The sequence below is a fragment of the Solanum dulcamara genome, chromosome 2, assembly GCF_947179165.1.
Source record: "Solanum dulcamara chromosome 2, daSolDulc1.2, whole genome shotgun sequence".
Classification (NCBI taxonomy): Eukaryota; Viridiplantae; Streptophyta; class Magnoliopsida; order Solanales; family Solanaceae; genus Solanum; species Solanum dulcamara.
The window spans coordinates 46,911,213-46,983,301 of record NC_077238.1 but is presented as its reverse complement, the minus strand read 5'-3'; the positions used below and the strand labels follow the sequence as shown (position 1 = coordinate 46,983,301).

General features: G+C 37.1%; 1 protein-coding gene across 1 annotated transcript; it reads left to right on the top strand.

Annotated features, from left to right (window-relative positions):
- Positions 1-30,209: 30,209 nt before the first annotated feature.
- Positions 30,210-57,901, top strand: LOC129880549 (uncharacterized). The gene is made up of 22 exons (XM_055954631.1): positions 30,210-31,309; positions 35,990-36,105; positions 44,922-45,130; positions 45,768-45,887; positions 46,045-46,173; positions 46,257-46,382; positions 47,197-47,252; positions 47,332-47,431; positions 47,572-47,689; positions 47,877-48,086; positions 51,533-51,860; positions 52,458-52,551; positions 53,140-53,248; positions 53,560-53,831; positions 53,953-54,080; positions 54,456-54,690; positions 55,435-55,623; positions 55,766-56,052; positions 56,130-56,313; positions 56,406-56,648; positions 57,295-57,383; positions 57,497-57,901. The coding sequence occupies exons 1-22, from the start codon at positions 30,477-30,479 to the stop codon at positions 57,642-57,644; spliced, it is 4,323 nt and encodes a 1,440-aa protein (XP_055810606.1). The 5' UTR covers positions 30,210-30,476; the 3' UTR covers positions 57,645-57,901.
- The last annotated feature ends 14,188 nt before the right edge of the window (positions 57,902-72,089 follow it).

The following is a 72,089-nucleotide window of genomic DNA, read 5'->3' as shown; positions in this document are numbered from 1 at the left end:
TAACTTGAACCCTTACCCGATCTTGGTTTCGACTGACCTTTAAATTAATTTATTTTTTCATAATTTAGAATAGTGACCTTAACGCATCTTTAATTCATTTGGTGGCAACTTTTCTCTTTTTTAAAAATCCTAAAATAGAGTTGTCACGTTTTTGTGATCCCGTTTTGAGAAAAATAGGGCACGACAGCATAGCGATTATGCTGGGGATATACGTAGGTTCTTACCATTATGTGTCTTGTATTTTTATGTGAGGTTTATTTTTTGTGACTTTATTTTCATGTTGTGCTCGATCCATTTCCTTCTCCATGTTATTCCCTTCCCTTTTTCCTTATTTTATATTATGTATATTAACTTGTTTATTTCATACTTAATTTCTTTTCTCTTTCCTTTAATTTATTTTCCTTAAATTGTCAATTCTTAATATATATTTATTTACTTTTTACTTATATGATGGTATGCTTACTTATTGTAATTCATCATCTATTTTAATCATTTTCATGTCAAACCCTACCCCTATTCCCAATGTATTTATCATTAGTTTGTTCCTTTCTGCTTTATTTAACTTTGTATGCATTTTTCTTTTCATATTTATTTATTTATCACTTTTCTGAAATTGTCTATGTGTTACTGCTTTTCATCTAATTCCTAATTGTTACTACTTTGATAAATTGTCATTCCATTCATACTTTCCCCACTTGAGAAACTTTTTTTTCTTTTTTGTGATGTTGTGCCTTTGCACCTCTCACAAATTCTCTTCAAACACCCTATATTAGAGAGTTGGAATATGTGTGGGATAAGGAGATAGTCTTACTATCGTGGAACCATATGCCTTCTCTCATAGTTACCTTCAGTCCGTGTCTATCCAACTCGTAGATACCTTAAGATAGAGTTGTACCCACCCTTTAAACTAAGTTATGCATGCATCAGCCTTAGGTGTTTTGACCCATGGTGTCAACTCACATTTTAGTAGCCTCCCTATTGTCTTCAACACCCGCTAGACAAATTGCATATTATGTGTCAATGTGAATCACGATAAATTAATCTAAGCCTGAATTATGTCAAATTGAAGTTTAGATCTTGTTTGTTGTTTTATTTGCAGTCATAATGGCCTCCCCAAATTTTGCCGACACCTAGATGGTCGTAGGAGTGAGACATAAGCTAAGCAATTGGTGGAGAAAAATGAAAAAAGACCATGAGATGGATGTTCGCAGCTTATTAGGTGGCCTCACCTACCTCATCTTTGTTCTTCTAGACTGCTACTTGATCAAAGCATTGTTGAAGTTTTGGGACCCTGCAAGGACAGTCTTCAATTTTTATGATTTCGAGTTAACACCAAAACTAGAGGAAATTAGTGAATTTCTTGACTAGGGAATGCGACATGATTGTACCTCATAAGAAATCACCAAAGAAATTTCAAAAATATCTAGGGTTAAAATACAATCCAAATTTAGCCTGTTTAGATTTTGGATTGATATCTCTAGACCTTGTATATTCATGTTTTGGTTGCAGTAATGGTCACAAAATATTTAATCAAGAATTTACATGCTCAGTCAAAGAATGGAAAAGATACCGTCAAAATTCTTTGTTATTGCATTATTGGGCTGTTTATTTGTTTCTAGAAAAAGTGGGAAAATAGACACCCACTTGAGTTCTGTTGTTCGTGCTTTAGCTAGAGGGGGGGATAGAGTAACTCTAGTGCCTATGATATTGGCAGAGATAATGAGAAGTTATCAGTATGTGTCAGAAATAAAAGATTTTTTGAAGGGTGTAACTTCTTATTACAAATATGAGCAGTCGAGCACTTTCACAAAAAGTGCAATTTGATAGATATTTTAAATGGTATGGGAAAAAGAATTTCTAGTCACCCAACAAGGATGAAACACCTCCTTGCCCCTGTTGGTGTTGAAGATTGGTTTGCATTTCTAAAGAAACTCTCTGGCTGCCACATCCAACGAAAATACTTTTGGTTGAACACTCATTATAACATAATAAGGGGTGATGAACTCTAATTCATTGAGCTTATGGCCTGAAGGGCGTTCAACCATACGCTCCTCTTTAAGTGCTTCGCCAATTTGGAAAGATACAAATAATACCATTGCGATTCAACATGGACAATTATTATTATGATTTTGGATCAGATATTCCACAAGTCCACAACATACTGCGAAGGTGGAGAGAGTAGTAAGCATGAAAATTCGTGTGCAATGACCCTTCTGTACACCCGAATACTACGTGTAGATCTTAGAGGATGCTGAAGACAGAGACTTGAGTAAAGAGGGGCTCCCTGGATTTGCTGGAGAAAAAGAAAGGATTTGGGCACATAATTTGATGAACCATCAATATAATGTCACCCCAGAGATGCAAGACCAAGTTGTGCCCAACTGGAGACTAGAGTTTTTGAATTATTTTCCCTAGGATTATTTTTCCTTGTAATCTCGTTTCCCTAGTTTTATTTTCTATTTTTTTTATTTATTTCCATTTTATTTTTTTAAGTTTCAAGATGATGTAGTAGTTTGAATTTATCAATGAATTAAGTAATTGCCTTACTTCAATGAATTAAGTAATTGCCTTACTTAATCTTCTGTTTTTCTAATTCTAAATCTCAAATTGAGAAAATAAGGCTTGGATTAATTATTGCGCATCACTTATTTGTCTCTTTCTCAATGAGTTCCCTTGCATTTAGGATGTCTACATTAGCAAACCAACGTGTTTATTATCACAATATGATAGTGTTACTAACTTGATTTTCTCTTGATTTGTATTTCGTTTTTCCCTCTCCAAGGTATGATCTATGCACTATGACCTACCACACATGATCAAAAGGGACTCCTCCTCCTCTTCCAAGTTCGAATCACAAAGAAAAGAGGAAACTGGTTGATAATAATAGTGTCAGAGAAAGGGTTGAGACTATTGAAGATGAATATCCTTTGAATGAGTTGGTCTTAAGGTTGGAGCAGAAAATAATGAAATTAGAAGGAGAAGTGCCCAATATGCACAACTGTGCTAAGTTTCCAAGCCCTCTCAAATCCCCTCTTGAAATAAGCATGGATAACCATACTACCACGAACTATACTAACATCCCAAATAATCCTCCACCAACCCATCCTACCTCTCATCGTCAAAATCAATCAAATGCTACTCATATTATCCCATTGAATACCCAACTTCCAAATCATTCTTATCCACCCCAACATTAGAACTATCCTCTAAATCTATGTATCCTATGTTAAACCCACAAAATTTCACCCAACAGTCTCCTCAATATCAAACATGCTCTTTATATTAAACTTTTTCATATCATGCACCTCTTGTACCATATAAAATGTCTCTAAATTAAATACCACCTCACTATTCTACCTTTCCAGTTTATAATGTCCAATCAACATACTTTCAAACAATTCTCCCTGCTCAACAACAAAGCTGCAAAAATTGATCCAACTTTTGAAAGAAGAAGTCTATCAAAAGTACACACCTTTAGTTGAACCTATAGCCCAACTCTATGAAAGGTTATTTGTTGGTGGTCATATTACTCCAATCCGTGAGATAGTAGCGGTTACACATGGAAGATGGCTCGACCACTCTAAGATTTGTGCTTATCACTCAAGAATGAAGGGGCATACTATAGAAGAATGTCGAGATTTGAAAGACAAAATTCAAAAGCTAATTGGTACCAAGGTCATACACTTGAAGGAGCTTGTACCGAATGCATCCAATGTTTTACTTCCAAATTATTAGTGAGCATGCTGGAAGTTGGTAAAATAAATTCTGGCAAGGATTTGTGTCTTCTGATGTTTAGGTTGCTACATTCCAACCCAATCGAGATTCTGACAAGAGGAATACTCACTCATGCTATCAAATAAATAACAAAGTCTGGCCTGAGTTTATCATTTTCAAATATTGTGAATGAATAATTTATTACCATCTTGGATTTTTGATTTTCTGCTTTGTATTAGAACTGCGTCAAACTTGATTTCTATTTAAGAGGGGATACGCAGGCACTCCTATAGATTTAGATCTCATCACAATAAATATTTCCTTTCCCCTAAATGTGTAACTAGGGCAGAATTTTTTAGAAGATCTCAAAAATTCCATCAGAAGAGCATTTTCTTGAAAAGTTACGAGACTTGGGAAAATTCTTGAGAGGGAATCAAAGTTTGTGAGAAACAAAGATTTATCTACAAACAAGTGTCTGAAGATCAGAAATTTTGCACTGGGTAGAAATTTTTGAGTGATCCTTAAACGTTTTGACAAAATTGCATTTAGAACAGAAGATCATCCTTCGAGTAGACATTAGAGATTGATGGAGCATTCTGGTCAAACCAAAGACACAGATCAACATCCTCCTTTATAAACTAATAATTTTTCTGTGAATGCAAAAAACACAGGTACATATGTCATGAAATGACATTCCTTCTCTCTAACAAGACGAAAGACTAAGATACTTCATATCCTCAGTTGTTACATCAATCTATGAAAATCATATTGAGCTCGATAATTATATCTGCATTGAGCTCGAGAATTGCATCTATATTAAGTCTAAGAATTGCATCAAGCCCGAGAATTATATCGAGCCCAAGAAACACATTAAGCTCGAGAATTATATCTGCATAGAGCCTAAAAATTATATCCACATTGAGCCCAAGAAGTTTTTTGAACCCAAGAATTGCATCTGCATTGAGCCCGAGAAGTGCATTTAAGCCCAAGAATTGTATCTGCATCAAGACCGAGAAGTGCATTGAGCCCGAGAGTTGTTTGGCATTGAGCCTCAGAAGTACATTAAGCCTAAGAATTGAATCTACATTGAGCCCCAAAAATTGCATCTACATTGAGCCCAAAATTGCATTGAGCCCAAGAAGTGCATTGAGCTCTACAATTCTATTGTACCTGAAGAGATTCATTATGTCCAAAAATTGCGCTATGCCCAAGAACTACATCTGCACCGAGCCCTATCGCATCAGATGAAGGAAAACTATACAAAGTCACTAAAATACTCGAAAACCAGATACGCTCTCTCTAATCATTATTTATTCCTAAGGCGTCATAGTCTAAAGGCATCATTGTCATGGCCTGCAAACATTATTTCATGGCCTAAGGATTTAACTGTTGTTGATCATGTTCTGAAAGTGCATAGCCTAAAGGCATCATTTTCATGTCCTACGGACACCATTTTATGGCCTAAGGATTTCACTTTTACATATCATGGCCCTATGACATCATAGTCTAAGACGTCATCCTTATCGTCTTAAGATAAAATTCATGGTCTAAATGAGAAATTGCATCATGTTTAATTATTTTGTCATTTATTTGATATAGATGCTCTATACCATTTATTAGTAATTTCATATAAACCACAGATTGCAAACACTCGCAGATACGAGTAAGATAAACTGCTTCAATACTCAAGGAGGTGGAAATAATTTATACTAGGTAGAAATATTTTAGGATCCCTCAAAAATTTTAGCGGAACGCAATCGCATGAGACATCAAGCTATTATTGGCTATTACCTGAATCAAGCCACCGTCGAGCTATTTATTGGCCATTAGTTGAATCAATTTAACATTTGACCTTTATTTGAATTGGGTTATTGCTCAGCCACTATTCAAATAAGCTATTATCGGCTATTAGTCGACTCAAGTGCTATTTGAGCTCTATTCGAATTGAGTTATTATTAGGCTACTATTAGAATCAATCTACTTATTAGATATTATTTGAATTAGACGATTATTTGCCTACTATTATTATTTGGCAACTATTCGAATCAAGATATTATTTGGTCACTATTCAAATTAGGCTGTTATTTGGCTACTATTTGAATCATGCTATTATTGGGCTTTTAGTTGAATCAAGGTATTATTGGCTACTATTCAAAGCAAGCTACTATTTGACCCCAATTTGAATCAGGTTGTTACTTGGCTACTATTCAAATCAAGCTATTATTGGCTATTATTTGGATCAAGCTATTATTTGGCCTCTATCTGAATCAAGTTGTTCAAAACTAGATTATTAATTTGTCTACTCAGACCATTATTGAGTGGTTACTCAAATGAGATAATTGGTATTAGACAGTCATTGGCCTGCTGAATATTTATTATGAGTCATGTGATTATCTCATATTTGTCTGCTTTACACTAATCAAGGCTTGTCTACCTTATAAACGGGATATCAAGGCTTGTCCTCCTTATAATAGGACATCAAGGTTTGTTCGCCTTAAAATGGGACACTAAGGCTTATCCGCCTTATAAACGGATATCAAGGCTCATCCACCTTACAAACGGGACATCAAGGCTTGTCCGCTTTCTAAATGGACATCAAGGTTCTTTTGCCTTATAATCCGAATTTAAATTAGTATTTTGGCATGCTACGACATGGATCATATTCATACTTTATCCTTGTGGCAACACTCACATGATCTTCTGCTATAATCTTATCAATTTAAGATACTATCCGAAGCTCGCACCGTTGTTTCATCTTTTAAGAACATTGTCTGTTCTTAAATCTAGAACTACACACGGTCTGATTCTCGTAAAACTGGAGATATGTAGACGATTTCATATTGAAGTCTCGACGCAGCGTCCTTCACAATTCTACTTGGTCCCACTAGCATCATTTCGCTAGTCAATCAAAACCGGCTATCAAGTCAATGTCTTTGCCCGATAATTCATCCTTTATCATCGAGCAAAGAGAGGCAGTTGTTAACATTCAATTTTGACCGACCTACTGCTATTTAATTAAAGGTGCATTTTAAATCTTTTTCTTTTATTGTATGCTTAAGTTTATATTTAGTATAATATTCAAAATTTTATTATTGTTATTATCTAAATAATAATATTTATATATTTCATAGATTATTAATTCAGAATATTGATTTTTATACTCTCAAATTTTAGGTATTTATTTAGTATATTATTATTATTATTATTATTATTATTATTATTATTATTATTATTACTATTATTACTACTACTATTATTATTATTATTTATGGATTTTATGGATTTTTTTATAATAATTTTCATAGTTTCGAACTTTATGTGTTAATTTATATATAATATGTATACATTATATAATATATTATGAAATATATTTATTTTATTATAAAAGTTATTACTTATTTTCTTATTTAATATGTGTAGTATTTTTATTAAATTAAATAGCAATCCATTTAATTTTACTCAGAATTATTTAAATTATAAACTTCTCTAATCCATTTTATTACAATTTATCCAAAACTTTATCTAAATATTGTCAATTCTAGCCAAATTGTTGACATTTCTTTCTAATTTTAACTCCAATTGAACCAAATATGGTCTAATTTTAAATCTCATTGCCCAATTTTAATCTCGTCCATTCATTTTATACTAATCAATGGTCACGATTTAATCCATCCTTTCTTTCCTATTTCAACTACCCACACCCAAAGCCCTATCCCATTTTTCATCTTCTCCTCTCCAAGGAGAAGAGGAATCGCCGCCCTACCTCCACTTTCCAACCTTCGGTGCTCCTCTTCCCTCTCCACCTTCACGCCGACCTCATCATCTCTCCTCTCCACCTCCGCTCCACTAGAGGAGAGCTTCAAAGAAAACACCATCTCACTCACTCCCCTCCCCTCTCTGAGCTCTCTCTTCCCCTGCTCTCTCCCTCTGCCTCACCTTTTTTTCCCACACACCATCAGCTGGCGAGGTCAATGATAACCATCAAGAGCATTGATGCTCCGCTAAAACTCTGGTCAGCAGCCATGAAGAATAACGATGAGCCCACAATGAACATGCTTCTGGTCGAACAAAAGCACGAAGTTTTGGTTTGTTAAAGATGGCTCTAGATAAATCTGTCCCGATTCATTCACTTTCTTCGTTATTTCAAGTTTTCGAATTATTTCAAGCTTAGGAATCTTCTTCCTTTGAAATCATCTCTTATTTGGTGTTAAGTTTTGATAATTGTTAATATTCAATAGTTTATTCTCTATATGGGAACTTCATCTTTGTTGTCAAAGTTATGTTTTAGCTTGACGCATTTAGCTCAATTGATTGTTTATTCTTTGTACGTTAATTATGTTTATTAAAATCTCCTTGTTGTTGGAATTTCTTTAAAAATAATTGAGATCCACTAATACTTGGCTATTTCAAGTACCTTTAATGTAAAATTAATTATTCACTAATTCCAGCTTAGGTTATTCCCTCAATTAATTTGGCTGCCTGTTGAAGTTATAATATTGTATGCATTTAGCTTAATTATTATATAATTGGATTTGTCTGTTGATCATCTTCCTTTACTAATTGGAACAACTTTATACTCCATTAATTATGGTAAGCTTTAGTGTAAGACTGTAGAAAATGTTTCTCTATCTTCTTTCCTTTGTGCTATACAATGATTCTAATTGGTATATGGTAATCCAAATTGGTATCTAACCTCATTCACTCTCTTGTCCATGGATGGTTAATTCCTACTATAATGGTGTTCGGCCTATATCTCTAGTTGAGCCGGAGGAGGAGCCATCCATTTGAGGATGTGGCTTAGGTAGAGGCATGAGAGGGAGATGCGGCCAAGACCGAGGGAGGAAAGCACCCACCAGGGTTGTGGCTCCAATTGAGGAATTACCAATAGGTGAATCCCCCCTCCCTCGGTCTCCAAAATGAGTTAGAGAAGAATCTAAAGGTTAAGGAAGAAGGAATTTCTTAACAAGAGAAAGAAACCCAAACTGGAGCTGCCGGTCTTCCCCCTTTGGACCCCATACTAGTATAGTAGATCATGGCTTTCTAAGTGGGTTGGCTGGAACTAGAGCCATTCCTACCATGCCCGCGACACCAGCCCCTATTTCTCAGCCATTTTCTACTACAGATTCCTTGGTAGATGAGGTGGTAGGCACTGATGCCTTCTTCAGACCCCTCATGGGTCTAGTTATGACCAGCACTGAACATGACATGCTCACTAAGTTCCTAAAACTTAAGCCCCCAAACTTACATGATTCTGAAAATGAGGATCCCTATGAGTTCTTCCTTGACTGCTATGAGAGGTTGCATAAGTTGGGCATAGTACATCAGCATGGGGTAGAATTTGTGGCATTCTAGAAACTAGGCGAGGCCAAGCAATGGTGGAGTTCTTATGTGGAGTGTTGCTCGCCAGTGTTTCCCCCACTTACTTAAGTCGAGTGTCATGCCTTGTTCCTATAGAAATATGTGCCACATACCTTAAGGGATCGCAAAAAAGTTGAGTTCATGGAATTAGAGCAAGGGGTATGTCAGTGGTTGCTTATGAAGCCAAATTTCATGCGCTATCCAGATATGCTACCCAGCTGGTAACTGTAGAGGAGGAAATAATTTGACTATTTGTGAAGGGGCTGAACCCCAAATTGTAGGTGTTGTCTCTTCACATGAATTCATCATGCAGGAGTTATAATGAAGCCACTGACTTTGTGAAGAAGGTAGAAGGTGTGCGGCGAGATGGGCAGGCCAAAGCTTTGTCGAAGAAGCCCAAGAGCAACTATTTTAATTGTGGAGAGTTGGGGCATATAAGAAGGGAATTTGCTCACCCCCACAGAAGAGATTCAGTATCTCAGTAGGCTAGAGTAGTTGTACCCAGAGCGAGGGAGGAAATGGTTGAGTACATCTATAAGGTGGGCGAGGAGGAAACCATAAAGGTTATGGAGGTCAAGCTAATGGTAGTTCAGGTCGAGAAGTAGCAAAGTCAGGCAGGGATGTGGCCCGTCAGGATGGCAGAGCCTTATTTTATACTTTTTTGGGCAAGACCAAGGCTGAGGCATCTAATGCAGTCATCACAGGTACTATTCTTATTTGTGACCTGATGGCTATAGTTTTATTTGATCCGGGGTCTACTTACTTATATGTGTCAATGAAATATGCTTTGGGTTTTAATGCACTTTGTGATATACTTGATTCCCCCCTCCACGATTCTACCCCTGTTGGAGAGTCGGTCATAGTCACCCATATTTATCGTTCTTATTCTGTGATATTTATGGGATTCTAGATTTGGGTTGACTTGGTAATTTTAGACATGACCAATTTTGATATAATCTTAGGCATGACTTGGTTGTCCCCATATTTTAATGTACTTAATTATAACGCTAAGACTATGGCTCTAGAAATCCCAGGGAGGGAAAGGTTAGAGTAGGAAGGGGTGTACAAGCATAAGCCAGCTAAGGTCATATCCTTTCTCCGGGCTAGAAAAATATTTGGGAAGGGTTGTTTGGCCTTTCTAGACCATTTTCGGAATGATGATGTAGAGTCTCCCTCTATAGAGTCTATTCTGGTTGTGTGAATTTCCATATGTGTTCCCTATGAACTTGCCTAGTATACCTCCCGATAGAGACATAGATTTTTGTATTGATTTAGAGCCGGGCACTTGCCTAGTTTCTTTTCCTCCCTACCATATGACTCCAACAGAGTTGAGAGAGCTTAAGGCTCTAACAGAGTTGAGAGAGCTTAAGGCTCCAATCTAAGAACTCCTTCATAAGGGATTTATCCATCCTAGTGCTTCTCCATGGGGTGCTCCGGTACTATTTGTTAAGAAAAAGGATAGTAGCATGAGAATGTGCATTGATTACCGTCAACTGAATAAGGTTACCATTCAAAATAAATACCCTTTGCCACATATTAATGACCTTTTTGATCAGTTGCAAAGTGCATCAGTCTTTTCAAAGATTGATCCCAGGTTTGGGTATCACCAATTAAAGATTAGGCCTAAGGATGTGCCCAAAACACCTTTTAGAACTAGGTATGGGCACTATGAGTTTTTGGTGATGTTTTTTGGGCTGACCAATGCACCTGTAGCCTTAATGAGTTTGATGAATGGGGTTTTCAAACCATTTCTAGATTCATTCAATAGATGATATCATGGTGTATCAAAGAGTGAACAGGAACATCCAAACCATCTCCGTATGGTTCTAGTTGTTCTTAGAAAGCAAAATCTATATGTAAAACTCTCTAAGTGTGAAATATGATTGCCTTCAGTTGCTTTTTTGGGCCATGTTTTTTCAAAGGAAGGGGTAATGGTAGATCCACAAAAGATTGAAGCAGTTAAAAACTGGGCTCGGCTTAGTTCCGTGACTAAGGTTAGGAGTTTTATGAGATTGCTAGTTATTATCGCCAGTTCGTGAAGAACTTTGCTTCCATCACTACTCATTTAACTAGACTAACTCAAAAGGAGGTACCATTCGAGTGGACTGGCAAATTCAAAGAGAGCTTCCAAAAGCTTAAGATTCTTCTGACCATAGCACCTATCTTGACCCTATCGGTTAAAGGTAAAGACTTTATTGTATATTGTGATACTTCACATTCAGATTTGGGTGTTATGTTGATGTCACGCCCCGAGAGGGTACCCTAGGCGTGGCCGGCACTCAGAAACCATTTCTGGCTTCCGAGAGAACCACTTGGTCTCATTTCTTATTTATTCATCAGCGGAAGACTTAAGAATACTAATGTGGGCTAGTCATAATCAAAGGAAAAATAGATAATTTTTATAAGAAGTAGTTTCTAAGGAGAACTACACCGATTACATCATCAGACTCTGTCTATGAAGCCTCTAATACTCTTAGATGGTGCCAATGACATATCCATGGCTACCTCAAAAGAAACATCACACTCAACAATAATAAAAGGATAAGGAGTTCCTTCGAATACAAGAAGGACTCACCAAATAGCTGAAAAGAAATGATCTTCAACGATGCGCCTGTTGAGGATCTCTAACACCTGTATCTGCATCATAAAACGATGCAGGTCGAATGACGTCAGTACGTGGAATGTACGAGTATGTAAAATGGCAGGAAGGTAAGGACAGATATCAAGAACTCCTTTCGAGAAAACTCAGCTCAAAACTCAACATCATCTCAACATGAATATGTAATGCAAGTTTAAAATATAATAATATAAATAATAGTAATAAGCAATGCTTACTCAGTTGGGAGTTTCTCTAACCGACAACCATCACTTATGAGCTAGCGATGATACAACGAAGCGATGTCGTTGCCACATCCATCCAATACCTTGCCAGGGTAAAGGACATCACCATCTTGGATCCATTCATCAAAGTCCTCTTTTTGGGACTTAAGAGGCATAGCCTCCATCCTACGCTGGCTACGTAGTTCTGGGGTTTGAGTAAATTAAACTCTTACCCAACTCGGTGCTCAATACTACTCCCAAAATATGTGCTCATATTAAACTCATCATCTAGTCTCATTGGACTTTAATTTAAATCATCAAACTCATCTCATTTCATGTTCATAAATCATTATACTCCCAAAAACATCATTTTCATCTCATCAAAACATCTTGCTCAAAATATCATTTTATCAAATTCATTCAAATTCAACTCTTTTGCTCTTTCAAAACTCAATAAAATACATATATAGTATTAATTCATATAACTCTCTTTTTATCAATGAAAATAATAAAAAGCCAACATCTTTACTCAAAACATGTGTAAAAATATTCATGAACATCAAATCAATTAGGATTCATGGGAAAGTAGCCATGAACAATAATTCCAATAATATGAGAGATAACAATAATAATAATATTAATGCATAAATATATCTAACTCAATAGAAGAAGAATTAATTCATTTAGAATTCAAGATTTGGATAAAACTCAACTATAACTCAATTATAATAAATTTAAATATTGGGCGCATGGACGAACTCAATCCAATGCTATGAAAGCCTTACATACCTTAAATCCGAAGGTTTACTCCGAATTGGAATACTCTTGGATCCCTAGCCTTTTCTTCTCGCCGGAGCGTTTTGTGTACTACCCGGAGTATAAAAATAACCGGAGTAGTATTTTTATACTACTAAAACTAAAACTATATTTGAGAAGAAGTATATAGAGAGAAGAAATGCTTAAGAAAGCTTGATGAATAAAATGAGGAAATAAGGTGGGTATTTATAGGTGGGAAAGAGGGACCTAACAATAAATAAAATAATTATAAAGAAAAATCTGAAAATTTAATGGAATATATTGATGTCATGGATGATGTTAAATGGAGGACAATTTATGTCATGCATGATGTCAAATGCATCTAGATGTTTCCATGGTAGGTAAGATGAGTTCTTTTTAACAGAATACTCGTTTTCGAGGCTGCGTTTGAATAAGATAAATTCCTTATTAGGATTTGGTGTCTTCATAAGAATTGTAGATATGGAAGTCTAGTTTCATATCGTTCAAGAATCAACCAATTTGGAGCAACCTACAGTGAGATATGAATTTTCTTCTATCAACACTCAGTTCCATCACAGCACTATATCTTGCAAAGATTAATTTATTTGACCTACTGATACTCCGAATTTGAAGTTATGTTCTTCATGAAAGTTGTAGGTAAGGATGTTGTGATTACCCAGAAATTTGAATCACCTAATTTGGACCAACCTATGAAGAGTTATGCCCAAAATACAGAGGCTGTATTATTTTCATCGAGAATTGAAATACCGACATACAATATTTTAGGGGTTGTTACAGTTGATGCAGGAAAAGAATGTTGTAGCCTATGTTTCACGATATTTGAAGGTGCATGAAAGAAACTACCCGACCCATGACTTAGAGTTGGCAGCGGTGGTGTTTTCTCTAAAAATTTGGAGACATTATTTGTCTGGTGTCAAGTGTAAGGTTTACTGATCAACACAGTTTGCAGCATGTGTTCACCCAGAAAGACTTGAATTTGAGACAATGGAGGTGGATGGAGTAGCTCAAAGACTATGATGTCACCATCTAATATCATCCTGGTAAGGCTAATATGATAGGACATATATTAAGCTGAAAATCGGTTAGCATGGGCAGTCTAGCCTATTTAGGAGACTACAAGTGGCCCCTAGCTAGAGAGATTCGGGCCTTGGTGGCCAGGTTCATAAAACCAGTCATCTCATAGAAGGGTGGGGTGATAACAAATGTTGATTTAAGACCCACTTTTATAGAAGAAATTAAGGCCAAACAATTTGAATATTTAAACTTGAACAAGATGAGAGAGAAAGTTTTGATGGGCAAGGCCAAAGATTCAGTCCTTGATGCAGGTGGGGTTCTCAACTTTAGGGGAAGGATTTGTGTTCTCTAGGTAGTTGGCATAATTTAGAAAGTTCTGTCGGAGTCTCATGGTTCATGGTACTCTATTCACTCTCGAGTGACCAAGATGTATCAAGACTTGAAACATCTATATTGGTGGAAGGGTAGGAAGAAGGACATAGATGAAGATGTATCTAAGTGTCAGAATTGCCAACAGGTAAAATATGAACACCAAAGACCTGCAGGTTTACTTCAAAGAATACCCATTCCCGAATAAAAGTCGGAAATAATAGCCATGGATTTCGTGGTAAGACTTCCCAAGACTTTGGGGAACTATGATTCCATTTGGGTGGTGGTTGACAAGTTGACAAAGTTAGCACACTTCATTCCAGTAAGAGTGGACTACAATGCACAACAGTTGGCAAAGATCTATGTGAAGGAAATAGTAAGGTTGCACGGGAGGGTCCTTTTCCATCATTTCACACCATGGAACACAGTTCACCTCTAAATTTTAGGGAAAGTTACATGAAGACTTGGGAACTCAACTCACTTTCAGCACGGCCTTCCATCCACAGACAGATGGATAATCAGAAAGGACTACCCAAGTTCCAGAAGATATGTTGAGGGCATGTGTGAGAAACTTTGGAGGACATTGGGATAAGTTTTTACCCTTTTGTGAGTTCTCCTACAACAATAGTTACCACTTCAGCATTGAGATGGCACCATTCGAAGCTCTTTATGGGAGAGGATGCAGGTCTCTCATACGATGGTTTAAAGTTGGAGAAGTGGAGCCATTGGGCATAGACTTAGTGAGGGATGCTCAAGATAAGGTAAGGAATATCCAAGATAAGCTTCTAATAGATCAAATTCATCAAAAAGAGTATAATAACCATAAGTTGAGGGATATGACATTCGAGGCTGGTGAGAAAGTTCTTCTAAAGGTTTCACCCATTAAAGGGGTAATAAGGATTGGTAAAAAGGGGAAAGCTCCGTCCTCGCTATATTGGCCCTTTTGAGATTCTTAACTATGTAGGTCTAGTGCCATATAGATTGGTCTTACCACCTAGCTTATCGGGGGTACATCTAGTGTTTTAAGTGTCAATGCTGAAAAAGTACCATAGAGATGGGAATTACATCATTAAATAGGTCTCAGTTTTATTAGACAAGGATCTTCAATATGAGGAGGAGTCGGTTGCAATATTAGATCATGATGTTCAGAGGCTGAGGAACAAGGAAATTAAGTTTGTGAAGTTCCAATGGAAGCATCATCTGGTAGAGGAAGCTACTTGGGAGACTGAAAAAGGATATGCGAGACAAGTATCTCAAGTTGTTCACTGTATTAGGTACTACTCTATCTCTACTTTAGCCCTATTTTCCTAGTTGGTCACTCGGATGTGAGTGATGGGTAAATTGGTATCTATTGTAACGAATTTTCCCCATCGTTATGAATATGCCAATGGGGAAGGAATTTGGGCCAGAAAACATCGCGTAGTAGCTTCGGAAAAATTGAACCTAGGCCAGACTTCAATAAATTCTGAGTTAAGTGAGGTTTAGGGTGATATGTAAATGTATGGGGATCGAATATTTAATTTGGTTGGGTTAGCTGATAGCCAAGATAATATGTATATTGTACGGCTTTACAGAATTGTATTCGGGTGAGTAAAACCGCTGAAATTGGACTTGGAGTGAAGGGTATAATTTGAGATGCCTTGGGAAGAGGGTATGTTATGAAAGGGGATAATTTGAGACTCTTTATAAGCTCTTTGTCTCTGCCATATCGCCAGAGCGGGATTAGTGCCGCCAAGGCAAGGCCGCCAGACCGGCGGGATAGTCGTGACTTAAGTCGGAGAAAACCCCCAAAAAGGATATTTTTCTACAAAAACTATTCTTAAGACATTAGGAGGTGACCCAAGGCAGTTTTGATCACTTTTCCATGGATTCTCACACCCAATGTAAGATTTTTACTCCCTAAACTCATAATTCAATTTCTAAAACCCATAAACTATGGTGGGTGATCATTGGGGAAGGGTTTTAGCCTGTGGGTAATGGTGGAAATTAGCCCTAAGTCGGGTTTGGGACCATGGGTTGGTCTAAGAGGGGAATTATACTATAATTCAAGTAAAGTTGACCATTATAATGATACTTGGTATATATTTACTGTTTTACACCAGGAACAAGAGGAATAGACCCAGAAAGGAAAAGCTCCTACACTTTAGATTTATTGAAGCTCGAATTCGAGGTAGGTGATAGTTTGTTTTCCCGTATGTGTTACATGTAGTTGTTAAATTGCTTCATTGTATGCATGTGTGTATATAAAAATGATCACTTACTAGCCTAACTTGTGAATAACCTATTATTGGTGATATGATATTGACTATTGATTGTAATTGTGGTTGCTTTTTATATTTGGATCGGGTGTCACGTTCTGACACACATTTGAATCGAGAGTCACATTTCGACATAAACTTTGGATCGGGTGTCACGTCCCGACATATAAATAAGTGTTTGTAGGTTTCATGAGAGAACCCTTATGTAAAGTTGCATGATATTGAGGTTGTTGAACTGTGATCTTGCTAAGTGTTGATTGAGATGAAAATGGTTAAGCCTATTCTGTATATATGTGCTTACTATGTTAAGTTTACTTGTCCATGACCCGTTTACTAGCTAACCGTGTGATCCTACCAGTACACTATTGATTTTGTGTACTGATTCTACACTTGCTCTCTGTTTGTAGAGTACAGGGCATATTCAGCCTTCTGTGGAGAGGCCTCGCATAGGAGACCACTAGCTATTGAGAGTTCAAGGGTGAGCCACTTCTTATGGGCTACCATGAGCTCCTCCTATCTCAAGTCCTTCTTTCAGGACTTAGGCTTTCAGACTTTGTTGTTATGTTTCTTTCGGGGTTGCGCCTTCTTTCTAGACTTGTTACTTGGTAGAGTTTTGGTACGCTAACTTTCAGTTTCTAGGCTATAAATTTTCTGCATGTTTGGTTGATAACTAGATATTTCTGAGTTTATGGGAACTCGACCTATGTTTTATTGATTTAACCTGCTTCCGCATCTTTAATGTTGCTTATATCTTATGATTATTATTAGTTAGGATGTAGTTATGGTTCTCTCACCAAAGGGTTAATGTGGGTGTCAGTCACGTCGATTCGGGATCATGACAGCTTTTTATTATGGTAAACTCCTAATTTACTAATTCTGCCAACCAAAAAATTCTTTGATTTATTTTTGCAAGTTATTCTCTATTTTAAACAGATTCTTACTTATTATTATTCCTTAAAATATCATTTATGCCCTGCCCTGATTTGGTTAGCCTATTTATTCTATATAAATTACCCATCCTTTTTGGCTGGTTTTATTTTTAATTGATTGCCTTGCCTTATTAATATTTTTGGGCAGATTTTACATATCCCCTTTATGGTAAACTTTGATACTTAATTTATTCTTTCTCTCTAGTTAAGGAAAATATCTCCCTAATTTATTCTGATTTCTTTCTTATTGATGCTCACTTTTTCACTTTATAAAGAGTGTCTCTTCTCTCATTCTGGACATGCTTTCATTAGCAAAAGAACTCTTATGCTCTCAAAAAAGAAAAACAATTACTGTTCTCTTTATTTTTGCTCCCAAAAGTTCCATTTTTCTGGTTTTACAGCTTCGGTTTAATTAAATCAAGTTCTATTGTGCTGATTAGTTAACTTCTCAACCAGTTAGTAATTTGGACGAGTATTCTTTTATTCTTGCATTTTTATTTAATTTAAGATTGTGCTATTGGAAAGTGTCATGATCCGAAATTGGGTCATGATGGCACCCAATACAACCCACTAAATAAGCAAGCCTAAACCCAAGGACACAAGTTTGTGAAAGACAACAATTTAAGCATAATGGTAATAATAGAAGAGAATGACAGGAATAACATATAAAAAAATAGGTCATATCATAAACCTGTAGTGCGATACAAAATATACAAAAGAGGCCTGAAAGTGATCAGGAAGACAAACTAACACAAGATCAAATCCTCGGAGTTGGTGTCACCTATACAGGAGCTACTAAGTACAGAAAGGCCATATAAATATACAAGAGAACTGACTAAGGAAAATACAAAACATAAGTTAGTGCAAAAGAGAAAAAGCAGCAAGTTTCTAGATGCCAGGATCTCCCCACGATCTAAGTCGATGACAGCCAAGGGAGATCCAAAGCTCAGGGAGGGTGGCACATACTGGGAGTTGTATTAGAAAAGATGCAGAAATGTAGTATGAGTATCAAAATATGGGTTACTCAGTAGACATCACAGGCCGACCGAGCTTAGAAGGATCATATACATATATAAGCAGTAAGAAGGGTATAATAGGGTCTAAATAAAAGCAAAAAGGCAATCCAAACTACGAACAAGTATAAACAACACTCGAGTTGCCACGACGACTACCACATAGTCCATAACTCATACAAAACAAGTGCAATGCGTATGTGTCCATGTAGGATAAAGGCGAAAAGTTTCGGAGTTGTCTCAACGATTGTCTCGTGGAACCCCGAGACAACTACGGTACCCTGCCTCAACTTATCATAAAAGTAAAACCTAAAATTTAATTTGTGGGCCGTCGAAGCTCCTCAAAATATGCATAGTCAGGTGAGAATGGTACTTCACCTCAAAACCAAATTTCCATCGGTAAAAACAATAAGTCAAAAACCGGTATCCCACTCCCTTGGAGCTCAAATCCCTTGAAAAATACAGTATACCTCAAAAAATAACTCAAAACCTCCTTATTTTAAGAAATTAGATGCGAGTATGCCATGATCATTCTTATGCACCAAAACAATCCAATAAGTATTCAAAACAACCCAACTCAAGAGTATAACCAGGTAAAACACCCACCACAGCTCAAAGGTACTAACCTGGCAGTCCAAGATCACGGCATTAGGACCAACAGTTCAATCAATAAAAGAAAACAAACCGCACAGATCAAAAGGACACACAACCAAAATATAACAAACAAAATGCACACCAGCTAAGTTTCATACCACCTAGGAACGGTCTAAGGATCTAAGCATCAATTAAGCCAAAAATCACCCTACACTAAGGCTCAGAGGCTAATACACTAAGCTAAATAACCCGAAATGGCCAATAAATCTTACTAAGGATCAAGCATACTTATAACCTAGTCCTAACACCATCCTAACCATCTAACTACCCAAATATATGCATAACCAACTAAGCCAAGTCTAAAAAGGTAAGCCATAATCTACCTTGAAGTCGAAACTGCACTCGAACCTTTATTCGTGTGATTCTCCTTTCTGGACGGCCTTAGAATGCTACCACGCTGTCAAAAACAGACTCACGGATTTTAATATGATCATATTGATATTAAAATTATCGAATTCAGAGACAGGCCAATTTCATAGTCAAAATTGAAAATTAGGCAACCCGCTCTGTAACTCACGGAATTGACTATAAAAATAGGTCCTAAATACTAAAAAAAGCTTGTGTTCCAAAAAGGAACACAATTTACACAATAAAATCAGCTACAAACCAACATGCACCTTCATTCTTAACTAATCACCAAAATTACTAAGGTCGCAGGGAAAAAGGACAATTTACCTCAAATGAAGCATTTAATCTAAGTTTTGATCACACCACTGGAATCCCCTCAAAAAAACATGCAAATTAGCCCTTGGAATCACTCAAAGTGACTCTACATTGGAAGAGAAATTGGGTCTCAAAGTTGCAAGCAATAACTGAATTTCTGAACTTAATACGAGCCTCAAGTGTCGCAAAAGCAAACACCCGATGGTCGCTTAAGCGACCACCTCAAATAGGCGGGCCTTGCTTAAGCGATGACCCTATCGCTTAAGTGAGGGGTCGCTTTAGCAACCTCTCGTCGCTTTAGCGACACCCTCTCATGGGGCTTGGTCGCTTTAGCTACCTCTTGGCCGCTAAAGTCACTTTAGCGATGGCACCAGACTCAGCTGGTGTAAAATGGACTTGGCATGTCCAAACTCTCCGACGGGGTGCTCGGTATTCATTCAGAACCCCATGCGCGCAAATGAGATATTCTACCCCACAAAATTTGATATTCCAGACGCAATGGAGCTTTCAAAATTCCATATAAGGTCATTTTAACAAAAAGTGGATCCCACATCCAAGTGTCATTTTAAGTTTAATTCTACAATGGGCTTCGAGATTAGATCGGAAGCCTCGAGAAGTGAACGAAGGATCAATCTATACCAAAATCAATATTTCAGAGCTAACAGTGCTATTAAAATTTTCATCCAAGTGCATTTTCCAAAAATATTGACCGAAGTCAAACTTTGGCCAAAACTTAAAAATTAAAATGCCTAATTGCACAAACTCAAAACAAAAACTCTAAAACCCGAACCAATACTCATTCTAGACCAAAATTACCCTTCTGGAGCTGATGGAACAAACAGAATCATCATCCGACATCAGAATCTTTGAATGTTGACTCAATTCATCTCTTTCAAGCCTTAAGCCTAACAAATGACCAACTCACCTCAAACTCAACCAAACATCTTGAGGAGCATGCCACCCATCCCAACATTATCATAAATGCTACAAGAAAGCTACGAGAAAGGATAAAATGGTAAAAAACACACAAAAGAACAGAAATGACCCCGAGGGTTATAAAAATATCCACTACTAAAAGGATCTTCATCCTCAAAAGTAAAAGAAAGGAAAGTACATGAAGGATCGAAAAGGTGAGGATATCGGGTCTGTATATCAAGCTAGGTCTCCCAAGTCGCCTCCTCGATCGGATGGTACCTCTACTGAACCTTCACTGATGGGATCTCCTTAGTCCTTAACTTCCTAACCTGCCTCTCTAGAATGGCCACAGGCTCCCCCTCAAAAGTCAATGACTCATCTAACTGAATTGAATCCCACTGAAGCACGTGAGACTCATCTGGAACATACCGTCTCAGCATAAAAATATGGAAAACAGTGTGAACACCCGAAAGAGATAGAATGCAAGGCTATCAAAGAAAAACCCTCTATAAACCACTTGTAGTAGCCTGCTAAGCCAACGAAATAGCAAACCTCAGTGGGAGAAGTAGGCCTAGCTCTCTCACGAACTATGGCGATCTTCGTCGGATCAACAATAATCCCATCCTTGGACACCATGTGCCCCAAGAATGTCATAGAGTCAAGCTACAATTCACACTTAGTGAATTTACCATACAACTGCTAACCCCACAAGGCCTGGAGTACAACCCTCATATACTGCTCATGTTGCTCCCTACTCCTCTAGTAGACTAGAATGTTGTCGATGAACACTATCACGAAAGAATCCAAATAGGGCCTGAACTCCATAAATATTGCTAGGGCATTAGTCAACCCAAAAGACACGACTAAGAAATCATAATGGTCGTATCGAGTCCTAAAGGTATTCTTAGGGATGTCTGCCACCTTAATCCTCAACTGGTGGTAGCCCGATCTCAAGTCTATCTTAGAGAACACCGCTGCACCCTGAAGCTGATCAAATAAGTCATCAATCAGTGGGATAGGATACTTCTTCTTGATGGTCACCTTATTTAGCTGCTGGTAGTCAATGCACATATGGATGGCACCATCCTTCTTCTTCACAAATAAAACAGGAGCAACCTAGGGAGACATACTGGGTCTAATGAACCCTTACTCAAAAGGTATTGAAGTTACTCCTTAAGCTTCCTCAACTCAGCTGGAGCCATCCGATAGGGTGGAATAGAAACTTGTTATGTATCCGACTTAATATATATATTGAAATCAATATCACGATAGAGTGAGAGACTAGGTAAATCGATAGGAAACACATATGGATAATCTCTAACCATTGGAACTGACTCAAGTGAAGGAGTGTTGGCAATAGTATCATGAACATAAGCAAGATAAGCAAGACACCCATTTTCTACCAACCGCTGCGCCCTAAGAAAAGAGATCACTCCCTTAGGCATATGGATAACAATACTTATCCATACAATCGGAGGAATGCCTGGCATGCATAAGGTGACAGTCTTGGCGAAGCAAACCAAGACCGCGTGATAAGGAGATAACCACTCCATTCCTAGAATCAGGTCGAAGTCCAACATATCAAGTATAATCAAGTCTGCCCTAGTATCATACCCTAAAATAGATACCACACAAAATCGAAAAACTCAACCACTACTAAAGAATCACCTACGGGGGTAGCTACACGTATCGATACAGGTAAGGGATCACACAATACATCCAGATGCATAGCATAATAAGCACACACATATGAGTAGATCAACCCTAGGTAAAATAAAGCATATGTAAGCTGGTGTGATGCGGAGATCATACCTGTGATAACGGCATCCGAAGCCTCTGCATCTGGCCTTCCTAGAAAAGAATACATATGACACCCACCATATCCACCCAACCTATCTAGCTAAGAACCACCTCGAGCATCCTAGGGAACATCTCTGCCACCTTGAGCACCACCCCTGATAGACTGAACTAGAGCCCTAGGGCATGAACCTGTTGGCCTTAATAACCCTGTTGGTCTACTGCCTGAAAGGTCAACCCATACGACACTCTCAAGAAAAGTGGCCAAACTCGCCATACTCATAATAACCTCTACCAGAACTGACCCGCTGAGATGACTTGGATGAATTGGACTAGCCACCAAGGCTTGAATACCCTGAGTGTACACCTCGAGGAGTCTGAACTGGTGCTAGAACCATAGGACCACTAGCACATGCAGTAGTGCCACCATCTGTAAGCTAAAAGGCTGCCTGAACCAGCCTAGGATGCTAAAACTGTTGGGGCTAACCTCTGCCCAAAAGGACTGAGACCCACTAAAACCATCCTAGCGGTGGGGCCTCTTATAACTACCTCACATAAGCCTTACGATGGATCCCCTCAATGGTACATACATGATCCACTATCTATAAGAAAGACTGGCCCAACACCATCTACTCTGTAGCCAACTGTATAGGGTATGAGAGCCCTCTGACAAATCTACGCACTCTCTCATACTCTATCGACATAAGTATTGTCACATGTTGAGACAACTCATGAAATCGAGTCTCATACTCTGCAACTGATAATGACCCCTGAGTCAAACCTATAAACTCATCCCGCAACTGCTCCCTCAAGTAACGCGGTACATACTTCTCCAAAAAAACTTGAAAAACTGAGCCCAAGTTATTGGAGGTGACTCGGCTGACCTACACTGAAGATAGGACCTCCACCACTAGTTCACTGACCCATTTAACTGGTAAGCAGTGTAATCCACCCAGTGAGACTCCACCAATTCAAGGTTATCCAACCTCTCCTGATAATTGACCAAAAACTTATGGGCATCCTCGCCCACTATGCCGAAGAAACTGGGAGGCCTAATCTACTGAACTTCCCTAGCATCTTCTGCTCCTCAGCAGCAGGCTGCACCCGTAATATCTGACCCCCCGATACCCTTACCTGGGCAGCAATCTTGGTATCATCGCGCCGTTAGGGACTTACTGAAGTGTTGGGCATAGCTCTTTCCTAGGCCATACCCTCCATAAAGCTAAGAATTCTCGCTAGGGTGTCCTCCGTAACTGGCGAGGCAACAAATCCAGGAAGAGGCTAGGTTGACCCTACACCATCAGGCTGATGTTGAACATGCTCAACCTCTATGTTGATCTGGTGACGGTGCCTTCTCCTAATCTCGAATTAGTGCTGCAATTCATGCCCTGCCTCGACCTCTAGGTCAACCTTGACCTCGACCCCTAGCTGGGGCTCTATCTGCTGGAGCAGAAGGCTCTCTCCCACCTGTAGACAATCCTATCCTAGGCATCTGAGAAAGAATGAAGCAAACAAAACTCAGAAGCTGCTGCAGCCATGGACACACGATAACAAACAAATAAGTAAAATATTCCTAACAATGCGCTATAGCCTATCGAAGATGGGATATGGATGTTATCATACCGATCCGCAAGACACTACTAGGCATTTGCTCTTGTACTAGTAAGACTTGTGAACCTAAGTTCTAATACCACTCTGTCACGACCTGAAATCGAGCCACGATGGTGCTTACTACAACCCACCAAGTAGGCAAGCCTAAACCCAAGGACACAAGTTTGCGAAAGACAACAATTTAAGTATAATGGTAATAATAATAGAGATTGACAGGAATAACATATAAGAAAATATGCCATATCATAAACCTATAGTGCGATACAAAATATACAAAAGAGTACAGAAAGTGACCAGCAAGACAAACGAACACAAGACCAAATTCTCGGACCTTGTGTTACCTATACAAGAGCTACTAAGTATGGAAATACAATATATATATATATAAGAGAACCGACTAAGCAGCAAGTCTCTAGATACTAGGATCTCACCATGAGGCTTTGTTGGAGTCCCTCAAGATTCTAATCATTGTATCACACCTAGGTCCTACCTTGGGTCATGATAGTAAGGCTAATCACAATGTTGAACTTAGTTCATCCTCATTCCCTACATCTTCATTCAGTCAAGTTGAGTTTTGAGTTGGAGTATCAATTCCGATAAATTGAATTCCTGAGTTAAGTAATTTCTTTTTGATTTCTTATATATATTTAAATATACTTTGATGATTTTCATAAATTAAGTTCTTGAGATGTTTGTTCATGTTTGTATTCACATAAATCCGAGATGAGTTTTTATATTAATTATTTTATGCATTATTTTGAGTTTAAAGAATGATTTATTTCATCTTTTAATTGAGAAAGAGTTTGAGCATGAATTGAGTTTTGAGAAGTCTCTTAATGATTATTTTGAGCATGAGTATTATTGAATCTAAAAGAGATTGAGAATAATGTATTCAAACATTTATTTTTAGATTGTCACACCCCAAGCTAGACCCTAGGAGTGACACAGTGACCCAAAACCCAAAGGGTCTTGAACAAACCATCTTAGCATACATTGCATTCAAAAGGTCAATAAAACATAATGAAATCAAGTGGAAGAAATCTATCAATCGCATAGTCAAGATATGAATGAAGGAAATTCAAACCATAAGTCCAAATGGACTACATCCACTCTATGACTAAACATGCCTCTATGTAACTAGACGGGGGCTTAGGACAAGCTCCTAGCTCACCCAAACATAAAAGAGTCAAAAGTAACAATGGAAAAGAAAGTCTCATCCTCGATGAATGATGACTCACCAAACAAATCTAGAATAGCAAGCTCTAGCCACGAATAGGATACGTAGCGTGATCGTCTATCCCTATATTATGAGACAATGTAAGCAAAAGTATGCATTAGTACATAGTAGGTACTAAGTATGTGAGATATGCATGAACAATGAAATAACGCATACGCAACATGGACATAGGCCGCAGGGAAAAAGGACAATTTACCTCAAACGGAGCCTTTGATCTAAGTTCTGATCACACCACTAGAATCCCCTCGAAAACCATGAAAATTAGCCCTTGGAATCACTCAAATTGCTCTAAATTGGAAGAGAAATCGTGTCTCAAAGTTGCAAGCAATAACTAAATTTCTAAACTAAGAACAAGCCTCAGGTGTCGCAAAAGCGAACAGCCGATGGTCTCTTAAGATACCACCTCAAAGAGGTGGGCCTTGCTTAAGCGAGGACCCTGTCGCTTAAGTGAGAGGTCACTTTAGAAATCTCTCGTCCCTTTAGCGACACTCACCCATGGGGCCTAGTTGCTTTAGTGACGGCACTAGACTCAGCTGGTGCAAAATGGACTTGGCATGTCCAAACTCTCTAACAGGGTGCTCGGAATTCCTTAGGAACCCTGTGCGCGCAAAAGAGATATGCTACCCCAACTAATTCGACGTTTTAGACTCAATGGAACATTCAAAATTCCCATACGAGGTCATCTTAATGAAAAGTGAGTCCCACACCCAAGTGTCATTTTGAGCCTAATTCCATAATGGGTCTCGATATTAGATTAGAAGCATCGGGAGGCAAATAAAGGGTCGTTCAAGACCAAACTCGACATTTCAGAGTTAATCGTGCTGTCAAAATTTTCATCCAAATATGTTTTCCAAGAATGTTGATCGAAGTCAAACTTTAGCCAAAACTCAAAAATTAAAATGCCTAATCGCACAAACTCAAAACAAAAATGGGAAAAGGCATAAATTCCCCTTTGAAGTTGTACCGAAAAGTCAGTTATACACTTAAACTATCATGATGACTTATTACACACCTAAACTACCTAAAAGTGAAATTATTACCCCTACAACTAACGTGGCAAAAAAATGCATCAAATTCTATAAAGTAAAAAAAATTAAAAAAATAAAATCACCCCACCCCACATTCTTTCTTCTTCACACCCACCTACCATCTTCTTCTTCACACCCACCTCCATTTACTCCCATTTTCAAATCTTGATTTTTTTTCTTTCAAAACCCATTAAAGTAAAAAATATTATAAAAAAAAATCACCCACCCCCACATCTTTTCTTCTTCACACCCACCTACCCTCTTCTTCTTTTCACTACCTCTATTTACTCCCCATTTTGAATCTTGATTTTTTTCCTTTCATAATTCATTAAGAAGAAGAAGAATGTTTCTCTCCATTTTGGTGGAGAAAACGATTGGGGGTTTTTTTGTGGGGGGGGGTCGGATGAGTGGTTAATAATTAATAAGGAGTTAATTAGTATAAAATATAGTTAATAAAAGAAAAGTTAATTAATAAAAAAAAGAAAAAATATATAAAAAATTAGATGGGTAGTTAATAATTAATTAAGAGTTAATTAGTATAAAATATAGTTAATAAAAGAAAATTTAATTAATAAAAAAAAGAAAAGAAAAGAAATATAAAAAATCAGATGGGTGGTTAATAATTTTAAGAGTTAATTAGTATAAAATATAGTTAATAAAAGAAAAGTTAATTAATAAAGAAAAGAAATATAAAAAATTGGATGGGTGGTTAATAATTAATTAGGAGCTAATTAGTATACAATGTAGTTAATAAAAGAAAAGTTAATTAATAAAGAAAAGAAAAAAATATATAAAAAATCAGATGGATAGTTAATAATTAATTAGGAGTTAATTAGTATAAAATATAGTTAATAAAAGAAAAGTTAATTAATAAAGAAAAGAAAAGAAAAAATATATAAAAAATTATAATTTCTGACGTGGTGATGATGTGGCGATGATGTGGCACTGACGTGCACCACGTGACAGCGAGTGTAATACACCACATACTATGAGAGTGTTATTATGCGTTCAGGTGTGTAATAGTTTCACTTTTAAGTAATTTAGGTGTGTAATAGGTCGCCATGATAGTTTAAGTGTGTAACCGACTTTTCGGTACAACTTCAGGGGAGAATTTATGCCTTTTTCCAAACAAAAACTACAAAACCCAAACCAACACTCATTCTAGACCAAAATGACCCTTTCGGAGCTTATGGAACTAGCAGAATCATCATCTGACATCAAAATCTCCGAATGTTGACTCAAGTCAACTCTTTCAAGCCTTAAGCCTCACAAATGACCAACTTACCTCAAAACTCAATCGAAACCTTGGGGAGCGTGCCACCTATCCCAACACAACATAAATGCTACAAGAAAGCTATGGAAAGGGGGGAAATGGTAAAAACATGCAGAAACACAGAAATAACCCGAGGGTCATTATAGAAAGAAAGTTGAGGTCGGTCATCTTATCTATTTGTGATTGATATTTTATGTCATATGAAACCTTCGTTAAGAATTTAGATGATTAACTTTGCTTGGTTTAGTATTTTGTGAAGTTTCGTTATGAATATAATATATTTAGAATATTTTTGAATTAGCCCTCAATTAGTATTATGTATTTTGTATTTTTTTCATTGTGTGTGTGTCTTCAATTTTTAGCAGGTTTTTGAGCATTGAAACTCAAAGATAAGAAGTGTTGCTTGGAGGGGACTTTCTGTACTCATTTAATTAAGTTTATGTATTCATTCTTTTGGTTCTGTAATAATTCATGTGTAAACAATATTTTATATACAATGAAATAATTCGGGGATTGTCTATGGGGAAGGAGAATCTACGTAATATTTGATATCTATTTTACTTTATCATATGTGTATGTGTTAGATAAAATGCTAATAGGATTTAATGGTTTAATTTTGTGTCATGACATGTTATTTTTGTGAAAGAAAAGGTTTACTGTCAAATGACCTAACTCTAGCATTATCTTACGGTTCAATATCATCATGTGTTCTTTCTAAAATTAATATTACAACTTCGATAATTTTAATAACTGTTATTATTTATCAAATAATTTGTCAAACCTACCGTACCTGGTGTTGACATTTAAATGTAATTGATGATTATTATTTTCACCAAGATCAAGGCTTAAAAAATGATCTCTATATTAAATATGTTTTTCTGTCTAGAAATCATGCCTATAGGGTCTAATAAATATCTCATCATGTTCTTTAGAAATCATACCTATAGGTTCTAAATAATAACTTCACCATGTTAACCATTTAGATATCATGTTCATAGGACTTATTAAATAATTTCCAACATAACAATTGAATTATATTATACTTAAGACTTGACAAATATTTTCAGAATGTTATTTCACATAGACATCATGCCTATATGATTTAATTACATTTTGATCATATTTTGTTATATAGAAATCATTCCTTTAGGATTTAATTACATTTATGTTCTGTAGAAATCATGCCTATAGGATTTAATTATACTTTGAACATATTATGTTATATAGAAATCATGCCTATAAAATTTAATAATATTTCGAACATATAGAAATCATGCCTATAGGAATATTTTGAGCATATTATGCCATAGAAATCATGTGTATAGGATTTAATAATATTTTTAATATGTCATATTACCTAGAAATCATGTCTATATGATTTTTAATATTTTAACATCTTAATATATATAGAAATCATGCCTACAGAATTTTAATACTCTTTCATCCTATTATTTTATTAGAAATCATGCCTATAGGATTTTAATAAATTACCGTAAGTTAATTACTTAAGTATCAAGCCTACATTACTTGCCATGAATTTCAGCATGTTTTGTTTTAATTAGGAACCATGTTCATAGGATTTTATAAAAGTTTTTTTTAGTTAATAATTAAAGTTGTCAAGAATGCTTTCTTTTACTATCCAAAAAAAAGAAATTATTTTTTAAAAAATAAAATTTAAAATATTTTTCTCACCCAACTCTACCACCTCACCCCTACCCCATCCAACCCTTCCCCCATCCCCACCCTCAACAGTCCCCCGCCCTTTTATTTTTTTAAATTTCTTTTATAAAATATTTTAAAAAAATTCTGACTTCACCTCTCCCTCCTTCCTAAAAAATTGATATTATTTTTATTTTTTTAAAAAAAAATAAATTCTACCCACTCCATCTAACCCTCCGCTTCTAATATTTTTTTTTACATTTTTCTTATTTTGTGTTAGATATGTACATATATTTTTAGAAAAATATTTTTTCTACTTGTATACCAAATATAATAAAAATATTTTTTTTTAAAAAAAGTCTTGCGACAAGTAAAAGATACTTATATAGATAACATGAAATGATAAAAAAAATTAAAAGCGAAGGATTAGGTGGGTGGGATAAAATTATTTCTTTTAAAAAAATTAAAATAATATCTAAATTATTATATGAAGGTGGGAGGGGGGGGGGGAGGGAGATGAAGTAAGAATTTTTTTTTAAATTTTTATAAAGAAAATAAAAAATAAATTGAATTTTTTTTTTGGGGGGGGGGGAGGGGGGTACGGTGAGAGGAAGTGGTGGAATGATGTTAGAAAAATATTTTATATTTTATTTTATAATATTATTTTTTGGGATAGTAATACCTTATTTAAATTTAACTAATACTAATAATTTATTTAATTTTTGTCAAGGTGAAATATTTTTCCATATGGAGTGTGATGTGATAATTTTTTTAAAATAAAAGAGAGAGTGTATTACACAACTATGATAAGAGCGTAATAAGAGAGAGAAAATGTGTTTCTCAAACTAATAAATAATAGTTTAAATATGAAACTCACGCTCTTAATAATTTAGATATAAAACTAAAAAAAAAAAAATCGAATATATTTTTAATAGTTATCTCTAATAATAAAATAGTAATGGGTTTTGAGTTGTTTGCTCTTATTAACTAATCACTAACATGAAATTGGCCCATATAGACTAGGAGGGTCCACAATGATATTATTTATAATTCTTATAAATTATACAGTAATATATAAATGTGTTGAGGTGACAAAGCTCCCTCATGGTGGACGGAGATGGGAATTTTTTTGTTTGAAAGAGAAACAAAATGGAAAGCGCAGGTGTCGCTCTGTCTTTTTCTCTCTCCACCGAACTCGACGCAAGACCCTTTTCTCTCCTCTCACCTGTTCTCTTCTTCTTCCCAAATATTATATTCCCATCTCAATTCTCTTTACATATACAATACAATACCATATTCAATCTATTTTTCACTGCAGAAATCATTACTTTCCCCAATTCTTGCTCGCGTCTGATGAGTTTTTGTAATGGCTGTTCCATGGATTCTCCTTTTCTTCTTCTACCTTCTTGTTCACGTTAATTTTCATAGCTTTTTCTTCGTTTCATCATCACTTTCTGATTTTTCAATTCTTAATTACAATTCCGATTCCGTTTCCGATCCATTGAACGGCGACTATGCACCCCCATCACCACCACCACCGTCTCCACCACCCCACCCTCCCTCTCTCACATGCCATGAAATGCGAGGTATTGGGTCACTGAACACGACATGTGAGCTGAATTACAACGTAAATTTCACACGTGATGTATACCTTGAAGGAACAGGGAATTTGTTCATTCTTCAAGGGGTTGTTCTCAGTTGCCCGGTTCCTTCTTGTTCCATTACCATTAACATAACGGGAAACCTTAAGCTTAAGTCTAATGCCAGAATATTAGGTGGCTCGGTGTATATAGTGGCAGGAAATGCTAGTTTGATTAGTGGGTCGGTGATAAATGTAACGGGATTAGCGGGTGACCCACCCAAGCAATCAATGGGGACACCTAAGGATTATCAGGGTGGTGGTGGAGGCCATGGGGGTAGAGGGGCGAGCTGTGTTATGGATAACAAGAAGCTCCCAGAAGACGTTTGGGGAGGAGATACTTATTCTTGGAAGTCATTGGAACAACCTTTCAGCTATGGAAGTAAAGGGCAGAGTACTAATAAGGACGATCATTATGGAGGTAATGGGGGTGGGAAGATCTGGTTAGAGGTGGATGATGTTTTGGATGCCCGGGGAACTCTTTTGGCTAATGGAGGGGATGGTGGAATCAAAGGAGGTGGTGGCTCTGGTGGCAGTATTTACATCAAGTCCAAGAAAATGTAATGTAATACAAACTTCTCTTGCTCTTTGTTGAGTATACTGTTTTTCATTTAACCCCTATATATGCTGATATTACAAAGGATTTCTACACTACTAGTTCAGTTTGACTGTAACATGTCACTTGTCATGTTTTGCAGGTTACCAGCCAGTACTTGTTTATATAGGAAACTGGTTGTGTTTAGCTTTTAAGTAGCCATACAATGTAAAAAATTTCTTCACCTACATTTCGCCTTGCAGACAAACTAATTTTTCTGAAGATGGTATACATGTTTTCCCATCATAATGTTGTCCCTCTGTCCTCTCTCTAGTGATAGAGACTTATTGCCAACCATCGAGTTGGGAGGTTGAGTTATGTAGAGAGGAAGTTAAAACATTGTTAATCCTCTTGGAGGGGTAATCCCTGTTCAAACAAAGAATTGCTGGTTGAAGGTTCAATTACATTATTAGGAATATAAGCCTAAACATCTCTCATTGAGTTTCAATTTAAGGGGGTCATGCTTCCTTCACATAAATTAGAACGTAAATTAGAGTTCTTCTAAAAAGGTGTGGAAGGTAAGAGGGAATACAACTTGTTTTTCTAGGTGAGATGGGGAAACACTTTATCCCCTTTTCCGACCTAGAAACTGAAAAAGAATTCTACTTAGAAAAAAAGAAGAAAAAAAAGGTTCCTTAGAAAAATAGAAGAAAAAGAAACTAGAGGAGACCGTATCTTATGAAATGGAAAGTGATGAGTTGAGCAAATAAAAATGCCAAATCATTTTAGATTTCACAGCAGGGTTCTCCGTTGAAAGTTCCTCAAATACATTGGAGGTTTATGTCTCAATTTTACTGGGACAATCTATTCTCGTGTTATATTTATCATTAATGGATATATGCAAACTTAGCACCAGGCCTGCCAAAACCCACATGATTATATGGTGTATCTGTTTAAGTATATGAAACAAAAATCTAAAGTTTATGTCATGCAAAAAAAAGGGCAACCCGATGCACCAAGCTCCCGCTATGAGCAGGGTCCGGGGAAGGGCCCGACCACAATGGTCTATTGTACGCAGCCTTACCTTGCATTTCTGCCAGAGGCTGATTTATGTCATGCAAATAAATCTGAAAAAATGAAAACATTTTATGAGTTTCTAATAAGCCAAAGGAACAAATCTCTAGGAGATATATCTTTACACAAGGTAATAATAGCGAAGACCTTGACTTCTATTGTTGATTTCCACGCGTTGCAGGCCCATTTCCTCACGTCATTCAAGTTGGGAACTTCTTGTCCTTGGCTTTGGAATTTTCCAATGACGCATCTGCTGAAAAAATCGTTCTCTTTTTGTGGTGTCTCCACAATGATTTCGATGCTGTTTGTTGAGTTCTGTATCTTTGCAGACTCCGCTGTCTCCATTAGCCATCTGCTATGATTGAAAGCTTCTTTATACGATCTCTCTTGTTGTACTTTATCCTTTCTATCTATCCCCTGTATTCTGGAAGGTTCATAAGTGAACCCAGCTAACTTGTGTGCTATATTCCCCCCAACCCCCTTTATGAGTCGTCTCTGGCAATGAAACTGATATACCTCCCCTTTTCATTGTATTTAAGAGTACAATAAAATTCAGCGAAGTGGTCCTTCATGCTCCACCTCTTAACTGTCCTCACCTATATTTTATAAGCTTCAATAAATACGACTACCAACCATCTCAGTACTTTAATGCTAATTTTGACTCTCCCCATCTGGTATTGACTACGCTCCACCTATTCAAACCAAACTTTTGCTCCGTTCTTAAATCTCGTAATATCATACGACTTGAAACCTACGTTGTAATAGATGCTCTCATTCCCTGATTTCTATGCTTCGTCTGGGTTGCCGGAGGCACCCATTTGAAACCTAATCTAGAAAGTGCTTTTTGTTTAAAACTGCCAGACCTCGGTTATTGTGCCCGGGAGCATTTTTATACTATGATAGTTTATCAAGTGATTATATGAGATAGCGAGGAAGGAGGCGAAGTCGGCGATTTCGACGGCAAAAACGGTAGCTTTTGAACGCCTTTATGCTGAACTAGAAGAAAAAGGTGGGGATAGGAAACTGTTCAAGCTAGCCAGGATGCGGGAGCGAAGGGCACGCGATGTGGATCAAGTGAAGTGCATTAAGGACGAACATGGAAAAGTATTGGTAGAAGAGACCCTCATTAAACAGAGATGGCAATCGTACTTTCATAAACTCTTGAACGAAGAAGGAGACAAAGAGATTATGTTGGGAGATTTGGAACATACAGGGAGGCTTCGCGTTGGTGAGTGTTGCAGGAGTATTTCGGTCGAAGAGCTTAAGGGTGCTGTGCGTAGGATGCGCTGGGGAAGAGCGACCGGACCTGACGAGATCCCTGGTGAATTTTGGAAGAGCACGAGCCAGGTAGGTTTGGAGTGGCTGACTAGGTTATTTAATGTCATCTTTAGGACAACAACGATGCCCGAAGAATGGAGGTTGAGCGTACTAATCCCTCTATACAAAAATAAGGGAGATATCTAGAGTTGCAACAACTATAGGGGTATCAAGCTTCTAAGTCATACTATGAAAGTGTGCGAAAGAGTGGTGGAGATGAGGGTTAGGAGAGACGTGTCTATTTCAGAGAACCAGTTTGGATTTATGCCGGGACGCTCAACTACTGAAGCTATCCATCTTATGAGGAGACTGGTGGAGCAGTATAGGGAGAGAAAGAGAGACTTGCATATGGTATTCATTGATCTAGAAAAGGCTTACGATAAAGTTCCACGAGAAATACTATGGAGATGTTTGGAGGCTAAAGGTGTACCGGTGGCGTACATTAGAGTGATCAAGGATATGTATGAGGGCGCCAAAACCAGGGTAAGGACAGTAGGAGAAGACTCAAAGCACTTCCCAGTTGTGATGGGGTTACATCAAGGATCAGCCCTTAGTCCGTTTTTATTTACCTCGGTGATGGATGTATTGACGCGACAAATTCAAGGTGAGGTGCCATTGTGTATGCTTTTTGCGGACGATATAGTCCTGATCGATGAGACTCGTAGCAGAGTTAACGCTAAGTTGGAGGATTGGAGACACACCCTGGAGTCTAAAGGGTTTAAGCTGAGTAGGACCAATACAGAGTACTTAGAGTGCAAGTTCAGTGAGACACCCCATGAGGTTGGCACGGAAGTTATGCTTGGTGACCAGGCCATCCAAAAGAAAGGTAGTTTCAAGTACCTGGGGTCTATCATGCAAGGCAGCGGGGAGATTGACGACGATGTCACACATCGTATTGGGGCAGGGTGGATGAAATGGAGGCTCGCTTCCGGGGTGCTCTGTGACAAGAAGGTGCCACCACAACTTAAGGGCAAGTTCTATAAAGTGGTTGTTAGACCGGCTATGTTATATGGGGCGGAGTGTTGGCCAATTAAGGTCTCTCACGTCCAAAAGATGAAAGTAGCCGAGATGAGAATGTTGAGATGGATGTGTGGGCATACCAGGAGCGACAGGATTAGAAACGAGGCTATTCGGGATAAGGTAGGAGTGGCCTCAGTGGAAGAAAAGATGCGGGAAATGCGACTTAGGTGGTTTGGGCATGTGAAGAGGAGAGACACAGATGCCCCAGTGAGGAGGTGTGAGAGGTTGGCCATGGATGGCTTCAGAAGAGGTAGGGGTAGGCCGAAGAAATATTGGGGAGAGGTGATTAGACAAGACATGGCGCAGTTACAGCTTACCGAGGACATGACCTTAGATAGGAGTGTGTGGAGGACCCGCATTCGGGTAGAAGGCTAGTACATAGTCGCGTTATCCTACCCTATTAGTAGGCGCATTAGCGCACTATAATTTCCTTTGTGGAGGACTCAGATTAGGATTAAAGGCTAAGTGATTCATCTTTTGCACCATATTAGTTGTAGTTCTGCTCATTGTTTATTGCATTTTGATTTCTGCATTGTATTGTTGTTTATAGTTGTGGCGCCGTTGTACTTTGACTGTCTTATCTATCTTATCTTATTTATTTATTTATTGTAGTTATGCCTCTTTCTTCCCGTACCACTCTACCACGACTTTCCCTTTTGCTATTCCTGTTTTCATCTTGTTTTCTATATGTTTGCCCCTATCTACCTTTTATCTTGTCCTCTCTTAAAGCCGAGGGTCTTTCGGAAACAGCCGCCCTACCTTTCAAGGTGGGGGTTAGGTTTGCGTACACTCTACCCTCCCCAGACCCCACATTATGGGATTATACTGGGTTTGTTGTTGTTGTTGTAGAAAATCACAATATAGTGTCTACTGTAAACTTTTCTACTTTCAGTCTATATATACACTGATTGCCTGATTAACAGGGTGTTTGCATTGGATTTTTAAAAATGGCTTATAAGCTAAAAGCTAAAAATTAAAAGTCATACGTTAGGGATACACAACTTTTAGCTTTTAGCTTATTTTTGTACTTTGTTGGCCTAAAAGTAGGTGCTTTAAGCACTTTTTTTATCTTTTCCAAACACCACAAAAAATATAAAAAAAAGAGCTTAAAAGCCAAAAGCACTTAAAATAAGTCAATCCAAACAGCCTCTAAATGTCTAGTGCGGATTGTCATTCTTTTATGACAAGTATCCCTATATGCTACATTTTGGTATCGGTTAAGTCATGCTATCTGATGAGTGAGGACGCGTCTTTTTGATGTGGTAGTATAAAGTTGACTTTTCTTTCTTAGCAGGAAAGGAGGTGGCAAAATAAGTGCTTCTGGGGGCAATGGATTTGCTGGAGGAGGTGGTGGAAGAGTGTCTATTGAAGTCTTTAGCAGGCATGACAACTCAGAGTTCTTTGTTCATGGTATGACTAATAATAAAATAAAGTTTATACTTCTCTGTCATTGATTCATAAGTCGTTTTCTGAGAATTTTGCTGTGTTTGAAAGCCATCTTTCGATTGAGTTTGGGTTTTAGAGCATTATAATATTGTGGAATCTTCAGTGAGTATAGGATTGTAGAGCATTAATAATATTTTGCAAGCTTCAACTTGTTTGTCAAATCAATTATGCTTCAACTGAGTATGCGGTAGTAGAGCATTAATAGTATTTTGCCAGTTTCAACCTGTTTTATCAAATCAATTATGCAGAGAGATGTAGAAATCATGCATATCTCCTAGAGGACCAAATATGAATTTGAAGGAAAGACTGCATAAATCGAGGTTGTAAGTCCTTGCTAAATGGAATGTAGAAGCAAATTGCCCACCCATTTGGATGGTAAGGATTTCCAACTTGTTTTAAGTCTTTGCTAAAGCGTTTAGAAGCAAATTGCATAACCATGTTGGATGGTAAGGATTTTCGGTAATCGAAAGGTGATCTTAGAACCACACTCTATCTACTCATCTGCCTACCTGAGGTATAGAGATTTCCCGTCGCTTTAGACCAGTCCAGTGTTTAACACTTGATGCAATTAGAAAGTTAGCTGCAAGTTTTCTTTAAGAGTCCAGCCTTCCTGTATCCTTTCCTTCTCCTCATGCTGAACCACAAACTAGCTCTTCCCAATGTGTTATCGACTTACCAAGCACAAATACCTTTGTTTAAGAAAACATTTTTGGTGTATGAAGTCTAATTTTAAGGATCTTCCAAATATGCCAACCTGCTTTCCGTGCCAATTTTGGGGACTGTGAGGGCCTGTTTTCGGTTCTTCTCTTATTCTAGTTTCTCCTTTACCTCCGGCGTAGATTAGAGCTTTGATTTTTGGGAAAAGGTCCAGATTTATCCCTTTACTTCAAAACATTATCTGCATTTAACTTCCATTATACTGTCCAAACAAAAATACCCATAGCAAAGTTTTGATTTCCCCCCTAGTCCTAACGAAAATCCCCTATCCCCAAATCAATGTTTTATTTATGTTCTATATTTATCAGAATATCAAAGAAATAAGCAAACCATTAAATTGGATTCTTATTAAGATCCAAATTTGTATCTTGTATATTGAAGTCTTTTATTGAAAATTCATTTGTTCCCATAATCTGTATTTTTAGTCAATATGAATGTTTTTATTATCTTAAATATAAGTGAATAGGAATACTTCAAGTTTGTTTACGTACTTTTAAACTAGTGTACGTGTCCGTGCTTTGCACAGTATATCAATAAAATCTTTTTTAAAAGTTACAATTCCGAGACAGAAGAGATAAAACTTTTATGTATACACAAACAAATTAATATCTAAATTATAACTTTCATTATCAAAATTTCTTTAAAAATGGAAAATTAGATTTTTCAAGAAAGCATTTTCACTGTTTAATATGTGTGAAAATATATCTTTTTATTTTTAATACTTGATTCTCTTTGTTTAATATGTTTGTGTATAGAAATGTTATTTTTTCCCAATAAGATAACATAATTTTTTCTTCTATTCAAATAAAGAAAAACATTAAATGAGTAGTAAAGAAACTAAACACACAAGAAAAATAACAAAAGCAATACATGGGCAACTGAAGTTGGTGACCTTAAATTTTGCATCTTTCCTCATTATTTTTTCTTTCCAATTGATTTTTCCTCTAGAGATAGTGGTGGAGATCAGGGTGAGAGAGGGGTGTGCATTTCTGTGAATCAATTTGGATTCATGCCAGGACGATCGACTACTAAAGCCTTGTGCGGAGGCTAGTGTTCATTGACCTTGAAAAGGCTTGTGACGAAGTTTCGAGGGATGTCCTTTGGAGGTGCTTGGAGGCTAAAGGTGTCCCGATGACTTATATTAGGTTGATAAAGGACATGTACGATGGAGCCAAGACTCTAGTTGAAACGGGGGGAGGAGACTCAGAGCACTTCCCAGTTGAAATGGGGCTGCATCAGGGATCAATTCTTAGCCCTTTCCTATTTGCCTTGGTTATGGATGAGTTGATGTGGTCTATTCAAGAGGAGGTTTCATGGTGTATGTTATTTGTGGTGACATAATATTGATTGATGAGACTCGGGATAGAGTTAATGCTAGGTTGGAGGTTTGGAGACAAACTTTAGAGTCCAAAGGGTTCAAGTTGAGCATGACCAAAATGGAAATATTTGGAATGCAAATTCAGTGTTGCGCTAGATGAAGCAGAAGTGGAAGTGAGGCTTGCCACATAGGCTATTTCCAAGAGAATATTTTTTTACGTAATTGGATTCATACTCTAGAGAAGTAGGGACATTGATGATGATGTCACACTTCGCATTGGGGCAGCTTGGATGAAATGGAGGCTTGCCTCTGGAGTTTTATGTGATAATAAGGTACCCAACTAAACTTAAAGGTAAGTTCTACAAAGTGGTGGTTAGATCGTCCTTGTTGTATGGGGTGGAGTGCTGACCTGTCAAGCACTCACATGTTCAAAAGATGCATATTGCGGAGATGAGAGACATTCTTTGTGGTATGGCATCAAGTCCTTCGAACCGATGGATATAAGCAATGACTGTACCAACTGGTACATGCTTGTGGAAATGAACAAAGATTTACTAGAAGAATCAAAGTCGATGAGGATAATATAAGTCATGACTATTAGCCTGTTTGGATTGACTTATTTTTAAGCAGCTTATAAGTTGAAAACTGCTTATACGTTAAAAAAAAATAGGTGCGGGCCAACTTTTTTTTTTGACTTATAAGCTGTTTTCAACTTATAAACTGCTTAAAATAAGTTTATCCAAATAAACCGAACTATTTATTGGGGCTTATTTTAAGCACAAAATGACTTTAAGTTGGTCAGCCAAACACTCAAAAAAAGCTGAAAACAGCTTATAAGCAACTTATAAGCCAATCCAAACGGCCTCTATACCAATTGGTACATGCTTGTGGAAATGAACTAAGATTTACTAGAAGAATCAAAGTCGATGAGGATAATATAAGATTGTTTTGTGTTTTGTGAGGTTGATGAAAGCAACTGGATGGAAGGGAAATCTGGGTAGAAGATGGCAAAGGAAGGTACAATCTTACGTGTATGCTTACCAAAACTTCATAAAATTTGGAAGATATGTAAGGCTAGAATCTTGGTTGGGAAATAGTAGAGGTTAGTTATTGTTAGAGTGGGTTAAAAGCCCCATATTGGTTGGGGAATGTCCTGGTGGCCTGCTTATATGGACTTGAGTAATTCTCCCTTATGAGCTAACTTTTGGGATTGAGTTAGCCCCAGATGCCATATCTTTACATGGTATTAGAGTAGGTCCATCCCTGTTTAGGCTCCCAGTCCACACTTCAGTTAGGCATGGGTGTGGGGGATGTTAGAGTGGGTTAAAAGTTCCACATTGATTGGGGAATGGACAGATGGTCTGCTTATATAGACTTGCCCAGTGCCATATCTTTATAGTTATAATCCAGAAATGGATAAAGGAGTGGGATGGATGGACATACCGAGAGTCAAAAACAGTGCAGTGTAGAAGACAGCAGAACCCAGAAGTCATTCATCGAGTAACAGAAGTGAAATAGTGTCTGGATATTGAAGTGAAACTGGTCAATAATAAAGAAGAAAAAGAGGAAGAGAGAGGGGTAGAACTCGATTCAATAGACAAAGGATGGATAACTTGGGCATATGTCTAGTCAGAGCCCTAAACAAGCTTAATCCTCAAATGGTCTTCATGGATGACAAACATAGTTGAAGAAAACCAAAGAACCAATGGATGATTGTAGAGGGTATGCCATTGCATGTGTGGTCGGAATATATCTTCTGAACCATCAGAGTCAGACTTGGGGGTTATGAAGAAACAAAAAAGTTGGTATATTTTAATGGGCTCGAGTATGCGTTCGGAAACCAATGGTGATGCACCAAGAAAAATGGATATCGTCGTCATTGGGTGGAAATACAATGTGAAAATCAAGAAAGATGAGTCGACGAGGATTGAAAAGGCTCAAAGGACAGTTCCTGGCAGGGGGGGGTCATCAGCGACAGATTAGTGAACAGATGTGCCAGAAACTTCGGTCAAGGGGTCATAGGCATTTTGAGACATCGAGAAGAGTAGAAAGGTACACGTGGAGGGCGAGATTCCAAATTTTTTAAAAATAAACTGCACACTAGCCAACAGCTGGTTCAAAGACGGACACAGGAACAATTCAGGAGAATAAGTGAACTGAGGCCACCAAAGTGCCCTAGATTGAATCTCGATTGATGAAAGAAGGCTCCACATAGAAGAGACCCAATATAGGGGAAACTTTAAAACAACTTTGGAGGATAGTTGGGTAGCTACATATCCAAGTGCAACTCTTATTCAGCACACTTATAATTCACATGAATTTCTAATAGACCAGTTATATAGAGATAATAGCTCATTCTAAAGATAGATCCGCACAAACTCTACCTCTAGCTCCAATAGAGACAAAAATATCTAGAAGTGCAAAGATCATCTCAGAAGCAGAAGAAAAAGAGAGCGAACAAGAGGGGTCGTACTTCTGTTAGTCAGAAGATTTATCTGAAGAGTGTAGAGTACACTATAGAGATAACTCTATTTGATAGTGAGTTGACAATGGGCATTTGGAGTTACCTCTTTTACCATGGTACGGCAAGTATTATGGGATGATGGAAGAATGTTGGTCATTTTCAATATTTGCAATCTCTAGACGAGTCCAAAGAAATATAATCAAGGTGAGCACAAACAATTGGGGGTAAATACAGAAGAGATTTTGGGCATGAGATTCTAGATATGCTAATAAAGATGGAGGAACAGAGATTTTAGAACCTGAGCCCAGAGCAACCAGAAAGAAGAAGAAGAATCAACTGAAATCGAAAAAGTTACACTGTAGTCTGAATTCTGATAGTTAAAGGGGGAAGGGAGGGGGAGGAAGTGCAAAGCAATAATTCATTGAAGATGAAAATTTGAGTTGGAATAATAGGTGGTTGAATGAACCAAGCAAGAGGAGGGACATTACAATGTTAGTACGGCAATGGAAGGCTGATATCCTGCACTTTCAAGAGAAAGATTAGGGATTTTTCGAACTCTTTAGTGAGACAAAGATGGGAAATAGATGGACTTCTTGGGCAAAAAACAAAGCATAAGGAAGCAAGGGAGGATAAGTGATATTAGGGGACAAAGCCAGTGGAGAATGGTTGATGAAAAAAAAGGAATCTTTTCCATGTTGTGTACGTTCAAAGTTTGATAGAAAATTTCAGGTGGTATTTCACAAGTTTGTATGGTCCACACAAGAGGAGAGGAAGGAGATATGGGATGAGCTAGCTGCTGTTAGGGGTTTATGGGATGCTCCGTAGGTAATTTTGGAGACTTTAATGTAATCAGGTTTATGTTGGAAACGAGAAATTGCACAAGAATTTCAAGAGCTATAAGAGGATTTAATAACTTCATCCATGATATGACAATGATTGATCTGCCACTACTTGGTGGCGTATACACTTGGGGAAGAGAGGAAAACAATCAACGGGCTTTAAGAATTGATAAGTTTTTGATAAATACTGAATAAGATGAAGTGTTCATAGCTATCAAATACTCAACAATGCGCAAAGATGCTGTCCGACCACAATTCTGTGACGTTAGAGTGTGGGTAATGTTAGAAGGTTTGTTTGTGCGGAGAAAACCAAAGAGTGGTGGGAGAGCTACAATATCACATGCAGTCCATACGTATTAATGCAGAAATTAAAGGTGATATCAGAAGATGGAATAGAGAGGAATTTGGAAGACTAGAAAAGAGGACAATTTTTTTTTTGGGTGGAACTAGCAGAGATCACTCTAGAAGCAGACCATAGACAACTCTGTCAAACAAAAAAAGATAGAAGGAAAGCGATTAAAGAGCAGCTGGAAACGATGGCTAAGGCAGCGGACACATCATGGCATCAAAATCAAGAAGTATATGGTTAAAGAAAAGTGATAGGAATATAAGATACTTTCAGAAGATAGTTAATTCACATAAAAGAAGCAACATAATAGCAAGTTGATGGTGAGAGGGGAAGCTATAAAAGAAATGGAAGTAATCACAATAGAAATTCTGAATTACTATCCTAACTTGTTTAAAGAGACAGATATATGGAGATCATTAGAGGAATTAAATGTACAGGGAATCAGTAATGAAGAGGAACAAAGATGGTTATGAAGAAATTTTGAAGAAGAGAAAATTAATATAACAATAAACCAATGTGCCCCAGTTAAAACTCGAGCCCCGGTGCCTGATGGCTTCAATATGTCTTTTTACCAATAAACTTGGAGCATTATCAAAGAGGACTTAATCAGAGATATGAACCACTTTCAACAAACCTGCAATTTTTCAGAGCAGCAATGTGCCTCTTTATAGCCTTAGTTCCAAAAAAAAGGTGCTGAAGGCTAATAAACCTCAGACCAATAGTCTTGTTAGAAGTGTGTATAAAATCATGGACATACTGCAAGTTGAGAGGTTGAAAAGAGTGGTGGGGAATTTGGTTTCTGCGCAGCAATCTGCATTTTTAGAAGGGAGGCAAACTACAAATGCGTCCTTCATGCCAATGAGGTGCTGGATTGGAATATTAAAAAGTGGAACCAGGTGTTTTATGTAAATTAGATGTGGAGAACGCAGAAAATTCTGTCAATTTGGTGATTCTTATTTAGCATATTGCAACAGATGGATTTTGGAGAACTTCATAAAAAACAGATGGGTTTTGCAGAAAGGTGGCTGCGCTGGATAAAATTCTGTGTCACAACATTTGGATATCCCATTTTAGTTAGTGGAGAACCAGTGGGATTTTTTCCTGCTCAAAGGGGGCTTGAGGGCTGGGGCAAGACGATCCTATATTACATTTTTTCTTCATCCTGGTAATGGAAACTATCAATAGAATGATAGAGAAAGCCATCCAATATCAGTGGATTAAGGGCTTTAAGTAGGGTCAGAACAGGGGAAACAATCACTGTTCCCCACCTTTTTTTTCTTATGATACATTGATATTCTATGGTGCTGAGCGAAGTTAGATGCGATACATTAAGTTGCTACTCATTATTTTTAATACAATATCTGTATTACACATTAATCTTTACAAATCAGTCACCCATCCAGTAAATGCAGTGAAAAATATGCAGGGGCCGGCAGAAATATTGGGATGCAACATTTGTACTTTTCCTATCACATATCCATTGTGAAGCAGATATATAAAAACACCTCAGTGTGGCAGGGAATAGTTGAGAAATTTAAGAACCTGGCTACATTGCGATCACTTATTTTTGGGCAGGGGAATAACTTTTGACTAATAGTGTGTTAGACAACATTCCAATCTATTTTATGTCCTTTTCCCAATTCCAGCAAAGGTACTTTCTCAGCTGGACAAAATAAGAAGAAGGTTTCCTCTCTCTAACATAAGTTTCATTTGGTGAAGGATTATTTTGCTCAAGGAAAGGGGAGGTATAGGGATCAGGGACTTAACACTTCACAATAAACGTTAATTGATGGAGTGGCTGTGGAGACATAGTAACTATGAGGAGGCCTTGTGGAGGAGAGTAGTGCCAGATAAACATTGAGCAGAGGGTTATTGCCCCACTAAAATAACAGCAGTCCCACATGGTGTGAGTCTTTGGAAACATATAAGCAAATCTATGGGATGAGTTAAGTGGCAAACTGAAAATACAGCTAGATAATGAAGAAAACACCTTATTTTGGCTAGACAGATGGAATGGCAACAGGGGTTTGAAAGAAGAATCTCAGGTAGTGTCTGGTTTTGTTAATGATATTAAAGCCTCAGTCAGCTCCTGGAGAATAACTCCTGGAACATTAGTTTCAAGAGAGAATGCCATGACTGGGAAATTGAAGAGATGCTGGAATTTATGGCCAAAATTCAAGACATTCAGGTTTAACAACAAGAAAAAGATAGACCAATATGGGGTCAAAGGCCAAGGTAGATTCACAGTCAAGGAGTTGTATGAGGAAATGGCTAGTAGAGGCAATATCATGGAAAGTTACCAGATTGGTTTTCGAAGCTCATATGGATAACCAAATCACCTAGCAAGGTAGCATCGTTCAGCTGGTTGGCACTTCAAGGACCTACCTAACATGAAGCATTAAAGAAGAGGAGAATAGTTTTGTGCAGCAGGCATTACATGTGTAAAGTAGATAGGGAGAGTAGAGACCATTTATTTATACTCTGTACAGTAGCCAGGAATACAAGGGATCTGTTCAGCAGTATTTAGGTATATTTTGGGCAATGCCAAGGAGTCTGAAGGAAGTTTTTCAGTTGGAATGACTTCAGAGTTAGAAAATTCATCAGATGCATCAGGAAGATGATAACTCAGTGTATTATTCGGAGCATATGGAACGAAAGAAATCAGAGATGCTTTGAAGGAACTTCAACTCCCATACGCACACTAAAATGTAGATGCTTACTTTCATTCTCAAAAAACAATCTAGACACTTAATCTTTTTGCTTGGAGTAACTCTTCTTATGCTATTGCTCATCAGGATTTTGTTAGCTCCTTGAGCAGCTAGGAGAAGATATCTCTGTACTAGTCTTGCTATATTTTTTTTAATCAATTGCATCCACTGGATATTGATGTAATGGAATTTTATTTAAACTGATAATAAAAAAGTTGAGAACTTTATCTTGGTTCTTCTTGACTTAAAATGATAATTTACTTTGTAAATCACATCTGGAATTTTGTGGATCATGGAATCTTTGTTTCCTATCCATGATGGCTGTAATTGAATATGTGATATTGTGGGTAGGGTGTGAGTGCCTTTCCTTTTTGTTGTTTGACAGGGGGAAGAAGTTTTGGCTGTCCCACAAATGCAGGTGCTGCAGGGACATTCTATGATGCTGTTCCTCGAAGACTCATTGTTAACAATCATAACTTGTCAACAGATACTGATACGCTTCTCTTCGAGTTTCCTAATCACCCTCTCTGGACAAACATTTATATTCAAGATCATGCACGAGCTACTGTTCCTCTACTTTGGAGTCGTCTACAGGTCATTCACATCTATTGTTCTTGTGAATAAGTTCTTCTAATTACAGCATAAGGGTGTTTTGCCTCTTATGTCAGAACGAATTTGGGATTTGACAGATGTCAAAGCTGTGAGCTGACTGCCCATTGACCATATCTAGACTTTTTCTTCATTGAAAACTTTTGAGTAACTTGAGCATGATGTGGGCATTGTTTTAGTATCCAATCCCTTAGGAAACAGTGTATGTGTAAAAATTAATTGAATAAACTATTGGCTCTAAATGGAACTGTTAAATAGATAACCAAATAAAGACACCCGAAAAGTGGGTTCATTTTTTCCAGGTGCAGTTTTTCAACCCCATTGGGCAGAATGGTATGAATATCTAGTAGTAGAATAAACACTAGTGTCTCAACTTCCCTTTTCTTTTTTGCATTTTCCTTTAGCACTTCCTTTTGTCTTTCTTACTGCTTTTTCCCTTTTTTTGCCTTTCTGGTTTGTTAGGCTCATATTATGGTCCAGGAACAGAAGCCTAAGTTCAAAATTTGAAAGTTGCATCTGATATCTTAGTTTCTAGTTGGCTTCGTTCTACCTCCATGCATTTAGATTTGAGTGTTAATCTTAATTGGTGGTGTTTGAAGTTGATATGCTACTTGTCATTTAGGTTCGAGGACAACTTAGTTTGTCACATGGTGCCATTTTGTCCTTTGGGCTTGTACATTATGCCTTATCAGAGTTTGAATTGCTGGCTGAAGAGCTCTTGATGAGTGACTCAGTAATTAAGGCAAGTATGTTCTCTAGTGTTTTACCCTCTTCTTTCTATTCCAGTAAAAAAAGAGGCACACCCCAAATTTTCCTTTTAACTGTTCTTTTTCTTTTCAATTAATTTCTAGAACAAATTTGTTGGGTGTTATATTTAACAGATTCTTACAAATTTCTAGATCTATGGATCTTTGCGAATGTCTGTCAAAATCCAGTTGATGTTAAACTCAAAGATGCTTATAGATGGTGATGGTGATGCAATCGTTGCAACATCTTTACTTGAAGTGAGCAATTTAGTGGTGCTAAAGGTAACTCATGCCTTTACCCCCTTCTCTCATCATTTTGGTTTTATTTTCTTTGTTCGTTACCCATCAAAACTTATTGGCATTAGGGATCCTCTGTGATACAATCAAATGCAAATTTGGGAGTTCATGGACAAGGTTCACTGAACTTAACTGGACCTGGAGATATTATTGAAGCACAACACTTGGTTTTGTCCTTGTTCTACAGCATAAATGTAAGGCTCTTTATCTACTTAATGCTTGCACTTTTTAAGTTCAACATATGCCTTTTCTTCTTCTGCCGAACACAAGTTTATACAATCCTCATCTAAATCCTCTGAACCAGTATTCATTCAGATCTTGCTCTCAAACCAGCCGAATATCAGTATATTTCTCAATTTAATTGTTGGGTGTTCCATACCAATTGAATTGTTCTAATTACAAAACGCATTGAACTGTATTTACCATTTTAACGGTTAGTGAAACTATTTGTACCATACTAGCTAAGAAAAGTAAAATGTATAATGTTCTTTGTGCGGCTTGGAGCAGGGATTGAAGCTATTCTGCATCTTGAGTTGTCTTCTCAGAAATGTCTGTTTCAGTGATTAAAGAAACAAGTGCACTTATACGGCATTTGCAAACTTACGCAGTCCCAAACCCAAATAAAGGAAGAGGGCTGCAAAAGATTACGGTCAGTGTAAAAGGAGTACAACTATGATGAATGGTTGATAAAAATTAAAGAGTAATCATATAGCCAACTCTAACTAATGTAGGATTGGCGAAATATGTGAAGTCACGACCCAAATTACTCCCTAGCCGTGATGGCACCCGACTATCCCAAGCCACGTGAACCAAGTAATAATTAACCAAAACCAATATATGTGAAAGCATTGATTAAGTCTTAAGATAATGAAATACCATTAAAGATAATAAATCTGATACAAGTGCGGAAGCTATGAATTTTCTTTGCTTATGAAACTTGAAATCCTAATACGCATAGTAATGATCTGTGAGCATGCTAGTAACAGTATTTTCTGTTCATTTGTGAAGGTCGGTCCCGGTTCTGTTTTGCGTGGTCCCCTTGAAAATGCAGGTGTTAATCACACGTAAGGCACAACTATCTACAGCTAGTTCTTTTCGCTTGACTAATTATTGTTTTCAGCAAGATATTATTTCCAATTGCAGGAAAACAAGACTTTTTTGTGGACATGCAGATTGCCCAATCGAATTGATATATCCCCCTGAGGACTGCAACGTGAATAGCTCACTATCTTTTACTCTTCAGGTATTTGTGCTAATCAAATTCATCACTCAAGGGTCATATCTTCATGTTTATGCCGATATCTGTTTAAGTGGCTTTTGGCTTTGACTGCTATTCTGTATTCCAGACGATTTGAACAAAATTGATCTGTTCCATTCGTGTAGGTTTGTCGTGTTGAAGATGTTTTGGTCGAGGGCTTCTTAGAAGGTTCTGTCGTTCATTTCCATTTGGTTAGAACAGTTATTGTAAAATCTACAGGATCAATAGGTGCCTCCGGGCTAGGTACTACTTTTCTCATTTTGCTTTCCTTGAGTGTTATCTTTGCCCTTCTTCTAAGCTTTCATGTTTCTGTTGAACAAGAAAATCTTTTGGTATGTAAATAAAGCTTAAAAGAACACAATTTTCTATCAATTACCTTTATACTCTTGTAGTCCAGATTCAGAGCTAAATGATATTTTTTTATATGAAGGTTGCACCGGAGGGTTGGGCAGTGGTGTGCTCTTGCCTAATGGCCTAAGCAGTGGTGCCGGACATGGTGGAAGGGGTGGTGATGCGTATTATAACGGCAGCTATATAAGGGGTGGTATTTCATATGGTGACGCAGGTTTGCCTTGTGAACTTGGTAGCGGAAGTGGAAACCATAGTTTGCCTGGTTCAACTGCTGGCGGTGGCATAATTGGTTAGCGTTTAGAAAGTTTTTCATTAATCTCTTTGTTTCTTGACTTGAGTTATCCTTTGGGTTTTATGGTTGTACCACCCAACTAACCTGCAGAAAATAATCTCAAATATAACTGCTTAAAGTATTTGAATGCTATTTGAGCTATCTCTGATAGATTTTTGTAAAGCCACACACATAGAACATATTTCTTTTTAATCCAGAGTGGAAAATTACACTTTTTACCATCCTGGATCTTGGGATTTAGTTCTATTCAATTTTGCTATCAGAGATTAACTGCTAAGGAGGCCTATTCCAATGAGCTGACGAATTCCTTGAGAAGAGATGCTTGTTGCGGTTTACATTTAAGGGCAAGCTTACACGTAAGCAAATCTTGCAGTTTAGGAATGGTCGTACAAAAACAACAACATCATACCTAGTGTAATCCCACAAGGTGGGGTTTGGGTAGGGTAGAGTGTACACAGGCCTTACTCCTACCTCGTAGACATAAATAAAGCCTGCCAAACAGTTTGAGAAGGGGATGCAGATTCAACCCAAAATAACCTTGTAGTCCTTACAAAGGCCTCTATCACCCTTCCTAAGGAGTAAGTAATCAGTCTGTCTAGCCACCATGGTACAGAAGGTAGCTAAATGGTTCTCCTCCTTCAGGAAACTCAAAAGCTTTAGTGAAATTTAAAAGTGTGATTCCTCCTTCACTTCAATCCCAGAAACCAAAACCTTCATGTTCATTGTCATAGCCCCTACAGGTTGTCCCGATGTGACCATTGAAATCCCCTCCTACGAATAGCTTCTCGGTGGGCAGAATACCTCTCCAAATCCTCCCCAAAAATGCTTCTCGATCTTCTCGTCCAAGCTCGCTTGTGCTGCATATGCGCAAATAATGTTCAACGTCATCCCTCCCGCGACTAGCTTAATCAACATAATCCTATCATTAACTCATCCGACCTCTACCACTTGCTTCCTAAGATACCTGTCGACTAAAATGCCTAAGCCATTCTTATTCCTCACCTTTCCTGAGTACCACAACTTAAACCTTTCCACATTCCGAGCCTTAGTATCTACCCACTTGGTTTCCTGGACACACGCTATATTAATCTTCCTCTTCCTAAGGATCTTTACTAACTCTATGGATTTCCTTGTCAGTGATCCTATGTTCCATGACCCAAGTCTCAGCCTAGATACTCCCTAAACGCACTTACCACCCATAAACCTCGGCTCTGTCCCCGACTGACAACATGACCCTCGTCTACCATCTCAAACCAAAGCCACTAAAGCAGATGAAACTAATCAAGAAAATAATATATGCAATGAGGGACCACATGCAAGAATCAACAAGAAAATATAAGTAAGCATCCAAGCAAACAATTAGGACAGCGAGGCAACATAAGAACTAGAGGATAGGGGCTAAAGAAGCAAAAACTGAAAAAAAGACTAAAATAGGGGCAAAATACCAATAAAGTCTGCAGAATACCTAAAATAATATGGATTGAATTAAAAAAAAACAGATTATTGATTTTTTAAAAGATGGTGCAGCAAAAATGGTTAAAAGTATTGCTTGAAATGTCTCTCAATATTTTTATTAAGCTAGGAGGCTTTAAATAGTCAATTTGAAACATGATATGCAGAAAATTTGCAATTCAAAAAATCGAAAATATCTCAACAACTAAAACAATCTAATAGAAATTTAAAATTCAAATTCATCCTAACCTTGCAAGTTATTATGCAAAAAGTTACTACAATAACTGAAAGTAAATTTTAACACTCCTCTGCTTCAGTTGTTGCAATCCAAAAAAAATGCTCCTCAAATTCTGCTTCAGCAGTTGATGCTGATTTTTTTTTTGAGACGGTTATCCTTTTCTTCTTCTTTCTTTTTCTTCTTTTTGATTTTGTACTTAAAAACACCCTTAATAATCTTGTGTTGTTTGAAAGTGCTTTAATTTGGAAAATGATAAGATTTGCTAGAATGATAATTAAAATCGTTCTTTCATTCATTGGTGAAAATTTGTGGGGCATTGAAAGAAAGACTGCCACTTACCATGGTTGAAAAGTGGGTTAAAAATTGATATTGGTTGAAATAGCCCTGTGGCTTAAAAATAAGCATGGGTTAAAAGTGTATTGAAAATAGGTATGGATTAAAAACTGGTAGAAAATTGTTTTTTAATGCACTCACAGATCCCCATAAGATGAATGAGGATCTTGATGCCACGGTTGGATTTTTATGAGATGGTGCAACAAAAATGGTTATAAGTGCTGATTGAAATTTCTCTCAATATCCTTATTAAGCATAGGAGGGTGGTGCAGCAAAAATGGTTAAAAGTATTGATTGAAATTTCTCACAATATTTTTATCAAGCATAAGAGAGCTTTAAATAGTCAATTTGAACACATAATATTTAGAAAATCTGCAATTCAACAAAGCTAAAATATCTGAACAACGAAAACAACCTAATAGAAATTTAAAATTCAAATTCACCCTAAACCTAAGCAAGTCATTATGCTAAAATTTACTGTAATAACTGAAAGTGAATTTCAACACAGATGCTAATAAGAACTAGAAACACGGGAAATCGAGCGATAGACCCAGAATGGAAGGTATAAATAAAGACTACACAATCAGATTATCCCACGAGAAGGTTGCAGAATCAGACTATATCCGAACAAGAAATCCAACTGCAGAATCAAATTCGAAATCCTTGAAATCTACTTCTATGTTCTTTAATATACTGGAAGTTGTATGTAATTCACAAGAGACTCAATTACCTAACAAGAACGATTGCATAAGCAGAATTTGAACACAAGATGATTAAGGAAGGATATGTAAACCCAAAATAAGAAAGAAAGAGTTACAGGATAGATAGAACCTGGTCGGGATGGCAAGCCGTTGAAGATGAGAGAGAGCTTGGTGATGCTTGGGCGATTTTTTGTTCAGATATGAGTGGTCACCGGCGAGACAGACAGTGATGCCGCTGTCTCTCTCCTGTTTGCAGCCTAGGGTTGCGTTGAACAAGGAAGAAGGGAGGAGAGAGAAGAAGGGGATAAGGGAGATACCTGGGTTGGTCCTTGGTGGCCTCCGGCGTAAATGCGATGAAATCGAGAAAAAGGTAGCTGTTATCGGGGGAAGAGAGAGGGAGAGAGAGAGAGAGAGAGAGAGCAACCGTAATATAGAGATAAATTCATATATACACATGAAATGATACACAAATAAAATCAATCATCAATCAGTAAGCATGAAAAGAGGAATGATCAAAATTTCAAATATTTTTATTACTTAGCTGATTTTTGCTTGTTTATTTTCTGTGAAATGTGGTTTCATCTGTTCTTCAATTCAGTGCTCATATTTCTCGTCACTTTTTCTTGATAATCCTTGCGTAATGAACATTGTCTCCTTATAAACTTGCTTTAAATACAATGTGTAGAGAGTAATTGTTTGTGATATCTCTCTTGAAACAGTTATGGGTTCGCTGGAGCATTCATTGATAAGGTTGTCTGTCTATGGTTCACTACAAGCCAATGGAGAAAGCTTTGGCAAGTATAGCATAGAGGATGACAGTAGGGTTCTTTCAGACATAGGTCCTGGTGGTGGATCTGGTGGAACAATTCTTCTTTTTGTTCAGTCTTTGGTCCTTGGTGACTCTTCTACTATATCAACTATGGGAGGACACGGTAGTCCTAATGGCGGTGGCGGTGGTGGTGGAAGGATTCATTTTCATTGGTCGGACATTTCTGTTGGAGATGAATACCTGCCTATAACAAATGTAAAAGGCACGATCAATGTCGGGTTCGTATCTAATCTAGTGGACATACTCATTGTGTAACTTGAGTTTACTTGCTTGGTAAGTTTTGTTTGGTGAAACATTAAGTAATAAAGATAAGTATTGTAGTAGCTAATATTGAGTAGTTTCTTTGGACCTGCAAGCTTGATTCTTTCAGGCTGTGACCTAGGCGCTTGAAGGATATAACCAAAGATATGAACAAAGTTGAATTGTTTCTACCAACCTGTGAGTAAGGGATTCATTATAAGGAAACAGCACATTTGGCTTGCATAATCTTTATTGATCCAGATAATGAGCATCTTAACAGTGTAGCACTGCTTTTCTTGACTGTAAATGTGAGGAGTTTCACTCAACTTGGTTCTGAATCAAAGCACAGTCTGGGATCTAGCTTCTATAACATGAACCTTTGTTGTCTATGTAATGTTCATTAGATCAGGCACCTAAACTTTGTGGATCAGAGTTACTTGTTAAGTTGTCAAGGCTAGATAGTTATCTCTGCTGTTGCTACACTTGGTTGTGCTTAATATTTACATTCTTGTACTATTAGTGACAGTCGTCTATTTAATTCCAATCCTTATTGGATATCATTCTGATATGTGCAGGGGAGGAATTGGTAGAGGTCTGGGGCAAGATGGAGAAAACGGGACTCTTAGCGGCAAACCTTGCCCAAAGGGGCTTTATGGGATATTCTGTCAGGTAACTTGTAATTTCTACTTGCATTATCAAAAAAGAAAAAACATTATCAACACTTGCAATTTCTTCTTGCGATTGAATTAATTGAAAAGGTTTTGGGGCCTGGCCTGAAGAATTCGATGCTTGGCGATTGGCAACTGTATGCGTTGAGATTGCATTTTGTGGACCAAAATGGCTTGTGGACATGTTTAATCAAATTCTAGGTCTGAAGGCTTTTATGGTTCATTGTTTAACTTCATCTACAATTGGAAAAAACCTCACCCCAGAGTTAATTGTGCTGCAATCTTATCTGTCAGTTAGCTGATGAGAAATTTCATGTATGTTACCCTAATTGCATGTTGGCTAATCTTGTTGCGCATCAAAAGGTTTGATCACGCTTACATTTTTTTTACTTCTCAATTCTCTCTCTCTCTCTCTCTCTGCCTCTCTGTCTCTCTATCTCTCTGGGGTTTAATGTAGACTCTTGTCAGCTCATTCAATGTTTGCTGTCCATGATACTTGGATAATCTTTTAATCTGTATCTTAAGAACATGGAATCTATGTTTAACGTTATATTTTTCAGTGTTTAAATATGTGGATGAAATAATGCAGGAATGCCCTATTGGTACTTACAAGAATGTAAGTGGATCTGACCGATCCCTCTGTGCTAACTGTCCATCTCATGAGCTTCCTCATCGGGCTCTATATATTGCTATACGAGGTACGTTCAATCTTTATTTTATGGTTCGGTGGTGATTTCATCCTGCACTTTTGGCAACTTATTAGTTTTCAATGTTCAGTCGTATTGACATATTTCTTACTGGTAGATTTTTCTCGCGACTTCAACTGATTCAGGATTAAAGGTTTCTTGATTGATAGATGTGTATAAGTTGGTAGAAGAATTGGTGAAATAAGATTGTTCTAATGGAATGATAGCATTATTCTTGAACATGATTTGTAAGAACTTTAAAAGTTTCCTCAATCAATGGTTTTATTATATAAACTTTTCGTGGTGGCGCTTTAATGCTGCAGGTGGTGTCCCTGATACTCCATGTCCGTATAAGTGCATATCTGATAGATATCATATGCCACACTGTTATACAGCACTTGAGGAGTTGATTTACACCTTTGGTGGACCATGGTTATTTGGTTGTCTTCTTTTCAGTCTCCTCATCCTTCTAGCTCTTGTTCTTAGTGTGGCTCGGATAAAATTTGTCAGTGCTGATGAATTGCCTGGTCCAGTGCCAGCACATCGTGGATCTCCAATTGATCGTTCATTCCCTTTTTTAGAGTCATTAAATGAGGTCCTCAGATCCACCTTCTATATTTATTTCTTTTTTCAGCTACCGTTCAACCAAGATTTACACGTCACAGTAGAAGTCCTCTTTATGGGTATTCTGATTTTAATATAATGTGTTATTTTAGGTGCTGGAGACAAGTAGAGCTGAAGAATCGCAAACACATGTGCACAGAATGTACCTTTCGGGGAATAACACTTTTAGTGAACCTTGGCATCTCCCTCATTCTCCTCCTAAAGCAGTAACAGAGATTGTGTATGTTCTCTCTTATCTGCTATTAGGCTAAAGGCTTGCCCATGCATTTCATGCAGGAATACTCAAACTTGTTCCTCATTAATACTAGTGGTTTAAGAACTTATTTGCAGGCATTTATATGTTAATGTCTATGTTGGTAGTTTTTTCTTTTACAACCACGGTGTCTAGGTCAGCTTGCGGACACCTCGATTAATTCCACAGGGTACCTCCTACATTCCACTCCACTTGGATTTGAACCTGAAACCTCATAATTCTCAATCCAATTTATTAACCACTAGGCCACACTTGTGTTCTGTGATTGTAGTTTCTTTTCATCCAATTGTTCTTGAGAACTTTGTAACATTCAATGACATTATTGAATGTTAAACATATCAGATATGAAGATGCATTCAACAGATTTGTGGATGAGATAAATGATTTGGCTTCGTATCAGTGGTGGGAAGGGTCAGTGTATGGCATACTTTGTACTTTTGCATACCCACTTGCATGGTCATGGATGCAATGGCGTCGGAAGAAGAAAATGCAGCAATTGCGTGAATTTGTTCGTTCCGAATATGATCACGCTTGTTTGCGCTCTTGTCGTTCACGTGCACTCTATGAAGGGCTCAAGGTCTATCTTATAAACCTTTCACCAAGTTATTATTCCTCAAAAATTGTACAAGCTTGTCAAATAATCTGGTAATCAGTTAGAAAATGCTAGTAAATGGATATCGTAATAGAGTTCCTGAATGTCAGTCGAGATATATATGGATGGTGTCCATGCAGCTTAATTTTCTCCGTGGTATATGTTGCATGGGTACAAATGTCTGACCAAAGAGAAAATATGCTTTTAAATTTCGAAACTTTAATGAAGTTCATCTAGCCACCTTAACTTGATTGTGATAGAGATGTAGTTTCTTTTTTTTTTTTTTTTTTTTTTTTTAAGAAAATGGTATTTTAAACTGCGTAACTACAACTCTACTACGGTGTAAATGAGACTCTCTTATCTGTATCTAGCTTGGCTGTTGATGGTAGATTTGCTACTGGATAGCTTCATTTGAATGACTGGATGATAGAACTGTGAAATGAAAGTAAGTTGAGTTTCTGGAAGTGATTTATTTTCACCTGAACTCCTTCAACCTTTAGAGATATGCTTATGGCATGTGTTTAGCTTCTCTATGAAGCACAAGCACATAGTTGCTGTTTGTGAGTTTTAATGATTGTCTCCAACTTGCAAGAAATTACAGCATATAGGATTTAGTCTGATGCTGTTGGTTACACTTGATATTAGGTGTAACTTTTTGATGCCATTTTTCGATTCATTCTCATGGATGTTTACCACCATTAGTATTGATCAATATCATTTCTAGCGTAGGTAGCTGCAACTTCAGATCTGATGCTTGCATATGTGGATTTTTTCCTTGGGGGAGATGAGAAGAGGGATGACCTGCCGCCTCCTCTCCATCAGAGGCTACCAATGCCTATACTTTTTGGAGGAGATGGATCTTACATGGCTCCTTTCTCTCTTCAAAGTGACAATATCCTGACCAGCCTCCTGAGTCAGGTTTGTATTTATTGCTAAGTAACATGACTGACCGTTCAGGATTTTGTGGGTAAATCATTTCTTTTAGCACTTCTTTTTCTCCTTCCCTTTCATTAGAAAATTTTGAAATATATATTATTCTTCTTTTTAAATCCCATTGCAGTCGGTGCCACCTACAATTTGGTATAGATTAGTTGCTGGTCTAAATGCGCAACTTCGTTTAGTTCGCCGCGGACATCTGAGGGCTAATTTTTGTCCAGTTATTAATTGGCTTGAGACCCATGGAAATCCATATTTACGTGCCCATGGCATACATGTTTATCTTACTCACTCTCAACCTTCAGCCAGTGGTTATGACCAGTTTGGACTACTTGTATGCACTGTTGAAAATGAACCAGTGATGCCGTCGGAAAGCCAGAACAGATCTTTATTGCTTGAGAAGCATGCACGGTAATGATTCACATGTTGCTTTATTTTTTTTCTTCGATCTATCTTATTTTTCCTTGATTCTCTTTCTTTGGATGCAGTACGCCTGCTAATCGTTGGAGAAAGGCATTTGACCTTGTTAGAGTCAATGAACATGCAACAATGCAGAAAAAAATACCTGGAGAAATTTTACATGACAAAAACCTACAGGCTCTTAAAGACCAATTGACTCTATGCTACCCGCTCTATTATATAATTCGGAACACAAGACCTGTTGGCCATCAGGTATGTTTCATCTCAGGTGCTTTTGCTGTTCCTCTTTCTCGATCTGTCACCCTCACAAGTTGCTGACTAATGCTTGTTCTATATTCTTGCAGGATGTTATTGGTTTGGTCATCTCAATACTCCTATTAGGAGATTTTAGTCTAGTCTTGCTCACATTGCTACAACTGTATTCAATCTCAATGCTAGATGTGTTTTTCTTTTTGTTTATTCTTCCTCTTGGTATACTTCTTCCATTTCCAGCTGGAATCAATGCTTTATTTAGTCACGGACCTGCACGATCAGCAGTGCCTGCCCGTGTCTATGCTCTATGGAATATCATTTCAACAATTAATGTTGTAAGTAGCCAGGGAATCTATGCAAGTTTTTTACTTTTATCCTGTGTTACCTATAAGATGACAAAATGCTCCTTGTTCTTAAGATTCCATACTTCGTGTTCCTTACCCTGTCTTTTCTCTTTCGCCTAGATTACGTTGATAAATAATTGATGCTCCATGCTACAGCTATGCCTTCATTTGCTTGGTATTTATTTAGAATAGGAAAACGTGTTTTGACCTTTTCTGATTCCAACCTTTTAACTCCTTACCCTCTCCTCTTTTTTTTTCCAAAATAAATAGCAAAGCAAATGAAGAATTTCCTTCATCAAACTTCTAGTATGAAAGTGTGAACCCTATGCCTTATGTTCAGTCCAATTGCTAAACTGAATGGAGTTCGATTTTATCCATTTTACCAGTTTAAGGAGCATCCATATCAAGCATTAGTTAATGATATAATTTTGATCCTGCTGGTCATTTGAACAATATTAGCCCTTATAATCATAGCTCTGGGTGAGTCTAATAAGCATCATATACTAAGAATTCTTCAGGATACACCTTACTGTTAATTCAATTGTATGGCTTGATGAGCTTGCTTAGTAATGATAGTTTTCACCAATTGATATTTCATATTCTGAGTGATTTTTTCTTCTCTAAACATCTGCAACAGGTAGTAGCTTTCATTTGTGGATATGTTCATTTTCATAGCCAATCCTCCGCGAAAAGACATCCGAACTTTCAGTCCTGGAATTTTAGCATGTAAGGAGCCTCAAGTCATCCCGAGGCAATGGCCACTGGCCAGTAAATTACATTATATTGGTTGATGTTATTAATGTTCCAACATGGGGACACGGTGGTGTTTTTGGGTGCAGGGACGATAGTGGTTGGTGGATGCTGCCTACTGGACTTCTCCTATTTAAAACAGCTCAAGCAAGTCTTATAAATTACCATGTAGCCAATCTCGAGATTCAAGATCGCACACTGTACAGTAATGACCCTGATGTTTTCTGGAGATCATAAAAGAAAAACAAGAAAAAAATCTTCCTTCATTCTTTTATTGGTTATATTCATTATCTATAGTTTTGTAGATAGAGGCCAACTATGTATAGGATAATACGAGGGTGTTCGTGCAAGCCGACTCTTGTGAAGGTGTAAGTTGAACAAACTCCTTCAGCCGTGTAGAAACTTTTCCTAATGCATATAAAAGTTGAATTGTATGTTTACTAGAATTACTAATCTTCTTAATGGAACTTTGTGTAGTGCATTTGTGACTTGAAGCCTGTTTTAGCACCGTAAATTTTTGACCCTGTGCTTTGTCTTTTTTCTCAACTACTTGCTCTAGTTTCTTGATGACATTCGGAGCCTGGAAAGATTTTTTTTTCGTTCTTTTCCCCACAGCTACCCGAGAAGCAGGAAATATCCAACTCTACATCGAAGAATCGGAATTTGAACCAGACAGCAAATCATATTACATTTCATATTCAGTCTGGCAAATTCCACCACAAAAACTCGGCATATTGTATACAAATGTTCTCTGGAAAGGTTTCCTACCAGGACAGCCAACATAACTACAACATTCCTATCATCTCAACTTTCATGAATTCACTGAGCACCATTAACATGACATTCAATCTGGTCACGTGGGGAGAGAACCGGGGGGGGGGGGGGTGTTTACATTCGGAGGTCCATGGTTTACCAACCTCAACCGTTCAAGACAAAGTTGTCAAATTTTTCCCTTTCGGAGACCTCCTTGGAGATGAAATATTCAGTGTAGACGTTGAGAATTGGCAGAAACAGCCAGCCTTGAGTTCCATTCTGCTAAAGTGAGACAGAAAATCACATTCATTTGGGGTGTGTTTGGTAAGAAGGAAAATGTTTTTCAATTTTCTCATGTTTGGTTAGCTTAAATGTTTTCCAAATCAACTTATTTTTCTCAAATTCAAGGAAAATGACTTCCCTTAAAAAAGTAAGGAAAACATTTTTCAAAACCATTTTGAACCTCATACCTCAACTTTTCATCCTAACTTAAGTCTCGGATATCAATTTACAATACTAATCCTAAATTCGACTCTCATTCTCAATTCGAGACCCGACTCTCGACCTCGATTCGAGACCAACTCTCAATTTCAAAATTGAGTCGGGGTCGGATCTCGAGTTAGGATTAGAGGTCGAATTTTGGATCGAGTGTCGATGTCGGGGTCGGGTCTCGGGTCGGGAGTCAGGAATTGAAAGTTGAGTCTTGGTCGGGAGCTAGGAATCGAAAGTTGAGTGTTGATGTCGAGTCTCGGATCGAAGTCGAGTCTCCGGTCAAATGCCAAGATCAGGGTCGGGGTCAAGTCTCGGGTTGGATCGGGGTTAGGTCTTAGGTCGGGTGTCAGGGTCAGGGTCGAGGATAGTATCAGGTCTCAGATTGGGGTCGGGGTAGGGTGTCGGGTCTTAGGTCAGGAGTCGGGGTCGAGGTTTGGTCTCGAATTTTAGGTTGGGGTCTTCGATCGGGTTCAGGTGTTGGGTCTCGGGTTGGGGTCGGCATTAGGATCTCGGGTTGAATCTCGAATCTCGAGTCGAGGTCTTGGATTGGGAGTCGAGGTCGGGGTCGGTTCTCGAATCTTGGGTCGGGGTCTCGAGTCGAGATATGGTCTTAGGTCGGGGTCTTAGATTGAGGTTGGGGTCAAGGTCGAGTCTCGGGCCGAGAGTTAGGATTGGGTTCTAGAGTCGGGTTCAGGGTTAGGGTTGAGTCTCGGGTTAGGATTGGGGTTGGGTCTCAAATTGAGTGTCAAGGTCGGGGTCGAGGTTCGAATCAGGTCTCGAGTTGGGGTCAGGGTCTCGGGTCGAGGTCGGGGTCTCAGGACGGGTGTTGGATCGGGGCCGGGGGTCGGGTCAGATTGGGATCAGGGTTGGAGTTAGAGTCTGGTGTCGAGTATCAGGTCTCGAGTTCAGGTCGTGTGTCGGTTCGGGAGTTGGGGTTAGGTGTCGGGGTTGGGGTTGGGTGTCGAGGTCGAGACTTGGATTGGGGTTGGGGTTAGGTCTCGAGTCGGGTGTTAGGGTGGGGGTCGAGGTCTAGATCGTGTCTTAGATTGGGTTCGGGGTCTCAAGTCGAGATCGTGATTGGATCTCTGATTGAGGTCGGGGTCGAAGCTCAGGTTAGGATCGGGAGTTGGGGTCGGTTGTTGAGGTCGAGTCTTGAGTTGGGGTCGCAGTCAGGTCTCGAGTCCAGTGTCGGGATCGGGGTCGAGGTCGCGATGGGGTCTTGGGGTCAGATTATATAAAATATATTTTCTAAAATATTTTTTTTTATTCACAAATCATATACACTCACCAACCAAACATGAGAAAATAAGTTAGAAATCAACTTATTTTTCAAGAAAACATTTTATAGGAAAACATTTTCTATGAAAAACATTTTATAGGAAAACATTTTCTATGAAAAACATTTTTCTTCATACAAAACACACCCTTAAGGGAAAAGGGCTAAGAATACCTCAAAACTATTGGAAATTACTCAAAAATATCCTTCTTCCACCTTTTGATCTAAAAATACCCCTAACTTTATTTTTGGCTCAAAAATACCCCTCGTTTCAGCTTTTGGTATAAAAATACTCTCAACCCCAATTTAATTTAATTTAATTCTTTTATTTGTTCTAAAAAAATAATTTTTTATTTATTCAAATTCTTAATATTAGCTCATCCCAAAATATTTAAAATATTTAAGTCTAAAAAATAAAATAAAAAATTTATTGTGTAAAAATAAAAAATAAAACTCTATTCTTTTAGACTTTTTTCCGGTTCTTTTCCTCTATGACCTTTTGTTACCTTATTACTAAATTTCATCCCGATCTAATAATGCACAGCTGCTATAATTACCACCAACAATGAATGGGTATATTAATGTACTAAATAGAATTGAGGAATATTGTGTGTAGTGCTAGCCATCATAACATGGATTTCGATGCCCCGTAGTGGTTCCTAGAAGAATAAAATAAAGAATTTTTTTTTAATTATTATTATTATTATATGTTATTTATTAAAAAGTAAATTAAATAAAATATCAAATATTGATATAATTAAATTGTAATGAAGATTTGAATATAATTAAAAAATAATCTAAATAAATTAAGAAGTCATTTCACAAATTAAAATATAAAATAATAATGTATAAAACGTAAAATAAAATAAAGAATTTTTGTTTAAAAATGAAGAATAAGAATAAGAATTTTATTGTGTTATTTTAATAAAAAGAATTTTAAGAATTTTTCCCTTCATTTTTACACAATAGATTTTTATTTTATTTTTTAGACAATTTTTTAAAAAATTTTGGGATAAACTAATATTAAGAATTTGAATAAATGAAAAACTATATTTTTAAACAAATAAAAGAATTGACTAATTAGTAAAATAATTCAACTCAATTAAATTTGAGTTGAGAGTATTTTTAAATCAAAAGGTGGAAGGATGGTATTTTTGAGTCATTTCCAATAGGTTAGGGATACTTTTGGCCCTTTTCCCTTCATTTAATTCTGATATGAGTTTTTTTTTCTTTTTACAGATAATCACAATCTAGTGTAACTCATAAAATTATATTACACTAGTTAAGTGTACGTGCTTTCCACATGTGTCTCGCATCAATCAATAAAATTTTATACACAAAAAAGATTATGAGTGCCATATTTCTTCTTTACAATCAACACAGGAGCTCTCCAAGGAGAAAAACTTGGACGGATAAAATCTTTCTCAAGAATTTCTCGCAGTTGAGTTTTCTATTTCCTTAATTCTGTTGGAGTCATTCTATAAGGAGTAATAGAAATAGGGGTGGATCCAGGAATAAGCTCAATTGAAAATTCAATTTCTCTTTTTGGGGGCAACCTAGAAAGATTTTCTGGGAAGACTTCAGGAAAATCACACACAGTAGGTATGTCCTTAAAACTATGACTCTCCAAATGTGTATCAATAATATGAGCAAGATATGCACCACAACCTTGACGAATCATCTTTCTTGCCAAGGCCGCATAAATAATTCTAGATATCAATGATCTTTCACCTTGTAAATGTGTGAAAATGCAGGATTCTTAAAAATCACATGCTTTGGACTACAATCCACTATTGCATGATATTTATAAAGCCAATCCATCTCAATAATAATATCAAAATCTTGAAAAGGAATTTCAATCAAATCAACAGGGAAGACTACGTTTTGAATCACAAAGGGACAAGCTTGGTAAATTTGATTACAAACAACTTGGTAACCCAAAGTACTTTCAACCAGAACATCATAATTAAGTCTCACAAATTTTACGTTCTCAAGAAGAACAAGTGATGAACAAATATAGTAATGTGTAGAACCAGGATCAAATAGTGTAAACACATATAAGCCAAATAAGTGAAATTTACCGACAACCACGTCCTGTCCATCTTGATCATCCCTCTATCTCATACCATAAGTTCGTGTAGTAGCTCTTGACCTGCTAGATTGATTATCTCCACTTGCCTCCGCTGTTGGGTGTTTTTGGGTCTTGCACCTCTATTTGTTTGAGGAAGATTAGTAGGAGGTTTCTGAATTGAGCCTTCAGTGCGCAAGGAAGGAACATTATTAGAATTAGAAAAATCCTTCACTTTATGATCAAAACTCCCACAATTTAAATATGCACGAAAAACTCTCCTGCAAGTACCATAATGATTCTTTCCACATTTTGTATAAGTGGGTATGTGAGTCTTGCATTGGCTATAACTCGGAGTGCTGGCTGTAGAAAAATCTAATTTATTTTGCTTATGTTGAGCGGACTTGTTAACACTACCAACCTTGGATTCATCAAACCTTTCCTTTTTGGGTGGGCCTCCAAAAACTGATCTAGGCTTTTGAAATCTATTCTCATGTCTACTACGTCTTCCTTATCAAGTCTTTCCCAAGTAAAAGCAACGGAAACTAATTTACAAAAGTCCTCATGTTGTAGGATTGTCACATTCTTCCTGATGGAATCATTCAAGTCGTCTTCAAATCTCATGCACTTATCTTTTTCCTCATTAATAATACCTCCAGCATAACGAGAAAGTTTGAAATTTTTTATTGATATTCAGCGATAGACATGCCCCGTTGCCTTAAATTTAGAAACTCTTTTTTCTTAGCATGACAATAAGCAGCCAGGACATACTTCATACGAAATTTTTTAACACAATCATCCCAAGTAAAAACTGGAGGTTTTACCTTGGCATTTGGAACACTTACCCACCAATCGTAGGCATTCTTTTGTAATAGCGAGATCGCATACTTGAATTTGGAAAAATATGAACACTCCAACTGCTCAAACACCCTCTCTATGTGCTCAGGCCATTGTTCAGCATCGATGGGATCAATGGTGTATTCAAACTCAACTCCACCCATTTTTCTCATTTTTTTGAAATTTATCCCTGTAACACCCCGGAATTTTTTTCTCAAAGACTTGAACATTTCTCCGCATGTGTGTAGATTCGAACCGAAAGACTTGTAATTATATATATGAGTTAGGATTAATTCCTAAATATTTAAAGTGTTTTATATGTGTTTAGGGGTCATAAGGGATCTCTAACACCAAACCGAGTTCAAACAATTCCAATCGATTAAGTTTTCAGATGAGTTAGTATAAGGGTCAACTTCAAACAACTATATCTCATAGAATATAATGAACTGGGTGTCCCACAACCTACCATATTAAAGGTCTTTGAGTCTTCTTTCCAACTCCACCAAAATTTCAATTTTTGGAGTTTGAAATCAAACGTTATGACTATTTTACTACAGACTAGTACTGTAGAAATTTCAGGCCTGGGCGACCACTGTAGGAAATTTAGGTTTGGCGCTCCAGTGGCGCCTGGCGCCACTACAGCGTCAGAAAACAGCCTCAATAGTTTGGTACTTGGCGCGATGCGCCACTATTAGATGTGTAGGGTTTTAAGCCTATTTTGGCTTGCCGCTGCAGTGGCGCAACGCGCCACTATAGAGCCAGCAAGATATTTTGCCCAGTTTTCCAAATTTTGAAGAGGGGCAACTTGGACATTTTCCCTAAACATATATACACTAACATAGGACGTTTTGGGATCATTATTTCATCCTTGTCACCTCCCAAAAACCCTAATCTTCATCCCCTCTTCTCTTCCAAATCATCTCCAACAAAATTCTCTCAAAAGCTCAAGGATTCAAGATCTTCAAGTCAAGTCTTGGTTTCCGGTGAGATGATCTTCAAGCAAGGTATGTAAGGCTAACCTAAAATATGAATTTAGTTCTTCCATATGCCCCATAGATTTATTGGATGAAAATTGTGAAGTGATTGAACCTTCTATGAAGGTTTTCTTGAAATTTCCTAAATTATAGAATATTATTAAAATGTGTAAATGAAGTTCTTGAGTTGAATTTGTTGAGAGTATGGATTCATGTATTCATTCACATGAACCCAAAATGAGATTTCTTTTTTATCATAATTTGTCTTGAGGATGAGATTGATGGTTTTTATGTATAATAAAAATAATATTATTTTTCATAGTGGAATAAGGTATTCTTTTACATGAGTTTGATGAAATTGATTTCTAGTTATATGAGAATTTGGGATAGTTATGAATGTGAAGGTCATAAAAAGAAACAAAACCTTGGTAGAGTTAGAATATCCTTTTTGTCTTTGTAAATTGAACATAGAATTAAATAAGGAGTTTGGAGTAGATGTTTGACGATGATGAGATGATGATGTTTGATGATGATGTTTGATGATGATGTGAATGATGATATTTGATGATGATGATGATGATGATGTTTGATGATGATGTGATGATGATGTTTGATGATGATGTGAATGATGATACTTGACGATGATGTGAATAAAGAGGTTATGTTGATGAGGATGTTGTGTGATGAGGTGGATTGGAGTCTAATGTGATTATGTGATGTGTGATTTGCATAATTTGATTTGATTGGAGTCTTATGAACATTTTAAAAATAAATAATCTTTTGAGAAGGAGTTTTAAATAAATAATTTGTGAACATTTTTGCATAAACTATTTATACACTATTTTGAGTTTAAAGAGTGATTATTTTCATCTTTGATTTAGAAAGAGTTTAAGCATAAATTGAGTTTGAAAAAGTCTCTTAAATTCTTATTTTTGAACATGAGTATTTTGAGTATAAATGAGTTGAGCATTTTTACTTTAAAATGTCGATTTTTGAGATTAAGTTGAGATTGTATCAATTTTAAAAAGAGGAGTTTAATGATTTGAGATGAGTCGATTTGAAAGAAGGTCCAATGAGGTCAGATTTGATTTGAGTTTTGAAAAGAGTCCAATGAGACTAAATGAGTTGATTTGAAAGAGTCCAATGAGACTAAATGAGTATTTTGAGTATTTTACTCACTTGATAGATATGAGCATATTGAGTCTTGGGAGGAGTATCGAGCACCGAATTGGATAAGAGTATAGTCTATTCTCGAACTAATAAACTACGTCATCAAACGTAGGAGAGGATTGAACCATTAAAGTCGGATGCTTCCTAAATTATTGCCCTGACATGATAGGACTTGATTGGTTATGGATCCATGATTGTTGATTCGTTCTTACCCTGGCAAGGTATGAACGGACGTGGCAACAACGTTAGCTTGTTGTACTATCACTCACTCATGTGGTGATACTTGTTGGTTAGAGAAACTTTCAATTGAATGGATTGTGCTTGATATGATTGGTTTGATTGTGATTGTAGATGATTGAGTTGAATTGTAAAACATTGCATAATTTTAATGTGCATATCTATTGAATTGAGTTGATTGCATATGATTGGATTGGATTGGATTGGGTATGTGATTGGATTGGGTTGGATATGTGATTGGATTGGATTAGATGATATGTGATTGAATTAGAGTTAATGGTACGTGATTGGATGGGATCGAATTGTAAATGATTTGATTGAACTATATTGTACATGATTGGATTTGATTAGATGGTATATGATTGGTCTCTGTCTAAACTGTATTCTTATTTTAGACTTATAATACCTTGATTGAGTCTCTCTTATCTTTATGACTTGAGATATTTGAACCAGTATTATTCTACCTTGAGGTATGTTTCATTCTGCCATATTACATACTCGTACATTCCAGTACTGACATCCATTTGGACCTGCATTGTTTCATTATGCAGAGATAGGTTTAAGAGATCGTCAATAGAAGCACCATTGAGGATCTATACACACTTAGCGTATTGGTGAGTCCTTCCCTACATTCGGAGGACACCGCTTATGTTATTCTTGCGTCGAGTAGCCCTTTTCATCTTGATTTGAGGTAGCCATGAACATGTCATGGGCACCAATTAGATAGTAGTGATAGAGGCTTCATAGAATAGATAGTGATGGATCGATTGAGTATTTTCTTTCCTTGAATTATTTTTGTCAAACTATTTTTAACGACATAGATTGGAGTTCGATTTGTTGGCCCATGGCCTTTATTCTTTGAGTTAGATTGATGATTTGAGTTGCCCACTAAATTATTTTTTTATTTTAAACTTCCGCTGGTTGATTGATATTGAATGGATGTGTGATTGGACCAAGTGATTTGCTTGGGGACCAGCAATGGTCTTCGAGTGTCGGTCACGTCTAGGGTACCCTCTCAGGGCGTGACAATTCCTTAGGGATCATGCATCATTTCAGCCATGTAGTGTAAGAATTCAGCCATCTGTTGGAAATGAGGATTCATAACTTGAGTACTACGACTCATGTGAGGATGTGAACCATCTCTTACACCTTGTTGGTTTCCAACTTCAGACCCACTAGTACAGAGGATATACTGATCCGAGGAATGCTCGCCAACCCCTTCTAGTAAATAAGGTTGGAAATAAGAGTCACATGTACCTTCATGAGCAGCTTTCATAGGTCTTATTAGAAAAAGATGGCGTAACTTAATTCCTTCAAAAGGGAAGTTCACATTGCATTAGAGACATGTACATGATGCATATGCAATCTACATGCATTAAAGATACTATTTACCATATAGGTGAGCAAATAATATAGCCTAAACCTTCAAAAAAGAGGCAAGCATACAAACAAATCACAACAAAAGTCCTAGAACCACAAACTCAGGCTCTGATATCAACACTTGTAGCGATCTTTTTGGGAGGATGCTACTACCTAAAAAGAGAACATATATAATACTTGCAACATTTAAAGAGCTTAACGTAAGACATATTTCTATAATCTACTAGTAAAATTTGGCCCATTCAAAATAGTTAAAGGTGTAAGATTTCGCCATTTAAAAATTCATTTGATCTCAATTTAACCAAATAAAAGTTTCAATTTATGATGGGACGACTTTTCAAAATAATTTAAGAAAATACCTTACGAGACTTTCATATATCATTTCATACCACTATAGTTCACGTTATAAACTATTACCAACTTATGAGTACCAAAGGTAACTAGTTAATGTTTCATACAAATATTCCAAATCAAACAGTAAATTTAGTACATTACAAGACTTGGATTTACACGCCCCAAAATAACAAAATAATCAACAAAATTTAAGTTATAACCCATGGTGTCATGAAAGAATCGACTTTCAAAAATAAATACATATACATAAGCACCCTATGTATCATATATATGTCTAAAAACTACTACAAAATATAAATGCCTATATGCAAACGTGATCTTCCTTAAGGATCCAATTTTTTTTATCGCTAATGGTCAACCTTAATCATCTCCTCGTATATTTCCTACGATAGAAACAACTATCGTTAAGCATAAAGATTAGTGGTGTAAAAACTACAAGTTTGAGCCTTTAGGTTCTCCAATTACTCTTCTCAGGTCATGAGTAGCACAATTGAAACATAATATATAAATCAGGTAAGCAAATATATCAAGACTATCAAGTTCGATATTTAAAGGCTTAAGTGTAAGAATTCATATAACCACCTTTACAAGAAATTAAATAACAAGATTTGCCCAACATGTACGTCATGTCATCATACCAACATAATCAAGTATTAAGAAGGATCGAAGCTCTGTTTCAAGAAGGATAAAGACCCAATAATTAAGAGAACTGAGAATCATATTAAAAATGGTTTTTTAGTCCGTACTCAAAATGGATAACTTCCATACTTAAGACGAATCAAAAATTCAGAATCAAGATGGCAAAAGGTCTGAATCAAGAGGCATGTCAATAGTGACAAAGTCATAGCCACAAGAAGGACAAAGTTCACAAGAATGTCAAGTGATCGAGCAATTCGTACAAGTAGACTAGTTAAATAAGTGTCTTGCAAATCTCCAAAGATATCAACACGACAATATAAAGTAACAAGAAATAACCAGCGTGCCAAAATAGGCTTTCAAATATACCAGCAGATAAAAAGAATACAAGTTTATACACAAACCTCAGCCTTTTAGCATACAAACAGTCCAACACAACTTCAAGAGTTCAAACAGTAGACTAACCAATGTCTCAAGTTTCTCAACTTGTATACGAGTGTAAACAACCAAGGGCTAGGTGTGTCTTGAGTTTCAGCTATGTGAAACCTGTTTTTCTTGTGATTTTTGTGAACCAACAGGTTATGAGAGACTTATAAATGTCCTTTAGTCTTAAGTAAGAGCCCGTTTGGATAGGCTTATAAGTTGGTCAAACCAACTTATAAGCCCTTTTAGCTTATTGTGGTGTTTGACTACCAACTTAAAATGCTAAATTTAAGCCATAAAGTTCTTAAAGTCACCTAAAAATGAAAAGTTGGAAATCCTAACTTTTTTTGGAGGGCTTAATGCCATTTTCGTTGATCATAAAAATTATTTTTATAACCCTTATATTTTTTTTAATTTCCAAAGTACCCTCTCAACTAAAGCCCTAAATTCACATATGTTCCTCATTTCTTCAGCAACAACGGAGCAGCAGAATGTGAATAATGGTGAAGATAGAGCAACCCCTTTTCAAGAAATTAACACCAATAAATTTGAAGAATAGTACATGAAGGAGACTGAAATCAAGAAGACGGCAAAGAAGAAAGATCCAGAGGTAAGAGCTTTTCATTCTATTCCGGCACGGGCACCGATGCCGGTGTCTGGCCCACCACTTCCTCTAGTGATTATAGAGAAAATGGCTGATTTTGCAAAGACTGGTGGATCTATGGCTAACAATGTAATGAAGATGCAAATGGGTGGTGGTCCAAGGCCTAAATTTGGGTTAGTGGAAACAAGGCCACCTTTGGCTGCAAAAATGAGGTATTGGGGTAGATATAAGACTACTAGTACTTATGAATTGGCGAAGCAAATGCATTTTTTGTATATTATGTTGTCAAAGCCAGGGATCTTCCAGTTATGGATATATTAGGGAGTCTTTAAGGGTATTTCAGTCATTTTGACAGAAAATAAGTGCTTAACAACACTTATTTGTCAAACACATCAACACTTATTTTCAGCATAAGCACTTTTATCCAAACACTCAACTGCTTATTTATAAAAATAACTGTCAGCACTTAAAAAATTTAAAAACACTTCATACATAAAAATTACTTTTTTAAGCCCATCCAAACAGGCTCTAAACCGATCTTCTTAAAGGAGCTTCCAAAAATATATAATATACAAGTGATATTATCACTAGAGTTGTTGAAAAGAAACTTGCGGCCCAAAAAGTCAATAATGATTGCCCAAGTTCTAAAATATCATACCTTGATTCTATTATTATATGGATATGCATATGTCATGGTAATTTACTAAACTACTCCGGTATAATTCTTTATAATACCATAAGAATTTAAGGAAATTGAGTTCTCCTACCTTACAAAGTTCGAGTGAAGAAAGTGTAAAGTAAGAGTTGATCCTATGGTCAAGAAATAACCTCTTGAAGTGTGAATATTAGCTCAAGTAATTAGGGGCGTTACAAGTTTAATTCATATTGACACAAATAATAGTTCATATCTAGAGAACTCCGTTTTAGGGCTCCATGCTTTGACAATGAAGGATTTATTATCAAAGTGGTGGATGTCTCCTTGAATTACCTCCATTTGTACTTCAACAATTTCCTATTTGACGAGCACAATTTCATTTTTCATTATTGCAATTTTATTGATCCCATATTTTCCCTACACTGAAAATGGTGGATGTGCTCCCAATACATAACACACCATCGAGTGTTTCCAGTAAGCTATTTCAAAGCTTATATCTTCTTCATCAATTTCACAAATCAGTTGTTTTCTTTTGTAGTTGGGAATGACAAATTTCAATTTGAACCCAATATTTTCAATTTTTGAAATGTCAAAATTGTCCCTGGCAAATCTCTTTTTCCTCAACTTTCTAGCATTTTTAGAGTTCTTATCAGATGTATCCTCTAGTAGCTCTGCCTCATCAGCCCAAGGGAATCCACTACCGCTTCTCGGTGTCTGAATCAGTTTTCTCCACTCTTCTTCCTTCTCTTTCGCCATTGTCATTGTGTTGTTAACTTGATTCAAAATTGCTGACTGCATCTTATCGCCACTGTGCGCCAGTGTTTCCTTCAATAGGACTCCAATTTGTACCCCAATTGAATTCCTTTGCTTGCATTTAATTTTGTGTTCCTTTCCCTCAAATGTGTTACTATTTCATTAGCTAGAGCCCCTGTATGTTTTGTTACTGTTGTTACAGGGTCCGTAATCTTCGCCGATGTTTTCTGATCACGTATCCCTATGGGATTCATAGCTTTAGGTCTCCTACTCATGGTGTGCGTATGTTTAGGCTAACATGCGCCGAGAGCACCTACAACTTTCCGTCCAACACAATTTTGTCATGTTTTGTAATGTGAATCAAGTAATTGTATATTTTTGTAATTTTTTCTTTTTTAAAAAAAAATTCTACTTAAAAATTTCTTACTAAGAAAAGTAAAAGTAATTCTAATAAAAATATTTATATTTGCCCTGGTGATGGATCAATTGACAAGACAAATATAAGGTGAGGTGTTTTGGTGTATGTTGTTCGCGGATGACATAGTCCTGATTGACGAGATTCGCAACGGAGTTAACGACAAGCTGGAGAGCTGGAGACAGACGTTGGAGTCTAAATGATTTAAATTGAGTAGGACCAAGACAGAATACTTGGAGTGCAGGTTTAGTGGCCTGCCACGTGAGACTGATGGGGAAGTGGGGCTTGGTACCCAGGCCATTCAAAAGAAAAGAAGCTTCAAGTATCTTGGGTCTATTATACAGGAAGATGGGGATATCGATGACGATGTTGCACACCTTATTGGTGCAGGGTGGATGAAATGGAGGCTCGCCTCCAGAGTGCTGTGTGACAAGAAAGTGCCATCAAAACTCAAAGGCAAGTTCTACAAAGTGGTGGTTAGACCGACTCTATTGTACGGGGCGGAGTGTTGACCAATCAAGAAACTTCATGTCCAGAAGATGAAAGTCGTGGAAACGTGAATGTTGCGGTGGATGTGTGGTCACACTAGGATGGATAGAATTAAGAATGAAGATATCCGAAACAAGGTGGGAGTGGCATCGGTGGAAGACAAGATGCGGGAAGCGAGACTGAGATGGTTTGGGCATGTGAAGAGGAGAGACACAGATGCTCCAATGCGGATGTGCGAGAGGTTGGCTATGGACAGTTTTAGGAGGGGCAAAAGGAAGACCGAAGAAGTATTGGAAAGAGGTGATTAGACATGATATGGCACAGTTGCAGCTCACTAGGGACATGACTTTAGATAGGAGGCTGTAGAGGACTCAGACTAAGATAGTGGGCTAGGTGGCTTATCTTTTCTCCATAGTAGTAGTAGTTTTGCTCATTTGTTTATTAACATTTGATTCCTGCATTTGATTACTGCTTATATTTGTTGGTCCGATTTACTTTGGGTATCCTATTTATCTATAGTAGTTAATGCTCCATTATTTCCGGTCTTTCCTACCCTAACTTTCTCGCTCTCATTTCTCATATTTTTATATTATTTTTGATATGCTAGGCTCTACTGACCTATGTTTTGTTTTCCTTGTTGTTCCTCTCTTGTTCTTCTCTCTTAAGCCGAGGGTCTTTCGAAAACAGCCATCCTACCTTTCAAGGTGAGAGTTAAGTCTACGTACACTCTACCCTCACCAGACCCCCCATGGTGGAACTATACTGGGCTTGTTGTTGTTGTTGTTGTTGTTGTTGTTGTTGTATATTTGTTATTTCATCCATCTAATAATTAATTTAGGGGTCGTTTGGTAGGATGTATAGGAATACTGCTAAATAGAGTGTATTAGTAATGTTATGGTTGCATTAATTATGAATATATATTTATTATGCATTGTTTGATTTGATGTATTAAAAATAACATGCATTACATAATTTGTTTAAAAAATATATATTTATTTATAAAGATACCCTCTACAAATATGGTGGAAAAGGTATTAAAAAGATTTTGAAGGACAATTGTGTGTTTAACCATATTATTGCATGCATTAAATCTCCTTGTATTACTAATATCTAGAAATTTATGGTATTAATAACACACCTTAATACACAATAAATTGTATAATTAA

Excerpts from the sequence above, each read along its gene's own strand:
- LOC129880549 (XM_055954631.1), top strand. The coding sequence starts at position 30,477 with ATGGCTGTTCCATGGATTCTCCTTTTCTTCTTCTACCTTCTTGTTCAC. Across the intron at positions 51,861-52,457 it reads AAAGGCACGATCAATGTCGG|GGGAGGAATTGGTAGAGGTC; the intron begins GTTCGTATCTAA and ends TGATATGTGCAG. Across the intron at positions 53,832-53,952 it reads TTTTAGAGTCATTAAATGAG|GTGCTGGAGACAAGTAGAGC; the intron begins GTCCTCAGATCC and ends GTGTTATTTTAG.